This window comes from Phragmites australis, chromosome 6 (genome assembly GCF_958298935.1).
Source record: "Phragmites australis chromosome 6, lpPhrAust1.1, whole genome shotgun sequence".
Taxonomy (NCBI): Eukaryota; Viridiplantae; Streptophyta; class Magnoliopsida; order Poales; family Poaceae; genus Phragmites; species Phragmites australis.
Genome location: NC_084926.1, coordinates 26,535,720 through 26,601,515, shown reverse-complemented (window position 1 = coordinate 26,601,515; position 65,796 = coordinate 26,535,720). Strand labels below are relative to the sequence as shown.

General features: G+C 45.4%; 2 protein-coding genes across 2 annotated transcripts; one reads left to right on the top strand and one right to left on the bottom strand.

Moving 5' to 3' along the window:
- The first annotated feature begins 46,657 nt into the window (after positions 1-46,657).
- Positions 46,658-49,170, top strand: LOC133923100 (monocopper oxidase-like protein SKS1). The gene is made up of 7 exons (XM_062368548.1): positions 46,658-46,917; positions 47,014-47,284; positions 47,424-47,526; positions 47,827-48,187; positions 48,306-48,665; positions 48,762-48,840; positions 48,949-49,170. The coding sequence occupies exons 1-7, from the start codon at positions 46,658-46,660 to the stop codon at positions 49,168-49,170; spliced, it is 1,656 nt and encodes a 551-aa protein (XP_062224532.1).
- Positions 49,171-50,069: 899 nt separating this feature from the next.
- Positions 50,070-58,182, bottom strand: LOC133922175 (probable 4-hydroxy-tetrahydrodipicolinate reductase 1, chloroplastic). The gene is made up of 8 exons (XM_062367386.1): positions 57,812-58,182; positions 55,869-56,106; positions 55,131-55,264; positions 54,984-55,058; positions 51,367-51,468; positions 50,619-50,728; positions 50,438-50,525; positions 50,070-50,351 (listed from the first exon to the last, which is right to left on the bottom strand). Exons 1-8 carry the CDS (start codon positions 58,028-58,030, stop codon positions 50,283-50,285), a joined length of 1,035 nt encoding a protein of 344 aa, XP_062223370.1. The 5' UTR covers positions 58,031-58,182; the 3' UTR covers positions 50,070-50,282.
- Positions 58,183-65,796: the final 7,614 nt, after the last annotated feature.

Genomic DNA, 65,796 nt, shown 5'->3' with positions numbered 1-65,796 from the left:
AGGCCCCCTATATGATCAACTAAACCGGCAGCCAATACACACGGTAGAAATCCTCATGAGCAAGTTTGAGGAATATGCACGGGCAGAGGAGGAAAAACTCCGCCGGAGGCGCTCACAAGCTAGCAAAGCTTCCCATGCCAATTTCAAGAGATCACACTCGCAGGCCGGATCGTCACACGCCCTTGCTCCCCCGACAAAAAGGAGCTTCGAGGAGGCCCTTATCGCCGGGTCCCAAAGGGGGCGGCAACGACAATGTTAAAACGTCAGCAATATCAGCCTAAGCTGCGGGGCTCCGAACTAAGGCCACCCCAGGGGACACAGTCGAGGACGCTCCGGAGGCCTCCCGGAGGGAAGCCATGCCCCGAACCAGCATTCCGAGGCAGAGTCCTGGTGCACTCTACACGGTGCAGGATCAGGGCATAATACCAATAACTGTCGAACCCTCACCACCTTCCGAGAGGAGTACCTCGGGAGGCAGGCGGCCTTCGCCACGAATGGTGGGGCCCCCAAGGGGCAGTCCAAAGATCGCAGGCCATCGGCGAACCGACGGGTCGACCACTTGGCCCTACAAAATCCTCCACAGCTGGCCCTACCTTCACCACCTCAGTCACCCCTAAAACAGTACGGTGACAAAGGAGCATGGGGCAAACAAATCGTCCTCACCATTACCGGTGGAGGGAGCTTCGATGGCACTTCGAAACGACAGCGGTGAGACTACGCCCGCGGGGTACACCACATCGGAGCAACTAGCATCCATCGACAGTGTTGCTGTTACTCCGTGGCGTGGCCTGTGGTGTTCCAGACATGGCGGGTGGCAACAGACTGCGAAACGGCTTGGCGAGATGCCTGGGCGAGGAGAACGCGAAGTCAGGAAGCGGAGATTGCCCGTTCGTGTATGCATGGAGCGCAACGCGCGGTGCGTGCTGTGGAGTGGATGCATGGCGAGCATGGCCTCGTCGTCCTTGCATGTAGGATCACAGAATTAGCTAGGGCTATATATACATAGATGATCGATTGCATCGTTGCAAGATTGAGCATTCAGTTTTCCAGTTGAGAAATACACAGAAAATTGCCCCAAAATCTCCCTTGCGATTTCCAGCTTACCATCTACTTCTTCCACTGCTTCCTCCTTCTCTGTTTTGGTGCAGTGCCGGACGTGCTACTATATGTAGCCGGGGTGTTCTTGCTAACAGTGGTACCAGAGCTCTCAGGTTCGGGACAAATCTGACGCCATGTCGATTGTCACGGCGGACGCGGCAAGGGGGAGCTCAGGGAGCACGTTCCTCTACCCGCAGCTCACTGCAACCAACTACACCAGCTGGGTGATCCGGGTACAGGCGATGATGGAGGATCAAGGCGTATGGGAGGCAGTGGAGCCGGCGGCCGGGGCGACTATCGACGCGAAGAAGGATAAGAAGGTGAAATCGCACCTACTGCAGTCGCTCCCCGAGGATCTTCTCATGCAGGTGGCGAAGAAGCAGATGGCGAAGGAGGTGTGGGACTGCCTCAAGACGAGGTTCGTCGGCACAGACCGAGTTCAGGACGCACGCCTGCAGACGTTGAAGAGTGACTTCGATGCGATGCGGATGGGGGACGGCGAGTCCCTCGACCAGTACGCCGGACGGCTGACCACCATGTCTGTGCGGTACTCCTGTTTGGGGGGCACACTCGCAGACGCAGCCATGGTGAAGAAGCTGTTCGACACGGTCCCGGCCAGGTTCATCCATGTGGTAGCCGGCATCGAGCAGTTCTTCGACTTAGACACACTGTTATTTGAAGAGGCCGTGGGACGACTCAAGGCGTTCGACGAGTGTCTCCACAAGAAGGGCGCCAGAGGCGGCGAGACTGCCGACGGGCAGGTGCTCCTCACTCAGGCTGAGTGGGAGGCGCGCTTCAAAAAAGACGGCGGCGACTCATTGTCATCACCTCAGAAGTCCAAGTCCCCAGGTGACGGGGGCAACCGCGGCCAGGGCGGCCGTGGACGCGACAGGGGCTGCGGCAAAGGAGGACGCGGTGGATCGCCGCGCAAGGATGGGGTGAGCGGCTCTGGCGGTGGTGGCCGTGACAAGAGCCACATCAAATGCTTCAATTGTGATGAGTACGGCCATTATTCCACCCAGTGCCGTGCGCCAAAAAAGAAGAAGGAGGAGGCCCATCTTGTCAAGGCCGAGGACGCCGGGTCAGCTCTGCTGCTCGCGGTGACCGAAGAAAAGCCGGAGCGGGCGGCACCAGCGCTCACGGCGCAGGTTGGGCTGGTTGTGCATGAGGAGCGTGTATGGCTGAAGTTGCTAATGGCCGACGGCGGCGAGGCTGCTGGAGACGTCTGGTACTTAGACAACCGTGCCAGCAACCACATGACGGGCGATCGCCTCAAGTTCCGGGAGCTGGATGAGACGATCATGGGGCGTGTCAAGTTCGGCGACGCCTCGTCGGTGCAGATTAAGGGGAAGGGATCAATCCTCTTCTCTTGCAAGAACGGCGACCAGTGGCTGCTCGATGACGTCTACTACATCCCCAGCCTCTGCTGCAACATGGTGAGTTTGGGCCAACTCACTAAGACCGGCCACCGTGTCGTCATGGACGAAGATAACCTGGAAGTGTTCGACAAAAATCCCTGGCGCCTGGTGATGAAGGTGAGGCGCACACCGAACCGGCTCTACCGCATTGAGCTGAAGCTGGCACATCCTGTGTGCCTACTATCGAGCCTCGAGGATACGGCGTGGCTTTGGCATGCCCGGCTCGGGCACGTCAACTTCCAGGCGTTGAAGCTGTTGGCAGACAAGGAGATGGCAGCAGGCGTACCGGCGATCATCCACCCCAACCAACTCTGCCAGGTGTGCCTGGTGGCGAAGCAGATACGCCAGCCGTTCCCGGCGATGGCGAACTTCCGGGCGGAAATGACGCTCGAGCTGCTCCACATGGATCTATGTGGGCCAATTACTCCGTTGACGATGGCTGGTAATCGCTACTTTATGTTGATCGTCGATGATTTTTCTCGTTGGATGTGGGTGTTTGTAATCAAGACGAAGGACCAAGCACTTGCGACGTTCGCCAAGTTCAAGCCCCTGGCCGAGAACACAGCCGGGCACCGCATCAAGACGCTGAGGTCGGATCGCGGTGGCGAGTTCCTATCTGGCGAGTTCGCGCGCGTGTGCGAGGAGGCTGGCATCCAGCGGCATCTGACGGCGTCATACTCGCCGCAGCAGAACAGCGTGGTGGAGCGGCGTAACAGATCGGTGATGGCAATGGCGCACTCTCTCCTAAAGGGAATGGGGGTGCCCGGCAGGCTGTGGGGTGAGGCGGTGCGGCACGCCGTGTACCTGCTCAACAGGTTGCCAACCAAGGCGATGGGGGATTGCACTCCGTTCGAGGCCAAGACGGGGAGGAAGCCGCACCTTGCGCACCTGCGGGTGTTTGGGTGCACCGCATATGCGAAGAACACGACGCCTAACCTCAAGAAGCTGGATGACCGGAGCTCACCGTTCGTGTATCTGGGCGTCGAGGAAGGAAGCAAGGCACACCGCCTGTTTGATCCACGCCGTGAGCGAATTCATGTAAGTCGTGATGTTTTCTTTGAAGAAAATCTTGCATGGAATTGGCATAGAGACATAGGGGATGCCGAATTAGCAGAGTTCGTCGTCGAGGAAACCGCCGATGCCGAGTAGGCAACCGGTGCAGATGTGGTGCAATGAAGGGGTTACCGGCAGCGAAGCTGGCGACGGCGCGATACCTGCTGGGTGTTCGTGATCTTGGGCCACGCCAGGACTAAGGGGGAGAATGTTGCTGTTACTCCGTGGCGTGGCCTGTGGTGTTCCAGACATGGCGGGTGGCAACGGACTGCGAAACGGCTTGGCGAGATGCCTGGGCGAGGAGAACGCGAAGTCAGGAAGCGGAGATTGCCCGTTCGTGGATGCATGGAGCGCAACACGCGGTGCGCGCTGTGGAGTGGATGCATGGCGAGCATGGCCTCGTCGTCCTTGCATGTAGGATCACAAAATTAGCTAGGGCTATATATACATAGATGATCGATTGCATCGTTGCAAGATTGAGCATTCAGTTTTCCAGTTGAGAAATACACGGAAAATTGCCCCAAAATCTCCCTTGCGATTTCCAGCTTACCATCTACTTCTTCCACTACTTCCTCCTTCTCTGTTTTGGTGCAGTGCCGGACGTACTACTATACGTAGCCGGGGTGTTCTTGCTAACAGACAGGCCCCCGACTGGGCTGACGCCCTCGTAACATTCAGTGTCGATGACTCTGAAGGGGTAAAATTTCCCCACTCCGATGCCCTGGTCATCTCAGCCAATATCACCAAAGTCGAGGTCCGAAGAATACTGGTCGACGGAGGTAGCTCGATGGACCTCCTATTCCTGCATGCCTTCGACCAGCTCCTAATTCTATGAAGCCAGCTCTCGCCGAGCAACAGACTCCTCCAGGGATTCAATGGAGCCCCCCTCAATGCCCTAGGACAACAGTTGGGCTGCAACGTCGAGGCCTATGTAGACATTATCGTGGTGAAAAGCCAACTAGAAGCCACCCATGTTGCCGACCTACAAGAAACATTCAACAGCCTCCGAGCCGCTGGCGTACTGCTAAACCCAGGAAAATGCGTATTTGGTGCTAGAGGTGGAAAATGCTAGGATATCTTGTCTCCCGAAGAGGCATCGAGGCCAACCCGGGCAAGATTCATGCTATCACAGAAATGTCGCCTCCCGCCAATCCTAAAGAAGTACAACGCCTAGCTGGCCACCTCGCGGCCCTCAGTTGCTTCCTCACAAAATCCGTTGAGCACAACCTCCCTTTCTTTAAAATGCTAAGGGGATCTGAGCCATTTAGCTAGACACCAGACTGCCTGGCAGCATTTGAGGCCCTAAAGGCGCACCTTTCCCACCTCAAAACACTCGCGATGCGCCTCCCCGACGAAGGACTACTCCTGTACCTATCCGTCTCCGCATACGTCGTCAGCGCTGCCCTGGTCCGAGAGGAAAAAAGTAGCGGTCGCCCTACTCAAAGGGTTGTATACTACATCTCAGAGGCCTTAGCACGGGCCAATACATGCTACACTAAGCTCAAAATAATAGCCTATGCCCTACTGATGGCCTCGCACAAGCTCCGGCACTACTTCCTTGCCTACGACATCATTTTTCCAACCTCGTACCTGCTTGGTGACAGGTTTCGCAATCGGGAGGCGATGGGACGCATTAGCAAGTGGGTGGTAGACTTATCCCCCTTCGTGGTAAGGTTTGTAGCCCGCACCGCCGTAAAATCCCAAATCTTGGTAGACTTCATCGACGAATGGACCCCGGCACCCACCGAACCCACCACTACACCCACCCAAGACATCTAGACCATCTACACTGACGGAGCATACTGCTCCACGGGCACTGGAGCTGGCGCGGTCCTCACCTCCCCTACAGGCCAATAGGTTCAGTACGCTGCTCACCTAGATTTCAAGACAACCAACAACATAGCCGAATACAATGCCGTCCTCTTAGGCCTCCGAAAGGCCCGAGCCTTAGGAGCAGCCAAAGTCATCATCTGAACCATTCTTAGATTGTCGCCGGACACGTCAACAAGGACTTCCAAGTCCGGCATCCAGACATGATAACATACCGCAAGGCCATTCGCAAAGCAGAGGCACACTTCCGCGGCATATCAATACGATTAAGCAGATGCCTTAGTAAAGGCTGCAACCACTGGTAAAGACCCACTAATAGGCACCTTCCTCAAAACCCTGCACTAGCCGACCGCTAGAGCTCTTGACGAGACAGCCGTCGCCATCCTTCCCATCCAAACTGCGGACTGGAGGGCCCCCTCCTATCCTTCATGAGAGGAAAAGCAGAGCCGGATGACCCAATTGCACTCTGCCGTTTCTAGCATCGTGCTAGGGGCTACCATCTCATAAATGACGCTCTTTACAAGACAGGTGTCTGCGCTCCCCTCCTTCGATGCATTATTAAACAAGAAGGAGCCGACCTCCTCAGGGAAATACACGAAGGCCTTTGCGGTAATCATCTAGCGCCTCGTGCTCTAGCCGGTAAGGCACTTTGCCAGGGGCTCCATTGGCCTACGATCATATCCGATGCGGAAGAACTCGTCCACACCTGCCAAGGATGCCAATGATTGGGACGCCAAAGCTACCGACCTCCAACTCCTTTGCAACCAATCGCCCCTGTCTGGCCCCTGTCTCGTTGGGGTATGGACCTCATCAGTCCATTTCCCCGCACTAAAGGAAACCTCAAGTACGCAGTGGTTGCATTGGAATATTTCTCCAAATGGGTTGAGGCCGAACCCCTCACTGTGATCACATCAAAATATGTCCAGAAATTTTTTTGGAAGAACAAAATCTGCCACTTCGGCGTCCCACGACAGCTCACGGTGGACGACGGCACACAATTCGACTCCGGGCCTTTTAGATAGTTCTGTGATGACCTTGGCATCGAATTATGCTTCGCAGTAGTTTGACACCTTCAGTCCAATGGAGCCGTGGAAAGGGCCAACGGCAACATCCTCTCCGGTCTAAATCGCCGCCTCGTCGGCTTAGCTCGAGGCCTATGGGTCGACGAATTACGCAAGGTTTTATGGTCCCTTCACACCGCTGTCACGTAGGTCACCGGGTTCACACCCTTCCGCCTCCTATACAGAGACGAAGCCATGACCCCCACCGAGGTTAAGGCCTGCTCACTCAGGGTACAACTCCCGCAAACTAACGGAGAAAGGGAGCTCTCCCTTGACCTTACCCAAGGCAAACGGCTCCACACCATTCAGAACCTAGATCACTACATTAAGAAAACTAAAGCCTAGTATGATCCAAGGGTTGTGCCACGAAACTTCAAACCCAGTGAACTAGTGCTACGACGTGCCCTAGCCCCAGGAAAGCTACACAACAAATGGGAAGGTCCATACCTAGTCCTCAAGTCTAACAGGCCTGGCTCCTACCGACTGGCCGATACAAAGGGGACCCCCCTCGAACACAGTTGGAACGTAGAGACCCTCCGCAAGTATTACGTATAAAGAGCACCAAGCTCAGTCCTAGTCTTCGTCAGTCATCATTTGGGCCTAGCAAACCTAAAATGGTGGATAGGCAAAGACCGCTCCGGCATCTTGAAGTTAGTTCCTTCATACGGGACAGGCATAACACCCCCCGTCATTTCTAAGGCCAAGCTGGCCTAAACATGGCGAAGGGATAAAAACCCCAACAAAACTAAAAGTCTATCACCCGGCCCTTCCGATGCCCCTCGAAGTCTCGCACCCCATGGCCGTAAAGCAACCACAAGATGCGAAGGGACTGGGACAAGGGGCACAAGTGAAACATCGGCGCAATCAATCATAAAAAAGGGAGAGGAAAAGAAACAAAAACAACAAGCTAACACAACACAAGTTTTACACACATGACATACAAAAGGTCTTTTTATACAGTTAACCGCTGTACATCAAATCTATGCCCAACAAACTGGCTAACCTACTATGCTCCCTTGTACCACTACAGGAAGACGAGGTTGCCCGACCACCACGCCTCCCGGACACACCGCGGGACCTGGAGAGTCATACGACAAATGCGCATGAGAGGCCGATGCGAGCCCCCTCCGCAAGAAGGGCTACTGTCCAAAACAGAGATTCGGCCCAGTAAGACGAAGGATCCACCGGGAAGGGATACGAGTCAAAGGACGTGAGGTCCAACTCTTCCTCCTCCTGCCCCGCCGGCAAGGCCTCCACGGCATGTGGCTCCACCACCTTCACCTCACCCAAGATAGACTTGAGGATTTCCGAAGGCAACCTTCCGTTAGAACCCTGGGGAAATATGAAGCGCTGTCATGAGCTGGCAACCTTCTGGGCCGTTCAGGCCGCACACCAGTCATCTCTTGCGATAAAACATACATCCGAAGCGGACACCGGGGGATCCTCCGGCTGGACCTTAACAAAAACGTCAGCAGCCACCTGCGGGTCAACACGCCCATTGGAATTGCGGGGCATAACGAAATGACTTCACCGACAAACGAATGGAGTAGCCCCCGACACACCAGACACACTCGATCCCTCCCTAAAGGCACTATCCAAGGTACGGACGAGGCCTCCTCCGGCCTCAGGCCGGTATACCTATACACGCAGAGCAAACTCCGGTTAAAACTCATAGGCACAAACATCCCAAAAACAACACAGGTAAAACACAGGAAGATAGGTGTGGTTTCCATCAAATAAAGGAAAGATTATATACATAAAGAAGAAGAAGGCAGTCAACATACTAGAACTCAACCCCCCTCCTCGGGAAAGAAAAGAAAACAAAGACAGCCGCAGTAGAACTACACCTCCGGGGCATCCACGCTTGGCTCCAGCAGGGCAACAACGCCAGTAAGGGCCCCCAGTGGGTCGCGAAGCGCCGGTAGACTCCGGGTGAAGCACTGGACCTCCCAACGGAGAACTCGGACGAAGGCCCCCCGAGGCACCTGGAGTTCCCTAACTGGCCATGAAGCACAACGTCATGCTCCAGCCATGCTTTTCCCATACGCTGCAATGGAAGGTCTCCAAGGCTGCACAAATCTCCACCTGTGGTGCCTCTGGCTGGAAGGCCTCGACCATGGAGTCCGACATCTACCGCTCCAGTGCTTCGAAGGGACCAACCCCCGCCTGGTGTAGCAGGGTCAGCTGAAGCGCAACAGCCACACGAGCGCTGGACCTCTCATAGACCTCCTGGCCCTAACCATAACCTTCGCAGCGGACCGAAGCCAGAAGAGCGGCATGATCGATGCCTTAAAGTCGAAGGGCAGTGGTAGACACCAAGCCCCTAGGCCACTCAAGGCATCAGAGGTAATTCAGGCCACCTCTGATGCTAGCGCCAGTAACTGCTGGCACTCCGAACGCAGTGCCCCCTCCGATGCCCGAACCTCCTCTAGCTCTTGTCGCATATTTACCACCGCCACCCAAAGGGTGTCAACGTTACTCTCGGGGGACACGTGGGCTGCGTTGGCTGCATCGGCAACCTCCTTCACCTCCCGGAGGTCTTTGGCAGCCTTCCACACCTCAGCCTTTGCACGCTCATGAAGCACCATCTCCACAGAAGACGGCCCTCTGTGGATTCCGCCCGTTTTCAGGCCTCTTCCAAAGCCTGGTGTCCACCACCTCCCAGCGCCCTTGTCAAAATTACTTGCTACAAGGCACCACAAAAGATGGAAAAAGACAAGATGAGCCACTCAGGGCCTAACACCGGACCTGGCAATCATAACTAATACTACCGACCTGAAGGGCCGCTGCCGTGAACCATGCCTCCAGCTCCTCCAGGGGATGATGGGCCAATGATTGCTCGACCTCTCCACTCCGGAGTAGAGAGGAGGCTGCGGTGAAAGCCCTTGACACCTCCAGGTGCAGCACGAAGTTGTTCGAGATCAGGATCCTGAGGCCAGGGCCCCCCTCAACCGCTCCGATGGGACTCTCGGTAGAGAGCACGGTGCCTCAAGCACTAGCCACCACAGGTGGGCCACTAGTTGACTTAGGGCCCCACAGGAACGAAGCCACGTCCCCCAAGACGGCCCTCGGAGACCCCTTCAAAGGAGTCTCCGATCTCCGCTGGGCCTCCGGGGCCTCGAGGGGTGGAGTTAAGGACGCATCCACCTCGAAGGTCGCTAAAAAAAGAAACACAAATTAAGATCCCAGCGCATGATCTAAAGGATATAACTAACAAAGCACATCACATCTGGTTCCCCCGAACCTCTTACAATAGGACCCGTAGCATCCTCAGCATCCGAGTCAACAAGACTAAAGTCGAAGTCCATGGAGGCCACGCCTCTCCATTGGCTCTGGCCGTGATCCGTAATATCCCGGGAGGCCCGATCCTTCCCCTGGTCATCACCGCCACCCTGGCCCTCGCCTCCAGACTGATCGCTCACGCTCCCAACCCACGTCAGGTGCTTCTTGCAAACTAGGGGCACCGCCGACGACTCGGCCATCGAACCAGTATGCGAGCCTCCGGATGTTGAAGGCCACTGAGCCTGGAGAGTCCTCGCACGAATGGTGGGGCCTGCACGCGCTCGTTTTCTAGCAGCCCTAGGCTCTGGAGGATCCCGCCATGCCGGAGCCCACACGCTAAGGTAAAAGCAGACACAATTGTACCGCTCCCAACTCCGTGCCAGGGCCACCCACCACTCCTGCTCTGTGATAGTAGGGGGGCCTAGGATCACCTCCGCGATCTCCATCGCACGCTCTAGCGGGAGGCAGCTCTCTGAAAGAAAAAAGATGGCTCACATCAGCAGATCAAGAACCCAACTACAAAGGGAACTCACCAGCACTGAAAGGCAGACCGGAATACACCTTCGGCTACTCTTTCGCACCTTGCTCGAAAATTCAGTTCCAGCCCGTTTGAAGGGGCCGGACACGCAACATGGTGAACTCCTCCACGAGGTCATGCATGCTCATCTTCTCGGCCACCCTCTAGGGAAGGTCTAGTAGTGAGGTGAACTGGTCGTCCGTAATCCCCGTCTCCAGCTCTGGAACCTATGTGATATCCCGGTTCGTGGAGCGAAGGGGCGATGCAAGGCCGACGCTATAGTAAAACGACCGTTGCAACCAACCCGTATACCACCGGCCGTTAATGGCCTTCGTCGGGAAGGCATCGCTATATTGTGGCCGTATTTGGAAGTTGATACTCTCGAAATTAAGGGGCCTCTTCATCCCCTCAACCTTGATCAACTTCGGCTGGCAGCTGGCAAAGTGGAGGGCTGCGAAGAAATCCGCCCTTCCTTCACACCCCTTCGCCCGCATGGCCCACTCAAAGGTGGCTAGGCGGGCAATGACGTTGGTGTGGAGTTGCAAAAGCTCCACGTAGAAGTGGTGGAGCACCTCTTCAAGCAATGGCACCGAGGGAAAACCCAGGCCCACCTCGAAGAAGGCTTCAAACACCACTACCTCATGGGCTAGAGGCTTCAGGACCTCCTCGCCCAGCGAAGGCCGAGCAATAGCTCGGGAGGGAATCTTCCCCTCCCTAACCATCAGGTCGAGCTCCTCGTCACCGATGATAGACGCTCCCAATGCAGTGGTTTGTCGGAAGTGGTTTTTGCTAGCACGTTGAAGCTCCACTCCTAGCGGCGGTCCCATCAGTAATGGGGAAGCCGATGACACCTGAGGGTCCCCCGCCATGGCTGCTCCGGCCATCTCCCCCGCCGCCCGAGTTTCGGCTTCACTCGGGGTACTCAAGTCAGCCATATGAACCATAAGAGGGTGGCAAAAGGCGTTGGATTACAAGAGAGAGAAGAGTAGGGATCAAAGAACAACTCGCACAAGGCAAAAGGCGCCGAAGACAAAGGCATATGAGAACGAGGAGTTGGCAAAAGGGTTGCTCTGGGCAATCCCCTCCTGCTACAAATAGGGAGCAACTTGCCCCCTCCAGGCGGTGGGCACACACATCGTCCTTTCGTCTGCCAGGCTGAAATCATGGGGGAGCGAAACCGACTCCCTTGCCCCCCTCACGACAAGATGACACACGTCCCATGCCCTGCCAGATATGGCAGGACTACACCTCTCCCCAGGGCGCATTCAATGCCCCCTGTCGCCAACGTCATCCAACATATCATTCCGTCACCCGGGTCAAACTGTCCCGGACAAGCCAAGCAATTCTCGAACCACGAGCCATTAACCACAAGCCAGGGACCATCAGGGGCCCTGCTCAAAAGGAACCGCGGGCCTGACCGCTCCACTGGCCGCCCTCACGAGGGGCTACTGTTGGGGGTCGTTATTAAGGACCCCCGACGGCCCCTTGGCTTAATCAGCAAAGTCTCCCAAAGGCTCAGACTCTCAAAGCCTCCGCCTTTCGAAGCCCCGACCTTCTGGAGCTCAGCCTTCTGAAGGCTCGGTCTTCTAGGCTTCGGCCTCCCAAATCCTCCCCCTTCCGAAGCCCCGGCCTTCTGAAGCTCATCCTCACGAAGGCTCGGCCTCCCAAAGCCTCGACCTCCCGCTGCCTAGGCTGGCTTCCCAGAGGTTACTGGCTGAGTCATCAGGCCTCAGGAAAAATCAGCCAAAAGCGAAGAACCTGTCGTACTTTGCCTGCGAGGAGGTGATCGGCATTAAATGCCTAGGCTAGTGGACGCCGCTCTGACACCCTGGCATGATGGTACCTATCCTGACACCCCTGACAGTGCGGCGTCGGGCCGCAATTGGCAACCAGCTCACCCCCTTCAAGGGGCAGGCACCACGATTATTACCATAGTGGATATTTATCTCCCGACAGGATAGAAGGTAGTTATCAAAGATAAGGCTTAGTAATTTAGCTGGATCCCGGATATTTGTACATTAGGATAACTTGTACAGCAATCTACGCATGGCCCTATAAATAGGAGGCCATGGTCCTCTGGAAGAAGGAGAAAAGAAACCCAAGGTCACAACGAAAAAGAACACGCATCACAGCGAACGTTGTGATACTCCTCCCAGAGTAATACATTTTCCTATCATCAATATATTCGTAGTGTTCCTTCCTCTCAAACTTCGTCTCCAAGCTTGAGTCTCCTCCTTAGAAGAAACTCTCGCTGTATTTGCTGGGGCAAGACAAACTCTTGCTCCAACAGTGAGGTTAACTGCGTCTTGGCACGGTGATAACTATGGAGTAGTGGTGTAGTGGTTGCGAGGGTTCTCGATCTGTTCTGTTCGGAGCCTTTGGATCATTAACGTCGAAACTGCATTAATTGACTTATCATATTACCTTTCAGAAGATCGGGCAAATGCGCATCACAAGGTCTTGGATCAATTTTGGGTGGAGGTCTTCAACACCGCATGCCATGTCATAAACCGGTTGTATGTCCACAAGATCTTGAAGAAGACCGCTTATGAGCTTCTAACCAGTAACAAGCCTAATGTTTCATACTTTAGAGTTTCTGGTAGTAAATGCTTTATTCTAAATAAGAAGGTAAGACGTTCTAAATTTGATCCTAAAGTAGATGAAGGTTTCTTGATTGGTTATGGATCAAATGCCTACGCCTACCGTGTTTTCAACAAAACCATCGGTTTGTGTTGAAATTGCGCGTGACATGACATTTGATGAATCTAACGGCTCCCAAGTGGAGCAAGTTGATCCTAATGTTTTAGGAGATGAAGAAATTCCAAGTGAGGCGATAAAGAAGATGAAAATAGGTGAAATTAAGCCTCAAGAGCCCAAGAACTACAAATGACAAATAATGATCAAGTTCATACATCTTCATCAACTCAAGTGGAGCCATCTACATCAACTCAAGATCAAGACCAACGTCCATATCAAGATCAAGCTCATGATGACTGCAACAAATTCCTTGATGATGATGAAGTGGAAGACATTCAACCCAAATCCCAAGTGCCACATCCAAGAGTTCATCAAACCATCCAAAGAGATCACCCGGTTGACAATATCCTTGGTGACATTCAAAAGGGGGTAACTACTCGCTCTAGAATTGCAAAATTTTGTGAGTACTACTCTTTTGTTTCCTCTTTAGAACCTTTGAAGGTAGATGATACCCTTGGAGATCCAGATTGGGTGATGGCCATGCAAGAAGAGCTGAACAACTTCAAAAGGAATGAAGTATGCTCCTTGTTGAAAAGATCCAATCAAAATGTGATTGATACCAAATGGGTCTTCCGCAACAAACAAGATGAGAACGGGATGGTGATGAGAAAGAAGGCAATGTTTGTTGCTCAAGGCTTCATGCAAATAGAAGGTTTGGATTTTGGTGAGTCTTATCCTCCTATAGCTAGGCTTAAGTCAATTCGTATATTACTTGCATATGCTACTCACTATGATTTCAAGTTATATCAAATGGATGTAAAGAGCGCTTTTCTTAATGGACCAATTTTTGAATTGGTATTTGTGGAGCAACCACCCGGATTTGAAGATCCTAAGTATCCTCATCGTGTGTATAAACTCCATAAGGAGCTCTATGGGCTTAAGCAAGCACCTAGAGCACAATATGAATGCCTTAGGGATTTTCTTATCAATAAAGGTTTTGAAATAGGCAAAGCCGATTCTACTCTTTTCACTAAAAATGTTGATAATGATTTATTTGTTTTCCAAATATATGTCAATGATATTATATTTGGTTCTACTAACAAAATATTTTGTGAAGAGTTTAGTAGGATCATGACCAAGAGGTTTGAAATGTCAATGATGAGAGAGTTGAAGTTCTTTCTAAGATTTCAAATCAAACAACTCAAGGAAGGGACCTTCATATGTCAAACCAAGTACATCAAATATATGCTCAAGAAGTTTGACATGGAGAATGCGAAGGCTATCAAGACTCCCATGCAAGCCAATGGACATCTTGACCTCAACGAAGATGGGAAGGCTGTGGATCAAAAGATATATCGCTCCATGATATGATCTTTCCTTTATCTTTCTGCATCTAGGCCCGATATTATGCTTAGTGTGTGCATGTGTGTAAGATTTTAAGTCACTCCAAAAGAGTGCTATTTAGTGACCGTTAAGAGAATTCTTAGTGTTGGGGGGAAAATAAACCAGCCTGACGATAATGGATGAAGATTAGTATCTGGGTCCCTCCAGAGCCTTGATCTCCGGACCCTCAGCTAAAGGCTCGACCTTCGAAGGCATCGGGCTCCTTCGTGCCACCTCTTTGTACTAACGAAGCCTTCCCACGACTCGGAACCACACCTGGCCCCTCTGAAGCCTTCGGCCTCCAAACTCTCAGTAGCAGGCCTGACCCCCGGAGGTTGTGGACCACTTCGGACCACCCCACCGGCGCCCGGGTGGCTTTCCGAAGCCTAAGATACAGCAGGCCTCCGAAGACAATATCAGGGGGGGAAATATCTCCTCCTGCCACTGACCCGATGTGAAGTGACGGGCGATCAATGCCGGTACAAGTAGTGCTATCTTGACACCCCAGTGCATTTAAGGCTGCCCTGAGACCCCTGACAGTACGGCGTCGGGCCGCAATTGGCGACCGGCTCGCCCCCTTCAGGGGGCAGGCACCACGATAGTTACTACAGTGGATATTTATCTCCCAAGTAGGGTAGAAAGTAGTTATCCTGGATAAGGCCCAATAATTTGATCAAATCCCAGATATTTGTACATTGTGATAACTTGTACATCAAACTACGCACGGCCCCATAAATAGGAGCCCTGGTCACTTGGGCAAGGGAGGGAAGAAAGACACAGAGGTGAAAAAACACCGAGTCACACTGTGATACTCCCCCCAGGTTGATCCATTTTTTCTACCATCAATACATTCGTGGTGTTCCTTCCTCTTAAATGTCATCTCCAAGCTTGAGTCTCCTCCTTAGAAGAAACTCTCACCGTACTTGCTAGGGCAAGACGAACTCTGGCTCCAACACTTAGATATTTGGTTCATACTCCTTACCTTGGATTATGGTATCCTAAAAATTCATCCTTTGAACTCATCGGCTATTCGGATTCCGATTATGCCGGGTGTAAAGTTGATAGGAAGAGCACATCCGAGACTTGCCAATTCTTGGGTAGATCGGGGTGTCTTGGTCATCAATGAAACAAAATTCCATAGTCCTATTCACTGTCGAAGCCGAGTATGTTGCCACAAGCGCTTGTTGTTCACAACTACTTTGGATGAGGCAAACCTTGAGAGACTATGGCTACAACATGACCAAAGTCCCACTTTTGTGTGATAATGAGAGCGCCATCAAAATAGCCAACAATCTCGTATAACACTCAAGAACCAAACATTTACATCCATCATCATTTCTTGAGAGACCACTCAACCAAAGAGGATATCGATATTCGCCATGTGAGAATCAAAACATAACTAGCTGATATCTTCCCAAAGCCACTAGACAAGCAAAGGTTTTGAGATTTGAGAAATGAGCTAAATATCCTAGATTTTTGCAACGTGGCTTGATAAGTTGCATACATTGATTGTTTTAGTTTTGTAGCTTTGATAGCTAGAGGTTTGCGAAAATGTCCTTTGAGTGCTTTTTTTTAAAAGATTTTATTCTTTGATCTTATGATCGTATTTTGCTACTGTGATCATTGCTATGTATTGTTGTTTGTTGACTGATCGCAAGTGGTAAAAATGTCTTATATGTCCAACTATCCAATCTCTTTTAAACCCTCATCAAATCTCAGCTCAAAAATCTATTTTGTTAGCTACAGAATGCAGATAGTTCAGCCTAGCCTGAAGTATCCGAATTCTGGAGGTCCTCAACTCCCTAGCCACATCTATCACTCAACTTGGAGGATTCAGGTTCCCCTCCGGGAAGACCCTCTCGGTTCAAAGTTTTACTCTAACTCGGAGTCTCCGGGTCCACCCAAATACTCCGGGTAAGCCAGTCTTTTTCCCCAACCGAAGTCTTACCCCTTCACTTCATCTTTTTACCTCTTCCTTCATCCTCTCACAGTGGTGATATCCCCTCCGGCGACTTAGATATTCCACCGGGGATTTTTTTTAAGTCCTTCATCTTTTGAGCTTCTCCTTTGGTCAGATTATCTGGACCTCCCTCTGGATCATGTGCGGGATCATCGGTTGGACCTAAAGGTAACCCTAAAGACCTTCTTTTCCCGATCTCTCAAAGTCTTTCACTAGATTGATTCCTTTGGTAAAGATGATCTATATCCTTCCTAGAGTCTTGCATTCCAATGGCTTGGAAATGCCTTGGCCAATCACCCAAATCCCATAATTTCCCCCGGAGTCAGGCTACCCCCTGGATACTCCAGGCTGTACAGTCTAGTTCATCTAAGCTATGTTCATCAATTCAAATCTTGTGCAATCCTTCTTGTATCTCAAGAATTCTCTTCATATCTATCTCACGGTATATCAAGATGGGTTGTGATAAGTTTGACTCTCAAACTTATCAAAGAAGGATGAAAGCTTGATTTGATCCACATGCTCAAAGCAACGCTCCGCCGTAGCCGGCTAAATCTGGTGGAAATGGGAGTAGCAGTAGCAGTGGCAGTGGCTATAGGCGTGTCCACAAGGCTACTAAAAGAGTGCTGATCTCGTCAGGCGGGATTCAGATTGGAGAACCGGCTCAAACCGCCAATGAACCTCTTGGCACTACCTTGCCTCCAAGGAAAACAAAGAAGGCAGCTAATAGAGGGAAGGGCAAAGCTGTGGCTTTAGGATCAAGAGATCATGGAGAAGAAAGTGATGAGGAACAAGAAGAAAGGGTCAATGTGCAGCCTTTAAAGCTTCACCAATGCCTCAGAACATGCACTTTATCTGATATGCCCAGGAGAATGGTAGATTAAATGAAAAGGGGCGGCAAGGCCATGAAAGAAAGAGAGGAGGATCCCTTTAATTATGATAAGAGTATGACAGATCATCGCTTTTTGAATGACTTTCAGGCAAATATTTATTTAAGTGTTATCCTCAAGAAGAAGAAACCCATCTCTCCTATGCAATGGATTGACTAGGACTATATGGCTGGCAAGGGTGATCCTATCTTCAATGAGGTCATTACAGCATGTGAAGACAAAGGGATTAAAAGAATCTTAGGGTTGAAGTATGATTGGAGTGTTGAGGTCATAGCTCTGTTCTACGCAAAAGACAAGACAAATGTGAGGTTGAGAAAGTTTGAGGAGAGACAAATGTGTTATTTATGATAATTTTAGGATTGATCCTCCTTGCTCTCCAGTTTTTGAAAATCCTTGGGCTTGGTATGATGAAGCTCAAGTTGCTGTTGGGGGCACTGGAACATCTCATGCTCAAGAAATGGAAGAAGAATCTGAAGAAGAGGAAGAAGACTATGGTGATGCCGAGGAAAGTCCTCAAGATGATGATGATGCTAGTGGAAGTGGGGATGGAGACGAAGATGGGGAGTATGAGGCCATCGACTAGTTCTCTATCTTTTATTCTCTTTCTTTTCGGTGCTTGATGCCAAAGGGGGAGAGATATATGTGTTCGCTGTCAGTTTTGTAGGCAAAAGTCTATCCCTTCTTAGTTTATTTCTTTTTTCATTTCCGTTGGACATGTAAGCCTGTTGTAATAAACTGTGATGACTATGTGTGGTGTGCTTGATGTCATACTTTTAATTTGTAATGACTTAAGTCGTTAGTGTGAGATTATGCTATGTGATGTGATGCTTGATGTAATATAAGTTTTTCTCTTTCTTTTGTTATGTGATATAACATGTCATACGCATTACCTTTATCATGTTCACTCACACTTGTTGTACCCCACGAATGCTAAGATATAGTGGGAGCTCTTGCAAAATTCCTTCAAATATGTGCATTTGATGTCAAATTCAAATTTATCTAATGCACACATTTAGGTGGAGCTCATAATATATCTTAGGATTCAAAATCTTTAATTTAAAATATCTTTTGTAAGCTTTAATCATGTTGTCATCAATCACAAAAAGGGGAGACTAAAAGTACATCTAGGCCCCCTATGTGGGTTTTGGATAATTAATGACAAACAATTAAGGGACTAATGAGTTTAATGAGGTTTTGGACAGGTATTAGTCCCATTGAAGAAGTAAAATGACATTGGTGTCCCTCAAAAAGAAAAGTGAAGTGGCATATAGTTACTCAATAGATTTAAATTTATTTTATTTTGGAATTTGAGTATAGGTGCGCCATACTATCAAGAGGGATGCATTTAGATTGACTTGAAGTTGTTTCAGTGCTCAAATAACTCTTTTAGACCAAAGATGAGAGACACATATCACCCCACAAACACCGGATGAATTATGTCAGGACCCTGATATTCCGGGCTGACCTGGATACTCTGGGTGACTGGAGTCTCCGGATAGTGGTCCGGTAGGGGTTTCTCGGTTTGTGGTTGGAGTTCAACCCGGAGTCTCTGGGTTGGCCCTTATACTCCGGGTAATCGGAGTCTCCAGACTATACTCTGGCAGAAAGTCTCAGTTATAGCCTAATAGTTTCACCCGAAGTCTCCAGGTTGACCCGGATACTCTGGGTTCTGTGTTCATCTAGACGCTCCGGGTTGGGTTCCGGACAGGCTCGTGGTTGTGTGATAAGTGCCAACCTAGAGTCTCTGGGTTGACCTGTATACTCCGGGTCAATACAAAATGTACTGTAATGGCTAGTTTTGGGGGGGCTGAGTTTAAATACCCCCTCACCCTCTCCATTGATGCTAAACCAACTTGAGACAAAAGACTTCAAAGCTTCTTTAGAGCCCTCCTACTCTTCTAGTGCATTAAATCTTGCAAGGATTTGAGAGTTGGCATTGGAAAAGTGTGATTGAGTGCTAGTGAGCAAAATTCCATTGTTTGAGCACTCGAGGTCTTCATCAAGCCATCAACTCGTGTTCTTTACTCTTGGAGCTTGAAGCTCCTAGACGGCTAGGCGTCCCCCGGTGAGCACCCAAGCTTGTGGAGTACCTCAAAAAGTTTGTGAAGGTCATCCTCGTCTCCGCAATGGAAAGAGGAAAGTTGAGTAAGCCCTGAGATCGATCTTCATGGTCGCTCGGTGAGGATAAGGGTTGAGAGAGACCCGGCTCTTTGTGAGCACCTCAACAGAGACGTAGGATTGTTTGATCCGAACTTCAGGAAACAAACTCGTGTCTCATTTGATTTCTTTGTTGTTCTAGTTGTTTTGGATGATTTGTCCCAATCTACGTGATTGTGTGTTTCTAGCTGCAAGTGGTCCTTTTAAAAGCTTCCATACATCCTATGGAACATGTGGTAACACGTGACATCAGGTAGATTTATTTAGAATTTCATAGCCTTTGATTTCCTGTTTCATTTAGACTATCTGAGCAGAACCTGAAACCTCTGGACCTGGAGTATCCAGGTTGACCCAGATTATCTAGATAGTTTAATCCGCTGCAAAAGTTTCAAATTTCAGGAAACACCTATTCACCCCCCCCCCCCCTAAGCAACATCTCGTACATTCAAGTTACGCCTTTCCAAGTCTGAGGCGTCTTACAATGGGGGATTGTCTAGCCTGCCCTGGTTAGTACTGTTTGTGGCTAAGACCATATGAGAGTCCTCGGCCTACAACATGATCTGTTAGGTCGATCACCGAGTTCTCCCAATCCTTACTGGCTTGGGTTGCCAGATCTATGGTCGGATGGTACATGAGAGCCTCTTGCAGGAGGATCTTCTTTTTAGTCACTGATTTAAAATGGTCAGCCCCCTGTTGGTGATAGGGAGACCATGTGACTGGAACCCCGATAAGGGCCTGAGGTGGTATGTCTGCGTGAGGCTAACCATTACATGTCGTCGGGGTCGGAGGACCTAGACTGTTTGCAAAGTTATCATCATGATGATCCAGATCATCACCCTCATTTCTGATAGCAAAAACTTTTTGAGGGTAATCTCCGTTGGACGAGGTGGCTAGATTCGTCATGGATGCTTCATTAGATTGCTCCGGATTGGCATTTTGACAATCCATGTTGTTAGAATTTGCAGGGATAGATCCCGAATTGTTGTGAATCAAATATTCATAGTTGTCTTGGCAACCCGAGAGGTTCGAACTCGATGCTGTAATCTTTGGCACATTGATCCATAAAATGACTTACCTCATCGCTTGAATCGTCGCTAGAAAGTTCATCATTGAAATATACCCAATCGATCACCGGTTCATCAGGAAGAGAGGTAAAGTTATCATAGAACCCCTCATCCGAAAAATAAGTTTTCAGCGAAGCTTTGTGCAATGTCGATGGCTTGTCGTGTGTAGACTCTTCAACGCCTTTTGTCATGATCTCCACGGGCAGCGCCAGCTATCGACAATTAGTAAATCACTGATCTAACGAACTTGTTGAATAACAAGGGGATGCTTTGAGTAGACGAATCACAATGGAAACACACAGGGGTTTTTAGACAGGTTCGGGCCTCCCTGAGGATAATAACCCTATGTCTTGTTTATCTTGTATTGATCTGAGCCTATTACAAGAGGGTGTAGCTAGCCTAGATGGATCTAACACTAGTCAACGACTTCTTCCTTTGCTTCTATTGGCACGTATGGGCTCATGGAACTCATCTCGCTCTATCCTCTGTAGGGTGCCTTGGCTCCATATATATAGGGGTGGAAATGGATGGCAGGAAATCCGAATTATCTGATTCCGTATCCGTTAAAATACGAATATGGATATCCGTATCCGTATTCGTTTCTAAAATGGATACTAAAATGGATATATCCGACTTCGCTTTCGAGATTCAGATTCAAATGTGGATATCCGAATTCGAGATATATCCGATTCGTATCCGTATCTGCCAACCAGGGAACCAAATTTTACTAAAGTTTTAGAAATTTTAGATATGAACGAAATTCCAACCCAATCAAATTGGAACAAATTTTAGTCAAATTTCAGTTAAATTTGATCAAAAATTTAAATTTCCAACATGAATTTTGAACAAAATTTCTAAAATTTCGGCCCAATCAAATTAGAACAAATTTCAGTCGAATTTTATCAAATTTCAGTCAAATTTTTTCAAAAATTTAAATTTTTGACCTGAATTTCGAAGATCGAGTAGATATCTGAATGCGGATTCGTATTCGAACTATCCGATTCGTATTCGAGAATATCCGGATCCGTATTCGTATTCAGATTAAAATATGGTAAATCGTACTATCCGAATTTGATTCCATACGTATTCGATCCATTTCCATCCCTACATATATATATGGGGGTGTCATACATCCTCTGGACTCTTCCTTCGTATTCTTGGAAAGAGTCCTTTCTGGTTGCAGGATGCCTTGGGTACATGTAGGTAGTTTCCTTTCTTCCAGGAATCCCCTTTCCAGAGATAAAGTTATGCTCCGAGAATTATGAGACAACCTTGTGTACCTGAATATGGTAAATATCCATTATTTATCGTCAGTTAGCTAAAGTTTTAAATACTAAACCTAAGAGCTCAAACAAGTCACTTCAAGAAAGCTTTGACCCCTAGAACAAAGCAAATAAGTCTCTTGAAGTGGAAATTGAAACTCTCAAGAATAGTATCACCCTCTCTAATAATAAAATTGCTCCCCTGATATCTCAAATAAAATTGCTTGCTTAGATGTAAAGATATTGATATTGATGCTTGTTCTACTAACTCGAAATCTATGCAAGCATTAGAAAGTCAAAATGAGAGACTCAAGGGACTCCTTCAAAATGGCTTTCTAAAATGTCATAAGGGTAGTAAGGCCCTTAAGTAAGTCCTTGGCTCTCAAAAGGAAAACTTCAATCATGAAGGAATTGGATACACCCCACCCAAAAGGGAAATGGGTAAGACTTGGGTGCAAAGGGATCAACATCACACCAAGTTTGTGAAGGAAAAAGTATCCAAAATTTTAATTATGTTTCTCGTGATACATTTCGTGCATCATATGTTCTTAGAAAATATTGCTATGGTAGAGTCTTTGCTAAATATAGCATTAATAATAGAAATATTCATGTTGAGAAATCCATTTTGGTGCCTAAAGTGCTTGTGACTAACATGAAAGGACCCAAAAAAATGTGGGTACCTAAGAACAGGGCATAATTTCATTTATAGGAATATACCTTCGATGGAAGAAGTTGGGTGATTGATAACGGTTACACAAATCACATGACCAAAGAAAAATCCTGATAACGGTTACACAAATCACATGACCAGAGAAAAGTCCATGTTTTCACGTTTTGACCCAAGTGGATCGCCACCTGAGACTATTGTTTTTGGAGACAATGGCAAAGAAAAGGTAATGGAATTAGGTAATGTGGCTATCTCAAATAATCTTTCCATGTCAAATGTTTTACTTGTTAAATCCTTGAACTATTGTTATCCGTTTCTCAACTTTATGAAATAGGATACAATTATTTATTTACCAATGTTGATGTGATGGTCTTTAGAAGGAATGACTCCTCCTTAATTTTCAAAGATCAAATGAAAGACAAACTTTATCGTGTGGATTTTTCATCTGGTAAATCTAACCTTGAGACTTGCTTGATGCTAAGTCCGGCTTGGGTTGGTTATGGCACTATAGACTAACCCATGTTCGTATAAGAAATATTAGTAAACTTCTAAAGGGTTAGCATATTTTGGACTAATGGGTGTTACTTTTGACAAAGATAGAGTTTATAGCGCTTGTCAAGCAGAAAAACAAGTTGGAGTGCCACATCCCACTAAGAACATCATGACGACGTCAAGGCATTTGGAATTACTTCAGATGGATTTATTTGGTTAAATTGCTTATATAAGCATCGGTGATAATAAATACGGCTTTGTAATTGTTCATGGTTATTCCTGTTCCACTTGGGTATTCTTCTTGCATAATAAGGAAGAAACTCAAAGAACATTCAAGAAATTTGCAAGAAGAGCCCAAATGAGTTCAAGTTGAAGATAAAAAATATTAGGAGTGACAATGGGAGTGAGTTCAAGAACACATAAATTGAAGAATTTCTTGATGAGGGAGGGACCAAGCATGAATTCTCCGCACCTTACTCTCCTCAACAAAATAGCATGGCTGAAAGGAAGAACCGGACACTTATTGAGATGGCAAGAACAATGATTGATGAGTACAAGATCTCTGATCATTCTTGGATAGAAGCCGTCAATACTGCTTGTCATGCGGCGAACCGGTTGTATCTTCATCGTCTCTTGAAGAAGACTTCTTATGAACTTCCCACCAGTAACAAGCTGAACGTCTCATACTTTTGGGTATTCAGTACTAAGTGTTCCATTCTAAATAAAAAGCCTAAAACCTCTAAATTCGCTTCTATAGTTGATGAAGGATTTTTGCTTGGATATGGATCATATGCATATACATACCGTGTTTTCAACAAGACCATCGGTATTGTTGAAATTGTGCGTGATGTAACGTTTGATGAAATTAATGGCTCTCATGTAGAGCAAGTTGATCCTAATGTATTAGGTGATGCGGAAATTCTAAGTGAAGCAATCAGAAGAATGACAACAGGAGAAATTAGGCCACAAGAACCCAAAGTAGCTCCTACTCCCTCTTCATCAATACAAGTGGAGCCATCCACTTCAACTAAAGATCAAGACATATCCAACACATTTCTAGATCAAGATGAAGAAGAGAAAGATGAACCTCAACCTCAAGTGCGACACCCAAGAGTCCATCAAAGTATACAAAGAGGTCACCCCACTGACAACATACTTGGAGACATAAATAGGGGAGTCTCTACTAGATCTCGAGTTGCTAATTTTTGTGAATATTACTCTTTGGTAACTTCTTTGGAACCTTTAAAGGTAGAAGAAGCACTCGAAGATCCGGATTGGGTGATGGCAATGCAAGAAGAGTTAAACAACTTCACCCATAATGAAGTATGGTCATTGATGAAAAGACCCAACCACCAAATGGGTCTTTCGGAACAAGCAAGATGAAAATGGAATAGACATGAGGAACAAGACAAGATTGGTTGAGTAAGAATTCTCTCAAATAGAAGGTTTAGATTTTGGTGAGACTTATATCCCCATTGCTAGATTAGAGTCAATTTGTATATTACTTGCTTTTGCTACTCACCATGATTTCAAGTTATATCAAATGAATGTGAAGAGCACATTCCTAAATGGAAACATCTCGGAATTGGTATACGTTGAACAATCCCCAGGTTTGAAAGATCCCAAATTCCCATCTCATGTCTATAAACTCCGTAAGGCACTCCTTGGGCTTAAATAAGCTCCTAGAGCATGGTATAAGTGTCTTAAGAATTTTCTAGTCAATAATGGTTTTGAAATTTGGAAGATCAATACTACTCTTTTTACTAAAAACTTGATAATAATTTATTTGTGTGCCAAATATATGTCGATGACATTATATTTGGCTCTACTAACAAAACTTTTAGTGAAGACTTTAGTAGGATGATGACTAAAAGATTCGAGACATTAATGATGGAGGAGTTGCAATTCTTCCTAGTTTTAAATAAAGCAACTCAATGAATAGACATTCATATGTCAAATAAAATACATCAAGGACATGCTAAAGTGGTTTGATATGGCGAGTGCCAAACTCATCCACACTCCTATGCAATCAAATGGCCACCTCAACCTCAACGATGATGGTAAATTCATTGACCAAAAGGTATACCATTCCATAATTGGCTCATTACATTATCTTTGTGCATCTAGGCCAGATATCGTGTTAAGTGTGTGCATTTGTGCAAGATTTCAAGCCGCTCATAAGGAATGCCACCTAGTGGACATTAAGAGGATTCTTAGATACCTTGTTCATACCTCAAACTTAGGGCCTTGGTATCCTAAGGGTTCAAGTTTTAATCTTATCGGTTATTCGAATGCTGATTATACGGGTTGTAAAGTGGATAGGAAGAGTATATCGGGTACATGTCAATTCTTGGGTTGGTCCTTAGTCTTATAGTCATCCAACAAACAAAACTCTGTAGCTCTATCCATCACCAAAGTAGAATATGTCTCGATGGGTAGTTGTTGCGCTTAATTACTTTGGATGAGGGAAACCTTGAAAGATTATGGAATCCATATGAATAATGAGCCTCTTTTGTGTGATAATGAGAGTGTCATCAAAATATCCAACAATCTCATTCAACACTCTCAAACCAAGCACATAGACATCTGACACCATTTTCTTAGAGATCATGCGACAAAAAGTGATATAGCCCTAAGCCACATAAGGACTGAAACACAATTACCAGATATTTTCACCGAGCCCCTAGATGAACACATTTTTTGAGAGTTAAGGAATGAGCTTAATATCTTAGATTCTCGGAATGTGGCTTGATTCCTTGCATACCTTTTTTGCATTTGCCTAGGTGTTTTGAGCTAAAGATGGGGAACATATCTTGGTAAAGTGTTGCTATCTCAATGAGCACCCACAAACCACAAGGTGTGAATAAATTGATATTTTAGCAATTAAGAAACTTTTTAGTGAATTATGCGCTAATAGTGAATTCAAGTGCTTAGGGATCTAATTCTAAGTGAATTTTGGTCCTAGTACAATTAATAAATTCATATAAGTCCAAAAACTTGGATAAATCACCATCTTTGGTTCATTTGGTCTGTTATGCTTATTGTTAAGATTTAGGCTCTTTTCTTGCCAATTCCTTCATTTTGATCTTTGGATCATGTTAATTCACTTATTATCATTGTTTTGTGTGTATGAGTGTTCACTAATCATAAGTGGAAGAACATCTAAAGTATATACTCAATAGATTCTTACAAAATCTTGTCCAAAATTCAATTCTTATCTCTCAAGTTTCTCTGAAAATCTGGAAAATTACACATTTCGGAACATATGATATCTCTAATTGGACATCTGATGTTCTGTAACATCCCAAATTCTTAAAAGTGTCATTAAGCATTCATGAGCATCATTAGCATCATAATTGAAGCTTTGAGCAAGTAATTAATTCAATTGAAATTGAAGAATAAATTGATAATTTTAATGAGAAATGATGCATTGTGAAGGAACTTAGACAATTTCTATGCAACAAAGGGCTTGAAATAATTTTAGAAATTAGTCCATGTCATGTAAAGAATATTAGTGAATTTTTCTAAATTTTTGGGATTTAAATTGAGGCCTTAAAAATTTAATCAAGTTTGAAAAGGTTGCAAATTTTGTGAATTTTCATTTGTTTTTGGCTCAGGCTTTTTGGGTCAAACTAGTGAAAGGGTTGCACCTCATTTATGGTTTCACACAAAAAATCTCCTACATTTTTTTTAGACTAGGAAGGTCTTCCATTGGATCAGAGAAGAGGAACAGATATTTTCTTTCAGTTGGTAACTGTTCACAGTAGCCCACTCCTCATCCCCTTCGCCCCTCGTCCTCTCTGCCTTGGACAGGCGGCTCTATAGTCCGCCACCGACTTTGTTGATTGGTGAGGTCAGCCAATGAGCCACGCCACTGAGCCATATCGCTAGCTATCGAGCCCCTTCCAGAGACATCGACCGTCACCTATATATCTCCTCTCTCTCTCTCTCTCTCTCTGCTCACTCCTCTCTCTCTCTCTCTCTCTCTCTCTCGCTCTCTTGCTTCCACGGCCAAGCACAGCACAGAGCCGCACGCACCACCGTACCCGAGCTCCACATCCACTGCACCCCCGACTAGGCCCCTCGAGCCTGAGCCCTAGGAAGAAAGGAGGAAGGCCGTCGCCGTCTCACCGAGCTTTCCCCCACCAAATCCCCATCTCTCTCGGCTGGATTTGCTGCCCTGATGTGTTCTTCCTCATCTCTGATGGCCTTTTCTCCACTCCGTCGTTGACCAAAGTTGGGGGAAAATAAACTAGCCTGAGGATGATGGTTGAAGATTACTATCCATGTCCCACTAGAGCCTTGATCTCTGGACCCTCAACTAAAGGCTCGACCTCCAAAGCCCTCAGGCTCCTTCGTGCCACCTCTTCGTACCTGTGAAGCCTTCCCTTGGCTTAACCAGCCCGACCTCCCGAAGGCTCAGCCTCCCAAAGCCCGGCCTCCCGAAGCTCGATCCCCCGAAACCTCAGTCACCCGAAGCCTCGGTCCCCCAAAGCCTCGGCCTCCCGAAGCCCCGGCCTTCCGAAGCCCTGCCTCCCGAACCCTTTGTGTCCCGAAGCCATGCCTCCTGAGGCCCCCATCTCCAGCTTCTCAGGCTGGCTTCTTGGATGCTACAGGGTGAGTCATCAGGCCTCAGGAAAAATCTACCAGAAGGGGAGCACCGATCATGCTTTGCCAACAAGGAAGTGACAGGCATTAAATGCCTAGGCTGGTGAACGCTGCTCTGACATCTCGGCATAATGGAGTCTATCCTGACACCCCTGAAAGTACGATGCCGAGCCGTAATTGGCGACCGGCTCGCCCCCTTCAAGGGGTAGGCACCGCGATAGTTACTACAGTGGATATTTATCTCCCAGATAGGGTAGAAAGTAGTTATCTGGGATAGGGCCCATTAATTCGGTTAGATCCCATATGTTTGTACATTGTGATAAACTTGTACCCCAAGCTATGCACTGCCCTATAAATAGGAGCCCTAGTCGCCTGGACAAGAGAAACGAGCAAGACGGCAGAAAGACACAGAGGTGAAAAAACACCAAGTCGTACCGTGATACTCCACCCAGATCGACCCATTTTTCTACCATAAATACATTTGTGGTGTTCCTTCCTCTTAAACTTCGTCTCCAAGCTTGAGTCTCCTTCTTAGAAGAAACTCTCACCGTACTTACTAGGGCAAGACGAACTCTTGCTCCAATAGCACGCCGTCCATGGGGACTCGAACACAGAAGTGCTAAGAGAGGAAGAAATCCACCAGGACAACCACCAAAGTGCTACCCAAAACCGCCATACCCACCGTTGCAAGCATGCAACCATATGCATGTCTGTCATAGCCATGCACACCGTATGCATGCTCCAGCCCCGTTGCCATGTGGGACGGTGTTCCTCTGACCTTGGCCAACCTAGAACCCTGCGTTGGTACAGGAATTCCAAACGGCGCAGAGGCCTTCCAGCCTCTGCATGATGAGGACCTCGCCGCCTCAGGAGAGGACGCAGCTGAAGCCACAGCCAAGCAGGCCGCCTTCCACTGGTTCTAGGTGGTCCAACCCAGGAGTGTTCCCACCTGGGCTTGGTCCCAAATTATCCCCTTCGACAACACCTAGGATACCCCAAGTGAGTCAACATCTTCAGAAAGTCTGTCCACCCAGCGTCCAACTTGGGCATCTCAGGCGAAAGAGGGTTCCAAGGAGACGCAGGGCTCCAGGGTGCACAGACCTTGCCAGCGCATCCGACGCCACCCTCGCAATGCCAACCGCACGTAGGGAACCCCAAGCCCACCTTGTCCAGGGAGGCATAGTCAGAACCAATTCGGCTCCAAAAGCTGGTGCACCGGGCAGCCTCGACGGTCCCCCAAAGGGGAAGGAAACCCTGGGGAAACCACAGGCTCCGGGACACATCGCCTTCAGCAGTGACCCCAATGACAACTCCAAGTTCTGGTGCCCGCGGAGGCATTGTGTAGCCTCGATAGTGTGTGGACGCCGCATATCAAGGGATGGCCCTGATGTGAGGATGTGATGCTCTAAGGAATGCTATCGCCAAGAATCCTCGTTGCACGACATGCTTATATACCGCGGGCGTAGCATGCCTAGGTCACCGCTAAGGCATCAAGCCTATAATTCCTGGAAGGTATTGCATAGCTTCAGTTGTATAAATGCCACGCGCCCGGGCACATCCTTGGTGGACAGTGTTGCGGTGCACCCTGGGTATTTCCTCGGGAGCATGACAAGCCTACACACTGCAGGCGTAGCATGCCTAGGTCACCTGGAAGGCAAGACTGCCTAGGTTTCCTAGAAGGTATTGCGTAGCTGCGATAGTGTGTAGGGCCTTCGGCATTAATACATGCCAAGGAATCTTACAAAACCTCTAGCAAAAATGGAGAGTCTTACAAAACCTCCAATAAAAATGGAGAGTCTTACAAAACCTCCGGTAAAAATGGATAGTCTTACAAAACCTCCAGCAAAAACGGAGAGTCTAAGAAAACCTCCGGCAAAAACGGAGAGTCTTACAAAACCTCTAGCAAAAACGGAGAGTCTTACAAAACCTCCAACAAAAACAGAGAGTCTTATAAAACCTCCGGTAAAAACGGAGAGTCCTACAAAACCACCGGCAAAAAGGGAGAACCTTACAAAACCTCTGACAAAAACGGAAAACCTTACAAAACCTTTGGCAAAAACGGAGAGTCTTACAAAACCTCCGGCAAAAATGGAGAACCTTACAAAACCTCCAGCAAAAATAGAGAACCTTACAAAAACTCCGGCCAAAATGGAGAGTCTTACAAAACCTCCGGCAAAAACGGAGTGTCTTACAAAACCTCCGGCAAAAACGGAGTCTTACAAAACCTCCGGCAAAAACGGAGAACCTTACAAAACCTACGGCAAAAATGGAGAGTCTTACAAAACCTCTAACAAAAATGGAGAGTCTTAGAAAACCTCCAGAAAAAATAAAGAACCTTACAAAACCTCTGGCAAAAACGGAGAGTATTACAAAACCTCTGACAAAAATGGAGAGTCATACAAAACCACCAACAAAAACAGAGAGTCTTACAAAACCTCTGGTAAAAATGGAGAACCTTACAAAACCTCCGACAAAAACGGAGAATCTTACAAAACCTCTGACAAAAATGAAGAGTCTTACAAAACCTCCGATAAAACAGAGAGTCTTACAAAACCTTCAGCAAAAATGGAGAGTCTTACAAAACCCCCGACAAAAACGGAGTCTTACAAAACCTCCGACAAAAATGGAGAGTTTTACCAAACCTCGGCACAACGGAGAGTTTTACAAAACCTCCGGCAAAAAACAGAGAGGTTTACCAAAACCTCCGCACAACGGAGAGCTTTACCAAACCTCCGCCAAAATGGAGAGACTGTGAAAAACCTTTGCACAACAGAGAGTTTACTAAACCTCCGCCAAAACAGAGAGACTTCCAAAAACCTATGCACAACGGAGAGTTTTACAAAACCTCTGTCAAAAATGGAGAGCTTTATCAAACCTCCGCACCACAGAGAGTTTACCAAACCTCCGCCAAGATGGAGACTTCCAAACAACCCTCGCAAATGGGGATGTTTTTCAAAAACTCCGCTGAGCGGAAATGTTCTGAAAGGACCTGATGCGGATAGTACCCTGGCATCTTGAAGGCAAATGCCTCTGTGTCGAAGGGGTATGAAACCTGCTGGCCTCCAAAGGGCATAGCACACAGACCAAAGGGCACAGCACAGCACACAGATCGTGGACCACTTCTCCCACCTGGCCCTTGGCTTCGCCTCCGACACACTGTCGCCAGGCTCCGGACGGAGTACCTCTAGAGCCGGGCAATGGCTAAGGACCGAGGGGTTCGCAGACCACTTCCCCCGCCTGGACCTCGGCTTCACCTCCAACACGCCGTCGCCAAGCTCCAGACGAAGTACCTCCAGAGCCAGGCAGCGGCTAAGGCCGAGGGGGTCATGGACCACTTCCCCCGCCTGGCCCTCAACTTCGCCTCTTACACGCCGTCGCTAGGCTCCGGATGGAGTACCTCCGGAGCCAAGCAGTGGCTAAAGGTCGAGGGAGTCATGGACCACCTCTCCCACCTAGCCCTCGGCTTCGCCTCCAACATGCCGTCTCCAGGCTCCGAACGGAGTACCTCCGGAGCCAGGCAGTTGCTAAGGGCTGGGGGGTTGCGGACCACTTCCCCCACCTGGCCCTCGGCTTCACCTCTGACACACCGTCGCTAGGCTCCGGACGGAGTACCTTCGGAGCCGAGCAGCGGCTAAGGGCTGAGGGAGTCGCGGACCACCTCTCCCACCTAGCCTTCGGTTTGAATATTTCTTTTACTTGTGGCTACCAATTTATATATGCAAGTAGATTTTAGTTGAGGTCATTCCAAACTGTTGCCATCTCTATATGTCCTCTATGACAAAATTCCTGCTATATTCACTTGAATTACTTCTTTCATTAGAAATTACCGTACAAAATTTTTCAAGGCCGCCACCAATACAACATTTTTTTTATCTCAAACCATGCAATTTTCCAATAATTGGACTAGCTTTGTATATATAGCTTTATCATTGATTCTAATATGTGCCTTTCATTTGAATATATAGCTTTGTATATATAGCTTTGAATATAGCTTTGTCATAAATTGGTATGTCATATGTGTTTTCCTATCCGTTTTCGATGGTTGTAGAACAATGACTAATGGTTGGGCGTGGACCATCGAAAAGATCGATGATATAGTTGTAGACCTAAGGAAGATGGCTAATGAAAGCTTCTATCCCTGTTCGTGCAAGTGCTCTATGGATGCGAACTGGCTTGTACTCCAACTTGAGGAGGTAGTGAGCAGGCTTCAGAAGTTGTCCATTCAATCGGCTGAGCTGCTGGACCATCAAGATGTTGGCCACCTTGAGGGTGATGATGTGGATTCTAGCGTGGACCTGAACGACGTGGTTCCTTATGACTACGTTGAGGGCGATGATGTTGGCCACATTGAGGGCGATGAGTACTGGTGGTTGCCGAGTGATGATAGCGACAAGTAGTTTAAATGTATAGTACTTGTGTGGACCTGATTATTATGTTTTCTGTACTCTGGCCATGAACACTTACATAACTGAAACTGATGTATGTTGTACTTATGGACCTGATCAATATGTTGATGTAGGAATGACACGTACAAAATCCAACTGTCGTGCATGGCCCCGTCCCGTCCCCCCTCCGATACAAGGTCCCTCAGGTCCGGCTCCAGCCTCAGTACATGATGAGCCTGCAAACATGGAGCCAGACCAGACATGGGGTGGTAGCCCGAGGTTGTACTTGAACATGGAATGGTTTGAGTTGGAGACAATCGCTGAGGCTGCATAGGTGAAAGTGCCTAGAGGGGGGTGAATAGGCTTTTCTGAAAATTAAAACTAAAAACAACGGATTAAAACTGCCGGATATTCCGGTGAAGGCCGGATACTCTCGTATAGTCCGGAGTATCCGGTCTAGTCCGGAGTCTCCGGCCTAAATGGGATTTTCTGAATAAATGTGAACTAAAGATAACAACTAGAGTCTAAGGATTACACTAGGTCTACTAGATATCACAAAGCTAGAATAACACTTAATACTAGCAAGATTGTCACTAGAGCAATTTAAATGACAAGTCACCAAATTCACACGATAAAGTAAATTGCGCAAATAAGAACACGTGAATTTATCCCGGAGTTCGGCCACCTCACAAAGAAGCGCCTACATCTCCGTCGAGGAGCTCACAAAGAGCCGGGTCTTTTCCAACCCTATCCTCTTCTAGCGACCACCAAGATCAAGCTAGAAATTCTTACTCAATTCGAAGATGTTTACAAACTTCCCGAGGCACACCACAAGTTTTGGGTGCTCTTCAGGCGACTCCTTTCCTTCTAGAAGCCCAAAGCTTCAAGAGAGATGATTGCAGTACATGCTCGATGAAGAACTCAATGCTCAAGTGGCTTGAACCCTCTCCAAACACAAACTCTCAATTTTTTGCAAACTTTGCTCTAAAGGTGGTTGGAGGGGCTTTGAATGCTCTTAGAGTGCTCAAGAGGTCTCAAGTTTACCAGCCACAGCAAGCTCTAAATGCTATGGAGATAGGGGGCATTTATAGCACTCTCTCACAAACTAGACGTTACTGTTTTTGTCAGAGCTTACCGGAGTATCCGGTGTACACCGGAGTCTCTGGTCCTAAATCCAAAAATGGCGTCAGAACGGTCACCGAACGTGTCAGAACTAGCCGTTACAGTTCTGTTGAATTACCGGAGTCTCCGGTGAACACCGGAGTCTCCGGTCCTGACAGTCCTTCCAAAAAGATTAAGTCTGGAGACCAGCCAGACCCTCCGGCCTCTCCAGGTACCGGAGTATCCGGTGAACACCAGAGACTCCGGTCTTTCTTTTCTTTTATCAAAAAGATTAAATGCTAACCGAAAGTCTCTGCCGGAGTCTCCTTTGGAGACTCCGGTTAACTCTAAACATTTTACCGGAGTATCCGGTGAACACCGGAGACTCCGGTCCCCTTTTTAATTAAAAAAACAAATACTTAACCGAGACTCTCTGGCGGAGTCTCCCTCGGAAACTCCGGTCTGTTAACCCTTAAATTACCGGAGTATCCGATGTACACCGAAGACTCCGGCCTTTTTTCCAAAAAGAATAAACCGTAACCGAGACTCTCTACCGGAGGCTACCTCGGAGACTCCGGCTGAACACTAAGTACCGGAGTATCCGGTGAACACCGGAGACTCCGGACTCAGTGAAGATTTTTAGAAAGAATTCTGTGTCCGTGAGTGAATGTGTCTCTCAACTGGGTGGTTCTAAAGGATCTCTTGAGCATTGAGACACTAACCAAGCAAACAAATCCATCCTTCTAAAAAAGGCATCTATCCTAGACTCAATTTCAAAAATAAAAGAATGTAAACCCTATCTAGTACCCTTTGTTGATTCTTCATTTGTTTCGGCGGGCATCAAACGTCATTTATCTTCACAACTAATGCTTAAACCTGTTCATCACTCGAAAAGCATGTTAGTTCTTTAATCGTTTTGTCATCAATAAGCCAAAACCCACTTAGGGGGCCTAGATGCACTTTCAATCTCCCCCTTTTTGGTGATTGATGACAACCCGATTAAAGCATACACAAAGATATATGAAATAAGATTTTGATTTCTAGAAGATATGGTGAGCTCCCCCTAAATGTGTGCATTGGTTTAAACGGAGTTATACACAAATGCACATATTTGAGATTTTAAATTCACGGGAGCTCCCCCTATATCCTAGAATCTGTGGGATACAATTTTATGATAATACATGGAACACACAAAACTTAAGAAAGTACGACAATCATCACACTAACATAAAAGGTCTTACAAATTAAATGACACAAAGTTCATCACAAACAATAGTCCAATTGTCCAACAGCGATAGAAATTAAATAGAGTCCAAAGCTAAGGAAACTAAGGAAACTAAGGAAATGGATAACTATCTCTCCCCCTTTAGCATCAAACACCAAAAAGAGAGAGCCTACTCGCTGCTACCATCTTCATCTTCTTCTTCTTCTTCTTCATCACTTCCTTCGGAGTTGTTGCCAGAAGCGCCGTCAGAGGAGTCATCTTGTGCTTGTTGTTGAGAACTCTCGGCAACAGCTTGGGCTTCATCATACTATGCCCAAGGGTTCTCAACCTCAACTGGTGCACTCTCCGCTTCATCTGACTCAATAGGAGAGCAAGGTGGCTGGAGGTTCATGGATGTGTACATTTGTTTCTGATGTTTCTCCATTTTCTTTAAGTGAGCACCTTGATCCTTGATTTGAGTGGCATTATGGGTGCAAATCTTGAATATTGCTTTGAGAGCGCTCTTGATGAATGATGACCCTCGAGGAGGAGCACGTCTCGAGGCAAATTGTCTCGAGCTAGGAGGAGCACGAGGAGGTGATAGAGATGGGGAGGGAGCTCGTATGTTCAGGGACCTCATCCTATAGGGTTCATGCTTAATCTCCTTCACAAAAGTCTTCTTGGATACCTTCTCAATGATAAACATTAGATAAGGAGCATATCCACAGCTTTTGATTGGCGACTTGGATGTAAAGACAATTTCTTCCCAAAGAAAGTGTGCCACGCTGAAAGGAGCATGATCATTGGACATGGCTGCAAGGAGATTTCTGGATATACTCTGAACTGTTGTTGCATCTCCGCTCTTGGGCGCCAAGGTGAGTCGAAATAGGCTGTTTAAACAACGATAGAAAGGCCTCATCCCTGTAAGCTTTCCGAACTCAACTCGTCCATGATTCAGATACATGAACCCAATTTCTTCCAAGGTCAGCTGATTCTCATTGTGAATTTGATCTTTGGAAGTATCTCTGGCATCAAGATGGAAATAGTGAGCAAAGCCTCTGAAGCTAATTCTGTATTTGACTCCCTCTATCATCCAGTGCATAATGGGATTTTCAGATCCCTCAAACCACACTGTAGCATAGAATTGTGCGATAATTTCCTCGCACCAATCATACTTGAAAGCCATAATATTTTTTACCTTCTTGCTCTCACAAGCTGCAATTACTTCAGTGAACACAGGGTCGTTTTTCCTGGCCATATAGTCCCAATCAATCCATTGCATGGGAGTAATAGGCTTTTTCTTGGCCAAGATCACTGTCTCATAGAAGTCTGCATGAAAATCATTCCAGAAGCGATAATCTGCAACATTCTTCTCATAATCATATGGGTTGTTCAACCTTTCACTAACAACCCTGGAAACATGCTTCATGTAGTTCACTGTCTGTTTTGGAGTATCAATGACACAAGCAGTTCTCCGAGGTCTATGAAGTTTCAAGGGTCCAATAACTTCATCGGCCTGCTCTTCTTCATCATCCTCGGACTCAGACGAGTGTTCTTGAGCAACACCTTTGCCCCTCTCTTCCCTAGAGGGCATTCCTCCTTGTCCTCTTCCCGCTGTCACTTTATCTAGTCCCTTTCCCCTTCCACAATCTCGGCCTCTCATAGCTTGAGTTTTGGTCCTGCATACGGTCACAATGTCTCTCTCATATTGTTGAGTGGCTCCTCCTTCTTCAATGTGGATGCCTCTGCCTAAGGCTACTTTGCGGACTCTTTCACCGCTAGCATGACCACTTCCACTATCTTCCGAGCGTGCCGGAGCTCTTGTTTCTTGAGCATGAGGGTCACTCTTTTGTTTCTTTTTCCTTTCAAAAGTATGACCCTTCTCAAAAAGATCTCCGGCCATTGCAAGAACACCTAGGAGATATGGGATGAACAAAGGATATGAGGAACAAATGATTGGACAGAATCTGCTGGAAAATCAGGCTGATACCAAAGTATCCGGTGTACACCGGATACTCCGGTCGGCCCCGAAAAATCCCCAAAAATCCTAGGGTTTGGAAGATTTGGCCGACTAGAGATGAAATAAGCTTGGGGAAGTGTTCTAGGAGGTACTAGGAACTATTCTACCAAGGGAAAACAACTCTAGACAAGGGCATTGAGAGATCGGGAAGATTGTTGAAAAAGATACCTTTTGAGCTAAAATCCTCCAGGGATCTTGATGAATAGGAATCTCTGGAGGTTCTGGCCTTCAATCCAAGTGAGAAATGTAGCAAAACTTGTAGATCTTTGGTTGCTTCTCAAAAATCGCTGGAGAGGAAGCTTTTGGGAGAGAGGACTTGTGAATGGATGAGAAAAGAGAACTGTTCGGGCTGGGGGAATATATAGGATTCTGGAAACACCGGAGACTCCGGTGTAGACCGGAGACTCCGGTCCTGACACTTCTACCGGAGACTCCGGTGGACATCGGAGACTCCTGTCCTGACACTTGTACCGGAGACTCCGGTGAAGACCGGACTATCCGGTAACTGGGAACAGGACAGGAATCAGCTTGAGCTGTGAACAGTGTCAGGTCCGGATACTCCGGTGAACACCGGACATTCCGGAACCTGGAACTGTCACAGAATAGATTTAGAGCTGAGATTCGGGGAGAAGTTTTTCCGGGGAGAAAAATGTTGGACAAGAGGACTAATTTGCTAAATATGATCAGCCAACAAGCATCATTACATAACTATGATCACAAATTGTAAATTATGATCGAGAGATCAAAGAGCCAAATAATTTTGAGAAAAACACTCAAAAATGCAGTTTTCGCAAACTCTTAACTAAGAAAGCTATAAATCTATAACAAGCAAATGTATGCAACAGTTCAAGCCATGTTCCGAGAATCTAGGATATTTAATTCACTTCTCAACTCGCAAAACCTTTGCTCGTCTAGTGGTTTGGTAAGGATATCGGCTAATTGTCTTTCGGTTCTCACATGGCGAATATCAATATCCCCTTTTGTCGCATGATCTCTCAAGAAATGATGTCTAATGTCTATGTGCTTGGTTCTTGAGTGTTGTACGGGATTGTTGGCTATTTTGATGGCACTCTCATTATCACACAAAAGTGGAATATTGGAAGTTTTGTGGCCATAGTCTCTTAAAGTTTGCTTCATCCATAGAAGTTGAGCACAACAAGCTCCCGCTGCAACATATTCGGCTTCGGCGGTAGATAGAGCTACGGAATTTTATTTCTTGGATGACCATGACACTAAGGACCTACCCAAGAATTGGCAAGTTCCCGAAGTGTTTTTTCTATCCACTTTGCAACCGGCATAATCGGAGTCCGAATAGCCAATAAGGTCGAAGGATCACCCTTTTGGATACCATAAGCCAAGGTATGGAGTATGAACTAAATATCGAAGAATCCTCTTAACGGCCATTAAATGGCATTCTTTGGGAGCGGCTTGAAATCTTGCACACATGCACACACTAAGCATGATATCGGGCCTAGATGCACATAAGTAAAGCAAAGATCCTATCATGGAACGATATACCTTTTGATCCACGCTTTTGCCTTCTCCATTGAGATCAAGATGTCCATTAGTTTGCATGGGCGTCTTGATTGGTTTGGCATTCTCCATGTCAAACTTCTTGAGCATGTCTTTGATATACTTGGTTTGGCAAATGAAGATTCCTTCCTTGAGTTGCTTGATTTGAAATCCGAGAAAGAACTTCAATTCTCCCATCATGGACATCTCAAACCTCCTTGTCATGATCCTACTAAAGTCTTCACAAAATTGTTGATTAGTAGAACCAAATATAATGTCATCGACATATATTTGGCAAACAAATAAATCATTATCAACATTCTTAGTAAAAAGAGTAGAGTCGGCTTTGCCTATTTCAAAGCCCTTTTTGACAAGAAAATTCCTAAGGCATTCATACCATGCTCTAGGAGCTTGCTTTAGCCCATAGAGCGCCTTATGGACTCTAAAAACATGTCCGGGATGTTTAGGATCTTCAAAGCCGGGCGGTTGTTCCACATATACCAATTCGGAAATTGGTCCATTTAGAAATACGCTCTTCACATCCATTTGATATAACTTGAAACCATGGTGAGTAGCATAGGCTAATAAAATACGAATTGACTCTAGCCTAGCTACGGGAGCGTATGTCTCACCAAAATCCAAACCTTCGATTTGAGTAAACCCTTGAGCAACCAAGCGAGCTTTGTTCCTTGTTACTATCCCATTTTCATCTTGTTTGTTGTGGAAGACCCATTTTGTCCCAATCACATTTTGTTTTGGCCTTTCCACCAAAGACCAAACTTCATTTCTTTTGAAGTTGTTCAATTCTTCTTGCATAGCCATTACCCAATCCGGATCATCAAGTGCTTCTTCTACCTTCAAAGGTTCCAAAGAGGAAACAAAAGAGTAAAATTCACAAAAATTTGTAATTCTTGAACGAGTAGTTACCCCCTTTTGTATATCACCAAGGATGTTGTCCACGGGGTGATCTCTTTGGATACTTTGATGAACGCGTGGGTGTGGCACTTGTGATTGATGTTGAATGTCTTCCACTTCATCATCCAAAAAATTATTTGTGTCTTCACGGTCTTGATGTTGGTCTTGTGGTCTCTTGTCGTCTTGATCTTGGGTTGATGTTGATGGTTCAACTTGCATTGATGAAGATGGTTGATCTTGATCATTTTGAGCTTCTTGAGTCTTTTGTTGTTCTAAGGGCTTGATTTCGCCAATTGCCATCTTCTTGATTGCTTTGCTTGGTATTTCTTCGTCACCTAACACATTAGTATCAACTTGCTCCACTTGGGAGCCATTAGATTCATCAAATGTTACGTCTCTCGTAATTTCAACACACCCGGTGGTTTTGTTGAAAATGCGGTAGGCGTAGGCATTTGATCCATAACCAAGCATAAACCCTTCATCTACTTTTGGAGCAAATTTTGAACTTCTAGCTTTCTTGTTTAAAATAAAGCATTTGCTACCAAAGACCTTAAAGTAGGAAACGTTGGGCTTGTTACCGGTTAGAAGCTCATATGAAGTCTTGTTCAATAACTTGTGTAAATACAACCGGTTGATGGCGTGGCATACGGTGTTGATTGCTTCCACCCAAAATTGATCCGATACCTTATACTCATCAAGCATTGTTCTTGCGGACTCAATTAATGTCCTATTCTTTCTCTCAACTACTCCATTTTGTTGAGGAGAGTAGGGAGCCGAGAATTCATGCTTGATTCCTTCTTCATCAAGAAATTCTTCAACTTGTATGTTCTTGAACTCGCTTCCATTGTCGCTTCTTACTCTCTTGATCTTTACTTCGAACTCATTTTGGGCTCTTCTTACAAACTTCTTGAAAAAGGCTTGAGTTTCGCTTTTTTCATGCAGGAAGAATACCCAAGTGAAACGTGAAAAATCATCAACAATAACTAAACCATATTTGTTACCTCCGATACTTATGTAAGTGATTGGCCCAAATAAGTCCATGTGGAGGAGTTCCAATGGTCTTGTAGTGGTCATCACATTTTTCAAGGGATGAGATGCTCCAACTTGCTTTCCCGCTTGACAAGCACTACAAATTCTATCTTTCTCAAAAGACACATTTGTTAGTCCTAGGATGTGTTCGCCCTTTTGAAGCTTAGACAAATTCCTCATGCCAACATGAGCAAGTCGGCGATGCCAAAGCCAACCCATGCTAGACTTAGCCATCAAGCAAGTTTTAGGCTTCACTTCATCCGTTGAAAAATCAACAAGATAGAGTATACCCTTCAACTTGCCGGTGAAGGCTATTGAGGCGTCCTCCCTTCTAGAGACAATCACACCCTCATTTGTAAAAATACAATTATAACCTATTTCACATAATTGAGATACGGATAATAGATTGTAATTAAGAGATTTGACTAACAAGACATTTGAAATAGAATGATCATTTGAGATGGCAATTTTACCTAGGCCCATTACCTCTCCTTTTCCATTATCACCAAAAATGATGTTTTCATGAGGTCCTCCATTTTCTTCAAAGGAAGAAAACATACTATTTTCTCCGGTCATGTGATTTGTACATCCACTATCAATGACCCAACTTGATCCACCGGAGGAGTATGCCTTGCGGCTTTTAGCCATGAAGCATTTTGGGGAGTCGTCATCATCATCACTCATTAAGAGTGATTTTCTTGGTGTAGGCTCATGAATAGCAATGGTGGCGACTCCTTCATCATCGGAGTCAGAGTCGGAGTTTGAATCCCACTCTTCTCCAATGTGTGCTTGACCCGAATACTTTTTCTTGTACATCTTGTTCTTGTCCTTCTTGTATGGCTTGACTTTGTTGTCTTCTTTGTCCTTTCCTTTCTTCTTGTTTGGACAATCGGCTATAAAGTGATCAATTTCGCCACATTCATAGCATGCCCTTCTTGATGTTCTCTTCTTAGGCATGTCTCTCTTGTATTTTGAATAGCCTCCTTTTCTCATGAATTTCTTGAACCTTTTCACAAAGAAAGCCATTTCTTCATCTTCGGAGCTTTCATCTTCATTTGTGCTTGATTCTTGGACTTGCTTGCTTTTGCTTGCCTTGAGTGCAATTTCTTTATGCCTTGAGGTTGAGCTTTGTTTTGCATGAATCTTCACTTCATTTGCTTCTTCTTCCATGAGCTCACCGACTTATCACTACCTATCGAAAGATCAGGAGTGAAGATTCATGCAAAACAAAGCTCAACCTCAAGGCATAAAGAAATTGCACTCAAGGCAAGCAAAAGCAAGCAAGTCCAAGAATCAAGCACAAATGAAGATGAAAGCTCCGAAGATGAAGAAATGGCTTTCTTTGTGAAAAGGTTCAAGAAATTCATGAGAAAAGGAGGCTATTCAAAATACAAGAGAGACATGCCTAAGAAGAGAACATCAAGAAGGGCATGCTATGAATGTGGCAAAATTGATCACTTTATAGCCGATTGTCCAAACAAGAAGAAAGGAAAGGACAAAGAAGACAACAAAGTCAAGCCATACAAGAAGGACAAGAACAAGATGTACAAGAAAAAGTATTCGGGTCAAGCACACATTGGAGAAGAGTGGGATTCAAACTCCGACTCCAACTCCGATGATGAAGGAGTCGCCACCATTGCTATTCATGAGCCTACACCAAGAAAATCACTCTTAATGAGTGATGATGATGAAGACTCCCCAAAATGCTTCATGGCTAAAAGCCGCAAGGCATACTCCTCTGGTGGATCAAGTTGGGTCATTGATAGTGGATGTACAAATCACATGGTCGGAGAAAAGAGTATGTTTTCTTCCTTTGAAGAAAATGGAGGACCTCATGAAAACATCATTTTTGGTGATAATGGAAAAGGAGAGGTAATGGGCCTAAGTAAAATTGCCATCTCAAATGATCATTCTATTTCAAATGTCTTGTTAGTCAAATCTCTTAATTACAATCTATTATCCGTAAAGATCAAGAGAGTAAGAAGCGACAATGGAAGCGAGTTCAAGAACATACAAGTTGAAGAATTTCTTGATGAAGAAGGAATCAAGCATGAATTCTCAGCTCCCTACTCTCCTCAACAAAATGGAGTAGTTGAGAGAAAGAATAGGACGTTAATTGAGTCCGCAAGAACAATGCTTGATGAGTATAAGATATCGGATCAATTTTGGGCGGAAGCAATCAACACCGTATGCCACGCCATCAACCGGTTGTATTTACACAAGTTATTGAACAAGACTTCATATGAGCTTCTAACCGGTAACAAGCCCAACGTTTCCTACTTTAAGGTCTTTGGTAGCAAATGCTTTATTTTAAACAAGAAAGCTAGAAGTTCAAAATTTGCTCCAAAAGTAGATGAAGAGTTTATGCTTGGTTATGGATCAAATGCCTACGCCTACCGTATTTTCAACAAAACCACCGGGTGTGTTGAAATTACGAGAGACATAACATTTGATGAATCTAATGGCTCCCAAGTGGAGCAAGTTGATACTAATGTGTTAGGTGACGAAGAAATACCAAGCGAAGCAATCAAGAAGATGGCAATTGGTGAAATCAAGCCCTTAGAACAACAAAAGACTCAAGAAGCTCAAAATGATCAAGATCAACCATCTTCATCAATGCAAGTTGAACCATCAACATCAACCCAAGATCAAGACGATAAGAGACCACAAGACCAACATCAAGACCGTGAAGACCCAAATAATTTTTTGGATGATGGATGCACTTTCAGCAGGGCACGGCCGAAGGTGATGCACCGAAGGGTCAGATCGACCCTGATGCTGATGCTCCGGGTGGTGACGAGATGACAGGAGAAGAGAGGACTGGACGAGGTCCCAGCAGGATGCCCGAGGGACATTTCATCATCGCGAAGGTCAATGCAGTCGGGGAGCCCACGAGACTTAAAGTTATTCTGGGCCCGTACAAGACAGCAATCGGGTGTCTGGTGAGGGACCATGTCGCAGTCACATACAGAACTTGGAGAGGCAGACGGGATGACATGTGGGTGGTTCCCAAAAACATCATGGATCTTATGTGGGGCAAGTTGTTGGCAAAGTTTGAGTTCCCTGAAGGATGCAGCATGGCCAAAGCGAAGAGTCATGCCCTATCAACAATGTCCATCGCGTTCAAGAATTTCAAGGGTAAGCTGCAGAGAAATTATGGCTTGGTGGGCCAGACACCAAAATGGGACCATTATCCAACGGTTCAACCATTCTGGAATGATTTCATAGAGCACAAGCGTTCAGAGGAAGCACAACGACTAAGTGAGATCAACAAAGCTAACTCCCAGAAGAACGTGTACCCCCACAGAACTGGCTTGCGTGGGTACATGAGGAAATATGATGAGTGAGATGAGATGGAAGAACAGGTAACCCGCAGTGGTGCCACACCTCAGACAGTCCCCTGGATTGAACGAGCGAAGCACTATCTGTACGCGAGAGGGGTGACCTTGGCGGCAGATGGCAGTTTGAACTTCAAAAGCGACAGAGAATAGGAAGTGATGCAGAGAATTGCAGATGCCCACACCCAATCTTCCCAAGGCTCTTTCAGGCCGGATAGGGAGAACGACCAGCTAACCTTGGCACTAGGAACCAAGGAGCACCCAGGTCAAATCAGAGGAAATGGTGTGGTGCCTTAGAAAGAGGGATTCCTAGAATCCGCTGAAAGTTATAGGAGTCGGAAGAGAAGGAGAGAAGAGCTGGAAGACCTACTGGCTGTAGTGCGACAAGAACTTGTGCAAGAGCGTCAGATGACAGACGCCAAAATCAGAGAAATCAAAGAATCATTTCAGCAAGGAATCAGGCAGCAGCAAGGCAAAGAAAATATTGTGAGCCCTGGTGGTCGTCGGAGCAGTTGCGCATCCGCGGGGTTTGGAGAAGAAGAATTAGCCCGTTTCCCCGTTGACGACATCACAGAAAGCAAGGTGTGCAAGCTTTTCGTTCCCACCATGAACATTACCATCACAGTGGCTATGGGACAGGTCGACCAATGCGTCGAAGGGGCTCTCTTCAATGATCTCCCGATACAACGGGGATACGCTAAGGTCCACGTGGACTCCGTGCGAAAGCCATACCGTAAGCTTGACATGGATTACCCTAGAGAGACGGGTTCCAAGAGGCTCGGATCAAACATGGGTGGCTTTGTTCTGTGGCACAAGAGCTACATATTGTTTGAAGATGAGACAGACGAGTCATCTAATGCAGAGTCAGACCCAGCACACAGAAGAGATCCAACTCCTCCATGGTCGGCGCCAGTGCCACCGTCACCAGGAAGAGATCCAACTCCTTCACTGTCACTGCTACTGCCACTGTCACCGAGAAGAGAGCTGACTCCTCCCCCACGCAAGTCGCCAACAAGAGAGTCAACTCCTCCCCCTCCAAAGTCAGCAACAGTGCCACCAAGGGAGCCAACACCTCTCCCTCCGAAGTCAGCACCAGTGCTTCCAAGAGAGCCGACTCCTCCAACAAAGTCAGCAACAGTGCCACCAAAATTGCCAACTCCTCCTCCAAAGTTGACAACACGCTCTCAGTCTAAGAAGGTGGCAGCACCTGAGAAGTTGCCTTATGAAAGAACTGCAGAGGAAAACAGAGTGATAGTGAACGCCAAAGTCGAGAATTTTTTTAAAAAGCGAGAGCCTGAGAAGAAAAAACCACTCACTGCAGAAACGAAAAAGTTTCTCTTGATGCTGAGTAAACCTGCTGTGGCTAAGCGTCAATCAGACTACGAGCATATCAAAGGAAAGAAATCCTTGAGGCATGCTTCTATCAACCAGGTACAGGAAGAACAACAACTAGAAAGATTCCTTAAGGATGCCAATATGACAAGAGAGTAATTTTTTAACGAGTCCGTGGCACCCAAAAGAATCCAAAAAAGAACTGTTTGGAAGCAACCGAGAGATGGCAGTTTAAGCTAGGCGAACTGTTGGTCGCGCCGGACGAGTGGGCCAAACTGACATATCAACTTCGAAAATTTCATGCGTGGTACATGAATGAGTCGAAGGAGGGTAGGGAAAGTTTCGAGGCCAGAGTCAAGGAACAAGATCTCCTCCAAGGGGATGGCAATATTTTTATATTCTTCGAGGAAATATATCGACTGTACCAGCATGATGCCCTCGACATGTCTATCTTGAGTTGTTGGACTCTGTAAGTGTCGTATACGTATAATTCATAATATACATTTATGTACCATTGTATTGAATCTCTTAACTTATTCCTTGTGTACAATGGAGGTACAAAGATGCAGGAATGAGTGCATCATGCATGTGGGATTCATCTTGTCAACCCGACAATGATGAAATCTACCGACCTAAAAAAAACCGAGGACTATGTATTGAAGTGTCATCTGGAGCTACAATTGAAGAAATACATACTTTTACCCTACCACTAGGGGTACGTGTTTCTACTCTTTTTGAGCAATACATCATTAGAAATTAGGACCAACTAACCTATGGTGACCTATGTACAGTTTTTACTGGATCCTCCTTATCATCCAGTCAGATATTAGCAAGATCTTTATTTTCGACTCACAAAATAATCCGAAAGAAACCTACCAACCCGTCATTGACTTGCTACAAAGGTAAAAACCGACCATTTCGTTACTACTCTTGTAATATTTGATTTGATTGGATCTAAGTCTACTAACAGTAATAATCACACACATACAGAGTATACTGCGATACACCAAGAAGAGTGTTAGATACAGACCATACATGAAAGAATGGATAGTCCGACATGGCTTTCCTTGTAGGAAGCAGGGTCCGGGCAATACTTTATGTGGTTTTTATGTAATGGAATTCATGCACAGCTTCAACACAGAGGATTCGATCCTGCCGGAAGATCCTGAGGTAGGTGGTATACACATTGATGACTAATTTTCAGGTTCGATACACCAAAATCATATGTATTGATTTCTTCAATTCTTGAAATTGTAGATCCTTGAGTTGTCCAAAGAACGTCTCATGCCTCATGAAATCAACGCACTTCAAGAACAACTTGTCGGGTTCATCAATGACGAAATCATCAATCCAACCGGCGAGTTCCATGAAATTGGATCGTCTCTCTCGTTACCTTCAACCCATAAAAAAGGGTAGAGTTCAGACCCATCGGTTCACAAAAAATCTTAAACTCCATAAGATTATTGCAATGAAACTTGATAAGTATGTTGTGTGTCTGTCTGTGTGTGTGTGTGTATTGTGAAGAGATTTTTATAAATAAAATTTATATGTGCTTGTGTATATATGCTGTGATGAAACTTGATATGTATGCGTGTCTATTTCCGACAATGTCCAAAATTTGAAAATGGCACTTCACTAGCGGCAACCGCCACGTTTTTTTAAAAAAAATGCGGGAAACACCTATTAGTGCCGGTTGGTAACAAACAACCGGCACTGATAGTGCACCTATCAGTGCCGGTTCTAACCTAGAACCGGCACTGATAGGTGCACTATCAGTGCCGGTTCTAGGTTAGAACCGGCACTGATAGTGATTTTTAGTGCCGGTTCCATACCCGGCACTGATAGTCAGTGACTATCAGTGCCGATTAATCAGTGCCGGTACATAAACGGACACTGATCATGTTTTTGAATCGGCACTGATCACCTGTTCTGCAGTAGTGTTTCCTACCTGCTTAACAAGACTGCAAAAGACTAAACATGCATACTGCATCTGTTAGCATCGCAGTCTTTTGTAGTTTGGATACAAAGTTTTCATAGACCACAGTCTTCTGCAGTTTTTATGTACCGTGCTCATCTTTAGTGATAAGAAATATATCAAGCAAACATGCATACTGCATCTCTTAGCATCATTCATGTGGCATGATCGTAACTGTAACTTCTACCAAACCCTACTATGCAAAGTTAATGAATATTCGAGCGCGAGGTATTTGGTCACCAACAACTCAAAGGCGCAGCTATATAGCTCTACCTACACTGCAGCACAGACTCCCAACAGTTTCAGAACAACAACGTACACACATACATTCCCCAAGCCTCCATCACCTAGGCTTCCAATTCCACACGCGCAATTGCACAGCGCACCGTGCAAACCATCTTCTCCTCGTCATGGGCGCGCAACGCCTTGCCGCCGTCCTCGCCGTCGTGGCCCTGGTGCTGCTGAGCACTAGCCACGCGGCCGACGCCGAGAACCGGCAAGTCTTCCTGGACTGGGAGGTGTCCTACGCCGTGCGGTCTCCGCTGGGCGTGGCCAAGAGGGTGATTACCATCAACCGGCGGCTACCTGGGCCGCTGCTGAACCTCACCACCAACGACATCGTCCACGTCAACGTCGTCAACACCCTCGACGAGCCTTTCCTCCTCACATGGTGCGTGCACACTATCACCTTTCACTCACTTGCGGCTAGCCTGCCAGTGATGAACTGCAACGATCGTTAACGCGAAACCTGTGCTATACCATGCAGGAACGGCCTGCAGATGAGGAGGAACTCGTGGAACGACGGCGTGGCTGGGACGAACTGCGCGATCCCGCCGGGACGGAACTGGACGTACGTGTTCCAGGCCAAGGACGAGGTCGGCAGCTTCTTCTACCGCCCATCTCTGGGGCTGCACGCTGCCGCCGGCGGCCATGGCCCTATCCGTGTCAACAACCGGCCGGTCATCGCCGTCCCGTTCGCCCAGCCCGACGGCGAGTTCGACGTCCTCATAGGGGACTGGTACAACATGGACGTAAAGGTACGTAGGTTCGTCTCCGTGCACTCTCCGTCTTTGTCGGTTTGTCCATGCATCGAAGTTTTCTCTATCATGTAAAGTGCACGTCTCATGATACATACGTGTCTTCGCCGATTGGGTTTCGTGCTTGTTGCCGGAGCAGAAGATGAGAGAATACCTGGACAGAGGCCGGGATCTGCCGTCGCCGGATGGCATCCTGATCAATGGCTTGGGCACTTACGAGACTGACTTCACGTTTAAGCCAGGTAGATACGTAACTGGTTTTCGTGTTCAATTCAGGTAGATACGTAACTGGTTTTCGTGTTCAATTCATGTGCATGTTTTCCATTGAGTTACGCACCATATTTGAATAAATCAGCTTCAGATCCTGTTTTTGATTCAGATTAAATTAGTATCATGTACTTAAAGGGTCGTCGGTTCAGGTCCACTCATGGGCATCCATGCGTGCAAGAGGAAACCCAGAAGTTTTCACCTGATCAGTTCATTTCTCAAGCTGTCTAGGCACTTCTTATTTTTCCTGCTTGTTTGGCTGAACCACCGGCCAGGGCACACGTACCGGCTGCGCGTTTTGAACGTGGGCACGAGCACGTCCCTGAGCTTCCGGATCCAGGGCCACAAGCTGCTGCTGGTGGAGGTGGAGGGCACCTACACGCTGCAGAAGCACTACGCCTCGCTGGACGTCCACGCCGGCCAGTCTCTCTCCGTCCTCGTCACCGCGGACCAGCCGCCCAAGCCGTATTACATGGTTGCCAGCTCACTGTTCGTCCGCCCCGAGTTGTTCGGCGTTGCCAACGTCCTCTACGCCGGCTCCGGCGGCGACCCGCCTCCCAGCGACGCGCCGCTAGATGACCTGTCGTCGTCGCACAACAGCTACAACCGCTCCATGGAGCAGGCAAGGTCCATAAGGTACACGCGATATATCTAACACAAGACATGCATAGAACCTGTTGTGCTTTGAAACCGCCAAGTTCCTATGAAATTCCCGTGTTCCAAAACAAGTCTGACAAATGCTTTTGTGAGTCAGCATGAACATGACGTGCGGCGCGGCGAGGCCGAACCCGCAGGGGTCGTTCCACTACGGCCGGATCAACGTGACCCGCACCATCCTCCTCCGGAACGACGAGGCCGATATAGACGGCCGGCGGAGGTGCACCGTGAACGGCGTCTCCTTCGCCAATGCGGGCACGCCGCTGAAGCTGGCCGACCACTTCGACGTGGCCGGCATCTTCACGGTCCTCTCCGGCCTGCCGGAGAGGAGGACACCCTCCTTCGGCACCACCGTCATTGACGCCCGGTACAGGGACTTCGTGCAGATCGTGTTTGAGAACAAGCTTCAGTCGCTGCAGACGTGGCATCTGGACGGTTACAGTTTCTTCGTCACCGGGTATCACGAAATCTGGAAACGTTGATATGCTGCGCATTTTCTCCTTTTAATATGTTCAACGTTGCTAATGAATGTGGTTTGTGCTGAATTTGGCAGGATGGGCTGGGGCAAATGGAGACCGGACGCAAGATCAACTTATAATCTGGTCGATGCTATCTACCGTTCTACCGTCCAGGTGACTCCTGATCATATAGGTTCTATAAGCATTTCAGGTTAATACAAAGATACACGGTTCTACTGCATATTCTCGAAAAAAAATATTTGACATGTGCGCTCCGTTTAGGTGTACCCGGCATCATGGACGGCCGTATTGGTGTCTCTGGATAATGAAGGAATATGGAACTTGAGGTCCCAGGATTTGGGCAGGAGATACTTAGGCCAAGAGACCTACATGAGGGTGAGCCAGGGCGGCTCGGAGGTCACTGATCCGAGAGATGAACTGCCCATGCCTTCAAATGCTCTGGTATGTGGAAAAGCCAAGTCTTCGAAGTTAGGGCGAGCATGAGAGGCAGAGAACCTGAGACCTGTCATGTCAATCTGCGGCTTTTTTAAACTTTGGAGATGAATGTTCTCCTTTTTGTAAGAAGTTACACACAAATGTTAACATAACTGCTTTGAAACTTCAGCTGCTCTCGAGTCTGACTTTGTTTGATTTAAATGTCATTGGTTCGAGATGCACTTTGTGTAAAAATGAAGGCGCCAAAATATCGACAAACTGGCTCCATGGCGAGAGAGAGAGAGAGAGGGCAGAAACGACTAAGGGAGTGTTTAGAATACAGAAATTCCATAGCAAACTCTTCAAGAGCGTTGGAATTGGAAAGCGTTCCAAATGTAGCTGAAAAACATTAGTATTATTGCGTAGGAAGCAATGGTGGTTTTATTTCAACATGCTACTCCTTTTATTCAAATAACGGTGCCCTCGAAGGGTTACTATGCAATGCAACTACAAATACAGATAATCTTACTGCCTACTTCAACTTAAGTTTCACTGAGTGCTGCGCTGTAACCAGGCGGGTGTCAGGTTCTATGGAAGAATGAGACGATGCATTCTTCCTTCCAGATCAAACCAAAAATACCTGAACGTCCAAGCCATCACGAGCAGCACCTAATAAAAAGTAGGACACATAGAAACTGAGAAGTGTAGAAACTATTGGTGAGGTGCCAAGAACGGGTGGCAGTAGGCGCACTGGGTCGCCATGGTGGACTGGGTTTAGACACCTTATGGTGTAGCAGATCAATACTCTGCTTCACGCGTGGAGATTATGAAGATCAAGACTCCTAGCAGGAATTCGATAATCATGCAGGACGAAGGACTGCCGGCTTCAAGCCAGAATGCTGAAGGTAAACAGTGGGCAGTGAAAGAAGCTATGGAAGGTGAAAATTGTGTTTTGTGCAAACGAGATATGGCTTAAGCAGTGGCCGCCGTTTACTTATTTATTCAATTCTCTAGCCAGTATATATTTTTCCCTCAAGGGAGTCACTATCCAACACATAGAGGTGCCTAATACCCAATAAGATACAAAACTGGTACATCTGAAATGTTACCAAATTTTGCTGCGGAATACGAGTTTACACACTGAGGGGCTACATAAGCACTCCTCTAGCACCAACATAGGATCATCGCATATTGCCCTCCCTTAAGACATCGATCATATCATATAGTTTCTTGTCAGCCCCGGACTGTACCTGCAGCAGTATGGAGCTTAGCGTCTCTATGCCTCTGAAGAGAATGTAGAAACAGAGAAATTCCAAGCAATTACAAGAATACTGACCTTTTTGTAGAGAAACATAGCAGCATCAACAGTTCCTTCTGCATATATTGAACGACCACATACATTGTGCTGAAACTCAAATGAAACTCTGCAACGACGAGGGTAATTTAGCTCAGAACATGGCGCTAGGCAAGGCCCTCAAAACAGAATTTAGCTGCCAAGCAAATGGGTAAGAACTTACGTCCCGTCAGGTGAAGTGAGATGGTACATGTGGAATGCATGCCCCGAGAGATGTTCTTCTGGGACACCAACCAAGGCAACCTGCTCCTGGGGATCCCTAACTTGCTTTACCTACAAGGACAGGTAGACCAGACTGAGAACAGTACACATGCAAAAGCAACACACATTTCTTCACTGTAAGCCAAGCTTTGTCTGCTGCGTTAGAAAGAACAAATAAACATCTCTAGAAAGTTCCGTTTATGAACTAATGTGTTCAAAACTTCAGGACCAAAACTATAATGGAAGTCAACGAACTCACTCAAACAAAGGCCAGATACAGGAGAATGGGATGATACTCAACCTCAGGTTTATTGGACTAACAGATGGATTAAATCCAAGTCATAATGACATCTTTCCTACATTGTAGGCTGGAACTTCATGTAATTGTCTACCTGGAGAAGCAAGTTTAAGAGGTTGGTACATGCCATTGGCACATGACTGAAATTAGCACTACACAACAGGCAACACGAAATACACAAAAGGCAACTAGTAACAGACACTGATAGATCCAAATCCAAATGTCCAATTCAGCTCACACTAGAAATGGGACTTGACAATGCTTACAAACTGGCAGGTATTCTATAAACAGATAGGACGAATAATGTCAACCCTCCAAGACTAATAATAAATCTGTTTGAAGAGAAAGATCACAAATTTTGTTGGAAAACAAAATCAACCATGATGACTGTCAAATTTTCTTTTAATGATACCTCGTTCATGTCAAATGAAACACCCAACTTCTGAAAGCAAGAGATAACAGCTTTGGCAGTCCCAGAAATGTCCAATTTTGTTGCTTGATGAGACTCCATGACCTGTGGAGGTGTGCCAATTTGAAATAAAAACGATTAACCAGAGACAGTTATAATATGAAGCTTTGGAGACTATCCTTTTTACTCAAGAGAGAGTAAATGCATTAAGAAGTGAAGACAATCAAACAAATTAGAAATCCTCCAAAGTATGGGCCATCTCTATTGGCTGAACACATTAAGGTATCCTATGGCACATTTTGTGCTAAAAGGGTATTGCCATTTTGCCCAGTTCACAGAAACTTTTGGGCGATGAGCAATGGAAGGTAGAAAAGGTGTTTTATGAAGTGCATAAATAAAAAAGGAGCACATCATAGTCACAAATAATTCAAACAATGGAATAAATTTATTATTCAAACTTAATGGAGCCAAAATGCACCATGTTTACTCCATTTGAGATTGCAAAATCAGTGCCAAACATTAATAAGCTTACAGCTTAAGTCCCTTAAAGTTTAACCTCTCTATATGTTCCTGACTTAAGAGCAGCTTCTTAAAGTGACATAATCTCATGTAGGGATGTTACCAAATGTTTAAAATTCTAATCAGCTCTAACACTTTGAAGAACCACACATTTATGAGTGGCTTCTGGATAATCAGCTTTCCAGACCACTCCTAACTTGTCCTGTTATAGATTCCTAGGAATTGAGCACATAATCAAACAGGTGCTCATAGGCGCCATTGAGCTAATTAGGTCTCTGAACTTAAAGGTATTCCTGACGGCCTCTGAAATTCTCCTAATCCTCACACCCAAAAAAAGAGATCTATGTGCAAGTCTGTGTATGTGATAGTATTTTGTGACACTTCGGTTCCAAAACATGAACATCAAGTCCAAGTTAGACAAATTAGAAAGACACAACCTTGAGAATATTCATGAACGATCTGAAGAATTATAAAAAGGCTATAGAAGCACGATAAAAAATTTGAACATAACATACGTGAAGAAAGCAGTTTGACAATCCAAGTAAAGAAAAATGAGAAAGCCGTGCTGTGAGCATCAATTATTTGGGTGAATCATGTGTTTGGCACAGATTTTTATTTTATTTTTTAATCCTTTATTAACAAATTGTAAAAATAAACCCTCTGAGAAAATATTTCCAAATCTGAACCTATTTGGCGATGCCATTGCTTAGGCAAGAAGCTGCTTCCACGCTGGTGCAAAGTGCTGACGCCGTGGCAAGGTTTTTGATGTGCCAATAATTATGGTGTCATGCTGTCATGTCATTATTATTGGTGCAGCAAGCCATAGCCGCACCATGAGGGGTGGTGTGGCAACAGTTCCTTGCAACGCCATCAGTGCTGATGTGGCCAATGGGTTCAGATTTGAAAACAAATCCACAAAGGGCTTATATTTATAATATTATTTAAAAAATAAAATAAATGAAGTTTGTTTGCCATGTGGATTTCCTTATTTGCATGTTTGCAAGTAAATTCGAGCTAACTGTATATTTGCCATTGAAGATATGGGAAATAGGGCCTGGTTTTATTTACAACTCTGACAATGGACAGCAGGTTTGACAACGGTCAAATGACCATTTACTCTTCAACAACTTGGGATAGGCTAGAGATGAAACCCACAAGATCCAACTAAAAAGATGATGTCAAAACAATAATGATAATAAAGGTACTAGTAATAGTAATAAAATAAAAGTAATAACGGTATAAGGAGAGTGATGCATAAGTTATGATTCTGACATATGGATTGCTAACTTCCACACGCTTCTATTCGTGGATAGTACTTTGGGGATATTCCATTCCTTCAAGTCTTTCTTTACAGACTCCTCTTATGTTAGGTTTGGTCGACCTCTGCCTCTCCACATTATCAGCATGTCTCAGTATCCCGCTATGCACAAGTACTCTTGGAGCCTCCGTTGAATATGTCCAAACCATCTCAACCGATGTTAGACAAGCTTTTCTTCAATTGACGCTACCCCTACCCTATCACGTATATCATTATTTCGGAACCGATCCTTTCTTGTATGACCACAAATCCATCGCAACATACGCATCTCTGCTACACTTAACTATTGGACATGTCGCCTCTTAGTTGGCCAACATTCGGCACCATACAACATCACAAGTCAAATCGCTGTCCTATAGAATTTACTTTTCAGCATTTGTGACACCTTTCAACTTGGCCAACATTTATTTACTCTTCACTAAAAAAAAAGGCATGAAAGATCATAGTACATTGGAAGAGATGGATCTGAACTTGGGGGGTCTAGGGACATAGGAAGGGGGGAAGAGAGAAAGAGGCCACAAGTCTGTTTACTAAAGGGTAGACCTCACAAGTTTTATGTGTATAGTACTACAGTTACGTCCCATAGGCCAACAATTCTGGCTCTACTGATGCTGGGTTTGACTCTGTAAGATTAAGCAAGGAGAGGAAAAAGACTTATTCCCATGAGCTTAACATAGCCAGGTGGCTACAGTGGTGGCATGTTTGACTTTAACTAAACTTCAAAAGTTTAATGCATTAACATATCAATATTAAATTAAAACATTTCCCATTTATACACATTGCCCCTCCTTGTTTCAAACTTCCACTCATAATCTGTATTGTTCAAAAAACGGTGATTAGTAGCTGCTCGGCCAACCAAGGAGTAGGGATTAATCGGTTAATCAGGGATTAACTAAATTAATAGGTCGACATTAATCAGTTGGTATAAAGTACTTGTGGGTCTTACATAAAAAATACATAATTACACAATAAACTTATCCCTCCCTCTCATGGGTTGTGTGAGATGAAACAAACCAGCCCAGCCCAACATAGTCCAACCCGAACAACATCCAGCTATCAAATGCCCATACCCGTAGATCCAACAGTTTATACCGCTCCACCTCCTCTATATAGAAGAACACCACCTGTCCAGCCATACCCTAGCCTCCACCCCACCCCTCCTAAACCCTACTCCGTCACACCGCTCAGCAGCGAGCGGCGCGAGGGGCGAGCGCTACTAGAGCTGAGCTGCGACGCGAGTCATTTTGCAACCTAAGTGAGGGGATTAATCGGCTAGTCAACCCAATTAATCAGTGGTCAACCCGATTAATCGGGTTGTAAGACCGATTAATAGATCGGCCGATTATATAGCCGATTACATGGCAATCTACTCGTTGCCCTGCCAATCATTGATTACTTGGCTGATCGGCCGATTTTTTCATTACTATGTATAAGTAAATCTTTTTTTCCCCTGGCTATTGAAGGATGTACACTCCTACAATGGCTTTTTACCTTTTGGTATCTTTTCCACCGCATTTGATTGTAAGTTCTTTTTGTACATTCACTTGAACTTTCTGCACCATCTGGACAACTACAAAGCTAAGAACCATAGTAGGTTTTTGATAATTTAATTAACCTCAAGCTAAAAGAGATACCTCGGCATATTATTCTAAACAAATTACCATGCCCATACAACAACATAATCAACAAAAATGCAGTGATGCACCAAATATTCAAGCTTTAGTATTAGAATAAAGAATAAAATAAGAAATTGTAATTTTCCTAGTCAAAGATCAAACTATACCTCCAGTTTGTAACCTGAATACGCACCAGGGAATTGCTCTGCCATGATTTCCATGGCAGCAAGAAAAGCAACGACCTAAGCAGTGAATAAGTTATAATATCAAGAAACAGCTCAGATGTGTTGACCACGTGATGACAATGGGTGTACCTGCTTCCCCATCTGCGGGGATATCACAGCATAAATATTCGCATCCTGCACAGTTTTGTGCAACAGTTGCCTATTTCCACCCGTTGTACCCATTACAAATGGCAAACCCAATTTACAATAGAGTTCAGCATTGGCTGCATAGTGCATACCAAACAAACCATCAATGTTCATCAGCAGCAAGAATGGTGAGCGATAATACGAAAATAAAGAACATTAAGACATAAATCAAAGTTGCTTTTCTTGCTGCCTGAATAAATACAGATAATTAAGCAGACTAACACAAGACGAAAGAGAACGCTATCTTGTTTTCTAGCAAGGTGCTTACATTCCATAATATATGGACTAAGGAAAACGATTTTCTTAACTTGATAATCCTGTTATCTCTTACACAAAGGCAATGAATAATAGGCATAACCATATAACAATATATAAGCTCCCTGGGCGTTGGTTATTTTCTAAATTATTAACATATGACTCAATGAGTAGAAGTCGCACTTATCTCTGATAGTCACAATATCAGAATTAAGGACCATTTTCTCTTGTATGGAAAAGAATCTCAATTTCTAAATGAGACAGGAAATGCCCGATATTAATAAACCAAAACCCTTTTTTGCTAATAGTAATGTACTTCAGTATAAGAAATCTAGACTATAGATATGGAATATAAATTTTTGTTTCAAGCATGTTATGTACAGGGATAAGCCACTCAAAATTTCAATGGCAATTACCAATACTTACCATTAACAGCATCAGGCACAGTGTAATCAACAACTATGAGATCTGGGTAGTCCTTAACAATGGAAGGGAGAATTTGTTCACTTTCAGATGGGTCATGAATACGAAATTCTCTATCACAGATTTCAACCTTTCCATCAGGAACCTCCATGGCACTGAATGACACAGGAACTAACTGAAGACCAGCTGATAAAGCTGCTTCAGCAACAGCCTTCCCCATTTTTCCAGTGCAACTATTCACCTGCACAGATAAAAAGAGGTATACTAAGTAAAATATAAATGTAATAACAAGCATAAGCATTCCAAGCCATGTGAAATGTATTAGCAATTTGTCTGGGCTTCACTCAAACTTTGGTAAGTAATTCAATGAATAATTAATATTCAATTTATTTGCAAATTGAAGTATTAATACACAAGCTAATGTATTACTTTTAGGCAAGTTGTAAGGATAAAATTTTACAAGACCGCATCTTAAAGACCTCACAGCAGATTCTTGGCAATGTACATTTACTTTTTCTAAAGAATAGAAAAGGTTTTCCATAAGCTCAACAGAATTTAGGATTATTGGTATGAGAAATAACAATAAAATCAGAAGCACAAAGTATGCAGCGACATGCACTAACTAAACATCAGATGTTAACTCAGTATCATCTAGCATGGAATACCAATGTAACTCTGGCATCACCTAAGTACCACCCTTTTCATTTAAATTTGCTATCTGTTGTAAGATTGACACAATGACTCACTGTTTAAAAAAACAGCCACCTAGGCGCCACCTCTCCCGCCTAGTGCCTGATTGCTGCCTAGCCCCTCAAGGCGGTCACCTAGCCCGTTTATTAAAACACTGTAATGACTGCCAATAGACAATCTGAAATAAACTATGACAGATACTTATCAATGACTATACGAACGTGGTGGCATAGGGAAACAATCATATTTATAAAAACAGGCAAACAGCGACCATCCAAAGAGCTCCGGTAGCAACTAATTTCTGACAAACAAAGCACATGATTCATGAAGGTTCCCTATCCTTCTCTGTAAGAATTCTAAGACATATTTGCAAAGTCGCTCTATACACGATTCAACCAAATATACACGGCTCATAAGTTTGTGTCAGCTCATTCACAACATTGCCTCCCAATGTATGGTGCTAAAATTCTAGGTGCCCAAGCTACATTTCTATTTTGTTCCATCCATAGCCATGCCCAAATATCGAAAACAATGGATCAATGCCTCTCCGTACTCCATCAATTAAATGAAATACATACAGTTGGATATCAGAACCAAACATACCTGCGGTCACTAAAGGCACGTATTGACTGTAAGTAAATCATTCCATCCCCTACAACGCAATGATGAACACACAATCCCTGTCAATTATCACTTCACAATCCATTTGTCCTTCCCCACCAATTCCAATGCGTGATAAACATACGAAACATAACAGATACGCCTTAAACCCTCAGGTGGTGTTTGGATTCTTGGAAATGGCAGATGGGAAACGGAAATAGGGAGGGAAGGATATCTTTTGCCATGTTTGGTTGGTGGGAATGGGAAAAGAGGTGGGTTTGGGATTGGGAAAAGAGAGGCTCATTTCCCACCGATCCAAACCCAGCGGGGAGGGTGGGTTATCATTGGGAAATATGGACTGCCGCTTCCTTTTGGTTAAAATTGCTCTTGCCTTCTTTCACTAACTTCATCCAAAGCAATGACGCCAAACAAGGGAATGGGATTAAAACTTCATAACCCTAACCCAAACCTATCTCATCATATCTCATCTGATTTCCTTAACCCAAATCCACCAGCTATCCAAACGCCACCACATTGGAAAGGAAATATGTACTCGTATCCTTATCCCTATCCCAACCTTTATATCCCAGTCTATATCCTTATCCCTAACCAAGGTGCATCCACACCCAGCGCCGAGCCAAACCAAGCAACCGTACCAGTATCGGGAAGGAGAGCTTTGGGGGCGCCGCAGGGACGCCCCCGAGGGTCTGGCTAGCGAGGGCGTTCGTGACCGAGAGCCCCGCCGTCGCCATCCGCCGCCTCGGCGCCGCTGCGCCGACTGGAGCGCAGTGTGGCCGGCGAGGGCGCACCGAGTGCCGTTGCCGCAGGGTTATGGCGGCGGTGGCGGGGTGAGCGGCGACGGTGGCGGAGAGCATTTGCGTGTGCGGTTTGGTGGGGGGGGGGGGGGGGGGGGAAGGAGAGCGGCGGCGACGGCGGGGGTGTGGGGTAGTTCCGAGTGCGGCGCTCTGAGATCCTGGTGGGTTTGCCTATAATATAATCTATGGTTTTTAGGGATTCTAGGGTTTATTTCGACTCGTCGACATACATCCGGATGCCTATTTCCAAACATGTATCTAGGTGACGAAGATGGCAGGCACGGATACGAAAGCACGAGAATTATCAAGAAATCTAGTAGTCATACACATATACAAGAGATATTAATATCATAACCAATTGGGTAACTACGCTAAAAGCTCATTTAGTACATAATAGTAAAAGTTTTATCATTATATGAATTATTCAACTTCACGTACTTCAAAAGTCAACTACATATTCCTGATATATATTTAGCATGCTCAACTTCACATACGGTTTCTGCAAATTCTTCATGCTTCACCTTATACTCCATATCATTTATCTCTGCTCTTGAGCTCTAAGACGACCATCATGTCACACCTGAGAGGATTCCTCTAGCAATAACACATATTTGTAAGGAGGTTCATTTCATTTCTCCAATCATAGATCTTGGCTCTTGCCCAAGATTTTGAACATGAACTGGCATCGGCTCCCCGCACTCTTCTCTAAACCGGAACAGGTCGTGTCGAGGTGATCATGGGTAGCTCACAGCAGCCGCACCGGTCCTGTTTGACTTAGACATAGTGGTGGATGTGGTGAAAAGTGAGCGTCAGAGGTAGTGCTGCAGAAAGAGAGAGAATGCAGCTCGCAAGGATGGAAAAGGAGCCATAGAGATTGAGTATCAGCTTGAGGAGGAAGGACACAGTGAGGCTTCAGAAGGAAATGGTGACATAGATGATGTTTATGCATAGTAAGAGGCAATGGAAGGCAATGTTGTGAGTGGCTCCGCAATTCCATTTGTCCCTGGTTAGTATTTGCTTGAAGAACAATGACCACTACTATAGAACAGGTTCTTAAACTCCCACCCATGAACCATGATTGAGGCACCAAGAATCTGCACGGATAGGCACTATCAGTGCCAGTTCTTGGCTGGAAGTGGCACTGATACTTCTATACTGGTTCCAACAACGAACCGACACTGATAGTGTCTATCAGTGCTAGTTCTTGGTGCCTCAATTATGGCTCACACGTAGGAGTTTAAGAACTGGCACTAATAGTCACTATTAGTGTTGATAGGAACTAGAACCGACACTGATGCCTCTGTTATATGTATATCCGGCACTTAGCCGCTCTTCTCATTTGCTCCGTTCAACCTGACGCCACTCCCCCACCCCGACCACCACCTCTTCCCCATCCGCAGCGTCCTCGTCCTTGTCCTCGTCGTGCATCGACCCGTTGTCTCCTCCTCCTCGTCACACGCCGACTGCCGCCTCCTCATCCTTGTCGTACGTCAGGCCACCGTTGCCTCCTTGTCCTTGTCGTGCGTCGGCCCACCGCCGCCTTCTCGATGTCCCCATGGCAAGCAATAGCAACAGTGGAGGTGGAGGGCGTAGATCTAGGCAGCATGGAGGCGGCCACTCCATCATAACCGAATGGCAGCACCTCTGCCTCCGAAGGATTTGTTTGCAATGACCTCTTTGCGAGGCCCTCTACTCGATAGGAGCTTATAGTGCTCGTTGAGTGGCTAGACAAAACCCTGGCCAAGATGCTGGCGACACACTGTGCCCTAGGTGACTTGATTGACCACCTTTTCATGGCACAAACAAAGGTGCGAATTCACATGGTTTTTATTTTATTGCTATTTCTTTGATGCTAACCTGAGCATGGATTTATGATAGGGTTTGGTTCTAGAGTTAAGCGCTTGGACAATCATTAGCCACATGGTGGTTCAACTTGATGAATCTAGGTCCAAGCATTATCGTGTCGAGGAGGAGGTTGAGGACCTCTGAGCCGAACTAGAGGAGGAGCATCAAGTGTGGCTTGCCTTAGAGGGTGCCCTCATGGAAGAAAAGAAAAGGTGGCACACTTCTAATGATGCCCACGAAGGGGAGAAGAAACAGCGGTGCGCTTTGGCCTCTACATAGGAAGAGGAAAAGCCGAAAAGGCTCAAGCTTGAGGCCACCCTCGAAAAGGAGCGAGGGTAGGTGCTTGAATCTGCTGCCCCTTGAGCATGAGAAGGAGGTGCGAGAAGAGCTCACTACCACCTTCGATTGGGAGAAGGTGGTGCTCGAGCATATGATGGCAGGTCTAGAAGAAGAGTTGGATGGCCATACAAAGAATGCATGCACCATTTCTGAAGTCGTGTCTAAGCTGTTTGGCAAGCCGGGATTCATTGACGCCCCCTTTGTAGTTGGGTCTGATCTCTGAGATGCTCTAGAGTGAATTGGTTAGGAAACATCTTTCTTTCAGACTAGCTTGTACAGCTTTGGTGACTAATGCACCAGGGTATCCATCAAGGCAACCCTAGCTGCAGTAAGGGCTATTGGTTGTTCTCATTTTGAGACCCGATGCGCACCAAACTACGAGCTCCCTATGAGAGCCATCTCGAAGTCTGTAGGTCATGGGGGTGAAAACGGTCACTCATGCTTTCTTTGACAAGTATTGGCATACCCATGGCCAGGCTGAAGCCCTTGCAAATGCCCAAGGCATTGGTACCAGTGCCTCGGCCTCACCGGTGACCAGGCCCAATGGGTCACGCGATGGGTACGCATCAGATGGAGGCCAAGGCAAAGGAGTCAATATTAGCGGAGCCCAGGTGTGACTTTCTAATCCTGGCTCCACCAATATATTTTATTAGGTCATAGGATAGGTTGTACACGAGGTCCTTTTCTATGACTTTGTCGGTCTTTTGTAAGGAAAACTTTTGGTAATAGAACCACCCTTCATTAGATTTGTTTCTTAATCTTTCTCTTTGCTTTTTTTAGTGTTCAAACACAATGCCGGACATGGTCCATGTCCTATTTACAAGTGGGAGAAGACGCTGTCATCGGACCCCAACCCAAAGAGGATTGTGCTAGATGAAATGCCTTTGGCGATGGAGCACAAAGGTCTTTACATGCGCTACACAACATGGCAAACATTTTTGCGTTAATATCCCCTAGAGGAATTTGAAGACTATTACTGCCGGTGGAGGGCCATTAAAGATGCCTCTCATGCTAAGGCTCGGGTGTTTTGGAGAAGCTTTGATAGCTAAGTTTTAGAGGCTTGGTGAAAATGCAGAGGAGCTCAACCTTTTTTGGCAGCAAAGTTCCTCATACCAAAAGAGGAACCTACTAAAGAAGATGAGTCTGCAATGGCCGAAACCTTTATGTGACTTTGTTGTAGGATTCCTTTTATTCTGGGAGCCCATTTGATCGGGAAATGGATCTGAATGCTCCATTTGATGCCAGGCACAGCCTCCCCTTCCCGCTAGTGAGAGGTCGTGGGTATAAGGAGATTTTCTCCCATGATCCTTTGGGATCTTCGATTGGCCAAATTCCATGCTCTTATGTGAGTTCTGAGGTATTAGGCGTTTGTAACAATTGGGTCCGATCAGTGCTTAGGAGGAGTCAAGCCTGTGCATTGCCATCGACCCTTTGTTTATTATGGGCGAGTCCTTAGACTTCAGTCGTTCGAAATACATGGGTTCGTGCTGATTATCGAAGGAATCAACCACATTCGTGGGTATCGACCCTCTGTTCATTATGGGTGAGTCCTTAGACTTCAACCCCTCAAAACCCTTAGGTCTGCTCAACTTATAGGAGGAGTCAGTGTTGACCCTTTGTTCATTATAGGTGAGTCCTTGACTTCATCCCTTTGAAACCCTTAGGTACGGCTAACTTATCAAAGTAGTCGACCCCATACGTGGGTGTCGACCCTCTGTTCCTTATGGGTAAGTCCTTGGACTTCAGCCCTTTGGAACCCTAAGGTTCAGCCAGCTTATCAGAGAAGTCAACCCCATACATGGGTGTTGACCCTTCGTTCATTATGACTTCAACCCTTCGGAACCCTTAGGTCTAGCCATATAATCAGAGGAGTCAACCCCATACATGGGTTTTGACCCTTCATTCATTATGGGCGAGTTCATACGTGGCTGTCGACCCTTCGTTCATTATGGGTGGGAAATGATTTTCCAAAACCAAACCACTCCAACACCTTCTGGGTGTAGTTTGACTGATATACTAAAATTCCATCTGTCATATGCTCTAACTGTAGGCCTAACCAAAACTTGGTTTTACCAAATCTTTAATTTCAAATTCAGACTTCAAGTACAAGCTTGCTTCCTTTATTTCTTCTATACAGATGATATTCAGATCATCCACATATACAGATATTATGCAAAATCCATCCTAGTTCCTTCTTATGAATACACAAGGACAATCCATGTTATTTGTGTAGCCTTGTTTTATAAGAAATTCACTCAAATGAGTGTACCACATTCTACTCAACAGTTTCAACCCATATAGCGACTTCTTCAATTGTACGCTATGAAGGTATCTATTTCTTTTATCCTAATTCGGTGATGTTATTTCTTCAGGTACCTTCATATAAATATTTAAGGCTCCCATAAAGATAAGAGGTCACAACATCCATCAATTTCATTTTCAACTCTAGGTTGATTGCCATTGAGATTAAATATCTAAAGGTAATGCCACCCATGACTAGAGAATAGGTTTCTTCATAATCAATGTTTGGTCATTGAGTGAAATCTTGTGCAACTAATAGAGCTTTATACCTCAAAATTTCATTCCTTTCATTCCTCTTACAAACAAAAACCCACTTATTTCCTACTGGTTTGATGTGGGGAGGTGTGTGGCATACTGGCCTAAAAACATCTCTTTTTTTTCAGGGCCAACAGTTTAGCCATTATTGCCTTCTGCCAATCTTCTCAATCTGACCTCGTTCTATATTCAGTGAGCGATGCAGACTCAGGATCATGATCTATAACTGTGTCAATTTTATTTGTGAAGTATATATCAACTATTATGGTTGCTCTGTTCTAGGATCCCCATGAATTCATATAGTTTATTGCTATTTCATCATGGGTTGCACTTTCAGATGCTTCTACATCTTGTTCTTCATAATTTCTTACTGTAGGAGCAAGGTTCTTTAGTTTACCAGCGTCAATTTCAGCACACACATTTTCACTAGTTTCTTCCTACGTGGGAAGATTCAAATCTGGAATGCCTATTTCCTTAGGTTCCATACCATTGCCAGGACTCAACTGACTCCCATTCTTTTTCCTTTGAGGTATTTTTATGATCGGCTATGGTAAACTCTCATTCTCCACTTCCGCCAGACGTCTCCAGCTATTTAGGACTTGAGGAACTGAATTTCTTGTCCTTTTCTTATTTTTCGAAGCTCCTAGGACAAAATAAGGGGTACCTTCTTTTGGTACTTCTACCCTCTCCAATGCATTGCATGCAGGCACCTGTGACTTAGTCATGCTCTTCAAATCACAAAAATGATCGGACAGATTGTTTGCTAATTTTTGCAAATCAATAATTTTATGTTTTTCATCATTTGTTTCACTAGTGCGGGATCATGTGCCTTAATTCATTCAGCCTACCGAATAATTTCCTAATCTTTTTCATCCAAGGGTATATTTCCTCCCCCTAATGATGGAAAATTATTTTCATAAAAAATGCAATCAACGAATTGGGCTGTATGGAAATTTCCAGTTGTTGGTTCTAAATATCGATTATGGATGCAGTCTCATAACTGACATATATTCCAACTATCTACAAAGGTCCCATAGATGTTCGCTGTGGCAGTGGTATTGTCACATAAACCATACATCCAAACTTGTGTAAATGAGAGTTTTTCAAAATTACCCTTTGCACTAGTTGCATAGGTGAATAAATGTTATTGGAGGATGGTCTATAATTAATAAGAGCTGTTGCATGTAAGACTGTATATCTCCAATATGTAGTAGGTAAATTACAATGCTGCAACAAAGGTCTAACAATAAATTTTATTATTTTTATTAGTGCTTTGGCTAGTCCATTCCGAGTGTAGATGTGCGGTACAAAATGTTCAACTTTAATTCGCATACTAGTGCAATAATCATCGAATGCTTTAGAAGTAAATTCTCCAGCATTGTCCATTCTAATACACTTCACTCGATGGTCAGGAAAATTATTCCTGATTTGTATGATCTATGAGATCAACTTTACAAAGATGTGGTTGCGGGTAGATAATAGACATATATGCAACCACTTCGAGTATGCATCTATCAATACCATAAAATACCAAAACAGGCCAGATAATTGCTTAATAGGATCGCAAATATCCCCCTGGATTTGGTCCAGGAATATAGGGATTTTATCTTGTCCTTCAAGGTAGACGGTCTTATTATTAATTTCCTGCCAGCACATGTAGTGTATAAAAAACTTCATGATTCAGGAGATTATTTATATTTATGCCATGACCTTGTGGGTTAGTAATTATGTTTCCTATCATTCTAAGACCAAGGTGACCTAATCTATCATGCCATGGGGAGAATAATTCTACACTACAAAATACAATCTTTAAGGTAGTGAACACTTCAAGTGCTCTATCGCGAGTTTAGTATAGGCCTCTGCTCATAGAGGGAAGTTTTTCTAGTATTCTCACTTTACTATCACGCTTAGTGATGAGTAGATGCTCCCTACCATCTTCTTCACCACTTTCTGCATGGAAACCATTAGCACAAATATATTGAAAACTTAAGAGATTTCTTGTAGATTCAAGGTACAACAATATTTATTCAATGTGCATTGTAGTTTCCATAGATAGTATGACTGTGACTCTTCTAGAACCTACTATGCAATTATTACTACCAGTGATAGTCATCACTTTTTCAGAGCTATTTCTAATAGACTGACAATACATCTTTTCTCTTAAGATAGTGTTTGTGGTTCCACTATCCACAATACCCACTTGCTCCATGTGGGCTCCACACATATTCTATAAAGCATTCAATCATTCACATGCAAGAAAGTAGCAACAAGACTAAATGCTTTATTAAATATCAAAAAATATTGTTTTTAGTGAAGCTTGCTTTTCTAGAGCTTACATTTATTTATTCAATCCTCCTAAATTCATCAACTAAATAAATGGCTAATTAATCTAATTCTAGATAGAGTCTGCGAAATATCCGGCCACTTCTTCAATGGCTTTCTTTTCCGCTTCATTCTTTATGGCATCTTCTATGGTAGTGGAGGAGGGCAAAGTAGAGGCTTCTGCATCCTTTATTGGGAAGTCTTTTACTGCAAGTGTGAGAGCATCATATACCTCCATGTGAGATGCTTCCCTTTCAACTGCAGCTACTTTGTCTACCTCCATTCCCACTATAATGGTGAGGTGTGCTTTTGGCTGCTCCTTCTTCTTTTTCTGGTATCCTTCCACACCATCTTTGGTGCTTTGTAGATTCGAGACCAATGACCCCAAACACCGCATTTATAACAAGTCTGGTTTTGCTCACCATATGGCTTCCTTCCTTCTTTATCTTGCCAATATCATCACCAGGCTTGGCCTTGTATGCTACCACTTTCCCTCTTCCCTAAATACTTTTTTAAGTCTTGAAAAGCCTTCTCCGCTTCTTGTGTCCACTCGAACCGGTCATGTTTCTTCAGCAGCTTGAAGAAGGGCATCCCTCGTTTGCCCATCTAGGAGATAAATTGATTAAGGGTTGCTATGCATCCTGTCAAATTTTGAACTTCCTTCAATGTTCGCAAATGGTTGAGAGCCACAATTTTGATTGGCCTCAATACCTTGCTATACAGGACACCAAACGTGCACTTCTCAGGGTTAATCATCATACGAT

Excerpts from the sequence above, each read along its gene's own strand:
- LOC133923100 (XM_062368548.1), top strand. The coding sequence starts at position 46,658 with ATGGGCGCGCAACGCCTTGCCGCCGTCCTCGCCGTCGTGGCCCTGGTG. Across the intron at positions 47,285-47,423 it reads GGTACAACATGGACGTAAAG|AAGATGAGAGAATACCTGGA; the intron begins GTACGTAGGTTC and ends TTGCCGGAGCAG. Across the intron at positions 47,527-47,826 it reads TGACTTCACGTTTAAGCCAG|GGCACACGTACCGGCTGCGC; the intron begins GTAGATACGTAA and ends ACCACCGGCCAG.
- LOC133922175 (XM_062367386.1), bottom strand. The coding sequence starts at position 58,030 with ATGCTCTCCGCCACCGTCGCCGCTCACCCCGCCACCGCCGCCATAACC. Across the intron at positions 55,265-55,868 it reads TGTGCCTGATGCTGTTAATG|CCAATGCTGAACTCTATTGT; the intron begins GTAAGTATTGGT and ends TGCACTATGCAG. Across the intron at positions 51,469-54,983 it reads ATTCAGGTTACAAACTGGAG|GTCATGGAGTCTCATCAAGC; the intron begins GTATAGTTTGAT and ends ACACCTCCACAG.